The sequence below is a fragment of the Ruditapes philippinarum genome, unplaced genomic scaffold, assembly GCF_026571515.1.
Source record: "Ruditapes philippinarum isolate M1 unplaced genomic scaffold, ASM2657151v2 ctg5169_1_1_1_1, whole genome shotgun sequence".
In the NCBI taxonomy this organism is placed as follows: Eukaryota; Metazoa; Mollusca; class Bivalvia; order Venerida; family Veneridae; genus Ruditapes; species Ruditapes philippinarum.
The window spans coordinates 64,166-136,254 of NW_026866764.1; the positions used below are offsets into that span (position 1 = coordinate 64,166).

Genomic DNA, 72,089 nt, shown 5'->3' on the forward strand with positions numbered 1-72,089 from the left:
AAAATGTATAATGTCTATAAATACTGTAATATGGTGATACAATGTTGTTGTTTTTTTAATCACAGATACAAAGATTTCGTGTCAGAGATGCTCTAAAACGATTGGATAGTGATGGTGTACAAGAACGGAAGAGGAAGCGACTTAAACGGTGCAAGGTCCAAATGAACTGTGGCACATTGACACAAACCATAAATTGATCCGGTGGAACTTTATAATTTGCGGTGGTGTCGATGGTTTCAGCTTGATGTACTGAATGAGAAACATTTGTATGCATTACATCACGTCTATTTAAGCAGTATTAACAAACGTTTGCATTTGTGGAGGTCTGCATGGATTAGCCATAGAATTAGAACGGTAAAGTCATCACCACTCAAACTCTTCACTGCTGGGATGCTGAACAATCCCCCTGCTGAGCCAACGCATGACATTGGTATTAGACAAATAACTGACTCAGACAGCGAGGTTGATAGCCCAGATGAGTACCGCATGAACAGACCGTTAGTTAGGTTTCCTAATTTGAATTTAAGTGAAGAGTGTTTGTCCCAACTGGATGAAGAATGTCCACAGGACTGGACATCAGACAACCACGGAATCGACGTCTTAATGAAGGCGACAACGATCTTAAGTAGATTTTAGAATATATATGTGGTATTAACGAACGTTGGCATTTGTGGCGGTCTCCATGACATAGCCATACAATTCGCACGGTCGAGTACATTTTAATAGTGTATTATGTAATCAGTTTTACGAATAATGTTGGATCATAAGTAAACGGACATGGTAAAAACAATGCTAATAACTTATGACCTGCAGATCTTACTTGTAGGATTTTTGTTGTCTCGCCTCCAGATATGGTTAAATGTATGAAAAATAAAGAAATGTTCTAAATAATTATTGTAAAACTATACAAATTAAGCAAAAGTGTATCTTAGAAATTGATCCAAACACATATAATACCCCGATTCTCTTTTAATCAAGCGATAGAAATACTGAATTATGTCAAACTATATATGGGTTCGTATATGTGGAACAATATTTATGTTTTGTTAACATATAGATGAACTGTTATCTCATTTGGAATTTAAACATTTCTCTGCTTATCTTGAGACATGCATATTAAATGGTCATTTCTGTTGTAGTGTACCAGCATTGAAAAAGTTACACTTCTAAAGTTGTACAAGCATATTATAAATGTTAAGTGAGTATCAATGGCATAAATAATAATAATTTTTGACTTATTTGGTGTGGAACATAGAAATATTCCAATAAATGCATTCCCAGAAGCAAAACTTGTGAGCTCTTGAAAGAAGCAGTAGCTACATTATCATTACTGAGATTTTTGCACGCAAATATATAATTGTATATATTAAAATATAAATGGGTTTTTATTTATGATCATGTTCTTAGTCTCTCATAACTCTCTTCACTTATTTCTTTTATAACTTTGTAATATTTGTTAATGTATGTACAAAAGTGAGACTTAAACAAACAAATTGACTTGACTTGACTATAAACAAAAATATTCATCACGAGCTGGCTGTAGGACCATGCGCTCGACTATTGTCAGTGCTGCATAGTTAACAGGAAGTATCTTTAAAAAAGATACTCGACCGAAGTCAAACTTGCATATGATAATCTACCACTAACTGCAAACAGAACTTCTTTTCGTCCTCACTATTTTCCTTTCAGTTCATTTTTCCCGTAATGTGTTTTTTCCATTAATTGTCACTAGTGATTGGATATCGGTGGCAGAACTGCAACTGATATCAGTTAGAATCGGTTAGTAAACCAATGCGATATATCGGAAAAATAATCGGTTAAATGTTATTTAATATGTCTCTTCAGATAATTTAAAAGTGACTGTTTTAATAAAAAATCTAATGATCTTTTGAAAGAGATGGGAACTCAAGCCTATATGTTATTCAGGTGGTTTCAGGTTAACAGGAATTTGTTTAGTAATCACTAAAGAGTTGCAAACAAGGAAAGCTTGGACACCACAATTAATTACAACCTAGGGTATACATAGCTGGCATTTGAGAGAATTGACTTCTCTTTACAATCCTAACATTCCGTTTAAAAACAAACAACAAGACAGTTAACATCTTATTTATATTTATTTGTTTTCTAGACAATTAGCAAAGAACAGCATTAATTTATTCACATAAAAAACTGTTTTACACTTTTACATGCACATTGAATGTGTCTCTAAAATAATCAAGTTACATATAAAATAAAGTTCTTTCAACTTATATTGCATAATGGATACGGAAATGTCCCAGCATTTTTGTCCCTTGTCGACAGATAGATTCAATAGGACATACCGTTACAAAATATGAAAATCTATCAAAGTTTTGCTTATTCTTAGGAACTTATTGTTTGACGCTATGGGCGCCGCCATATTGACAGTTGTGCCTAATTGTATGCTGTTTAGTCAATTTTCATAATTTTGATAATTGCAATGAAATAATAATGCTTCGTTGGCTGGCATACTTCAGTTTCACCTGTTAAGCATTAATCATCTGATATTTCGGGTACTTTAAACTTGTGGACATAAGTGGGGAGAATATATAAGCAAAGCTCTTGAGTTCCAAAATATAATACTGAAGTCTAACATTAAAGTACTTGACGGGAAATTTCAAAAGATTCGACTATACTACGGAATGCCGTTAGGGCCATCGCCTATGAATGTGTTGATCTGAAACGCGATAGTCGATAATACGATGGTGAAAACGCGAAATCACGAAACTACGATGGTGAAAACGCGAAAGTACGATGATGAAAACGCGATAGTACGATGATGAAAACGCGACAGTACGATACTACGATGATGAAAACGCGATAAACTATCGTGTTTTCACCATCGTACTGTCGCGTTTTCACCATCGTAGTTTCGTGATTTCGCGTTTTCATCATCGTACTGTCGAGTATCGCGTTTCAGGTCAAACCATTCATAGGCAATGGCCCTAACGGCATTCTGGAATGCCGTTAGGGCCATCGCCTATGAATGTGTTAATCTGAAACGCGATAGTCGATAGTACGATGGTGAAAACACGAAATCACGAAACTACGATGGTGAAAACACGATAGTACGATGATGAAAACGCGATAGTACGATGATGAAAACGCGATAGTACGATGATGAAAACACGACAGTACGATGGTGAAAACGCGATAGTACGATGATGAAAACACGACAGTACGATGATGAAAACTCGATAGTACGATGGTGAAAACGCGATAGTACGATGATGAAAATACGACAGTACGATGATGAAAACGCGAAATCACGAAACCACGATGGTGAAAACGCGACAGTACGATGGTGAAAACACGATAGTTTATCGCGTTTTCATCATCGTAGTATCGTACTGTCGCGTTTTCATCATCGTACTTTCGCGTTTTCATCATCGTACTTTCGCGTTTTCACCATCGTAGTTTCGTGATTTCGCGTTTTCACCATCGTACTATCGACTATCGCGTTTCAGATCAACACATTAATAGGCAATGGCCCTAACTGCATTCCGTACTATACTGTATTAGTACCCACTATTCCATAATCGACCCCGAGAAAACACAATCGATTATCGGAATCGGTTGGGCTTTTCTAGTAGATAATCGATTATACCAGCTAATCGGCCCATCACTAATTGTCACCTTAGATTTTAACAATATTACTTACGTTTTAACTGTTTGTTTGTTTTGGGTTTTACGTCACATCGACACAGTATAGGTCATATCGCGACGTTCCAGCTTTACTGGTGGAGGAAGACCTCAGGTGCCCTTCCATGCATTATTTCAGGCACGAACGGGTGCCTGAGTAGAACCACCGACATTCCGTAAGCTAGCTAGATAGCTTCCTCACATGAAAGAATCCAAAGTCCCTGTCGGGATTTGAACCCACAGAGGTGAGGGGCAAGTGGTTTGAAGTCAACGACATAAACCACTCGGCCACGGACGCCCCATTACTTACGTTAATTGATTCTAATCAAAATGAAATTAGAATAGGAGTTAATAATTAAAACATTAAGTAGATACACTTACTCTTCGGAAAATTTGCAACTATAAATCAGTCGAAAGTTCCTCGATCGTCATTAGCCTTGTTTGTCTGAAAAGTGTCACGACTCTTATGTGCAACACAAGTTGAAGATTGATTACTTTAACTATTAATTAAATATCAAACTTTTACAAAATCAAGGATAATAACAAACTTGAAAGTAAATTTAGAATGTATCCACAAGCAAAACACCAGGTGCTAAACTACACATGCAGATCTACATTCATGTAAAGTTTCATGACTAACTCAAATACTTTTGCAGCTATGTGGACTGAAATTGAAAATAGCAATTTTTTTTTATTAAGTCAAGGGCTATAACCTTGCTAATACACAATGAATATACAAGCAAACGCCAAGGAGCCAACTACACATGCTGATCATCATTGTAATGTTTCATGACCCTAGGTAAAATAGATTTTGATCCACGAGGGACACAAGTTGAAAAAAAAAATTCCCAAGTCAAGGGTAATAATAATTCTGCCAATACTGAAATAATCGACAAGCAACCCTCAGGTGTGCAACAACCATGGCCAACTTTTCTATAAAATTTCATCACTGGGTCAAATTATTTTTGAGCTATGTGCAAAAAAACATTTTGTGATGGACGGAGGGACAGACCTGAATGCTGCCTCCAATGTTTATCAGGCAATACTATAACATGATGTATTACTGTAATTATGGCAAGAAAATGATTTCTAAAATAAAATATTTAAACAAACAACAATAGTTTAAAGTAGCTTTACTGTCTTTTAAACAAACAACAACAAAAGTTTAAAGTTGCTTTACTGTCTAATTGAAAACAATATGCAAAACAACAAACAACAAAACATAGAAAAGGATAGCTTTACAGTGATTTCCTTTATGACTTACTTAAAATATTTCAACCAGTGCTTTACATTTCTCAAAACAACAGGTATATCATGTAAAAATGTTTGTAATTACTGTAATCAACACATTTGTAATTTAAATTCTTTCAAAATTTCAATTCATGGACCTTTTTTAATGTTTAATGGGGAAAATGAATTTGGTTTACTTCCACATAGCCCAATAAATTATAACAAGACAGTCTGAAGGACAGCTAAATCCCCTTCCTCAGTGAAGTATTTCTTGACCTTTTACAAACCATGGCCATGCATATAATAAGCACATAGACTCACAATAGTGATTATTTGTGCCAAGTTATTCAAAATCTTCCATTAAATAAAAAAGTTATGGAGAACATATAACCTTATAGAGGGGACATGAAATGTAGACTTTTATACATTTGACCTTTAAGTGTGAAATTGACCTTGGGAGAAGCAACTCAATTATTGCGCTCTGCACATGTTCTCATGGTGGTGATCAATTGTACCAAGTTATTTTTTAAAAATTTCAGTGGTTAAAAAAGTTATGAAGTAGACACAAAGTGAAGACTTTTTAACATTTGACCTTAAAGTTTGACCTTGACCTTTTGGATAGCAACTCAATTATTGCGCTCTGCACATTGTCTCATTAAAGTTATCACTTGAGCCAAGTTATCTAAAAAAATTTCAGCAGTTTAAAAGTTACGGAGCGGACACAAAAGTGTTAGGGATAGATAGACAGAAGGACTGACAGACGGAGGCCATTCCTATAATCCACTTTCCGCTACGCAGAAAGGAATTAATGATGGCTTAAAATACCTAGCAGCTAATTCAAAGGGTATACTTTCTCAAATTTTGATATATTTTTTCATTTTTGAAATAATAATATCTTGAGTGTCAGCTAAGTTTAAACTCAGCTTAAAAAGACTAAACATAAATTAATTCAGAAATATTAAATAGATACATGTAAAAAAAGAATTTATTCTGTGAAATTATCTCATAAATTGGCATACCGGTATGTAATGAGGAGGAAATGTCATTCAAAGTTGTGTTCTTTTCTTCTTTTACTTAAATGGTTTTTAAGAAAACATTCTTCTTTTCTAAGAGCTAATTGTTTTAAAATAATACATGACAATGAAACAATAGACAAAACATACCTATTAAGAGTATAAAAATATATAATACCATAAACAATTTCTCACTTTATGCAGTGTCAACAATTTTCTTCAATTTACTCAAATTTTGCATCTTTATTTACTTAGCCAAAAATAAAGAAAAAATAGTGATAAGAAAACAACTTAACAATAAAAACAAATAATGTTCAACATATCATTAACAGTTTTTTCCATGTCTTGGATGTTATAACAAATCTTATTCTTAACAAGCACCGTCAACTTTGAGTTTTCCCGCTGTTTCAGATAACGCCATTAACGGTGCATAGTGAGATATAACCCAATAAATTTTACCCCATCATCATAATGACAGAAGCACACGATATAATGATGTTTGCACTTCATATAAAGCAGCGGTCATATAATTATAGATGCACATCGTATAATGAAAAATCGACATAATATATTGATAAGTTGACTGTATAAAATGATGCAACCACATAATATATTCATAAATGCACATCGTATAATAATAGATGCACATCGTATAAAAATAAATGCACATCGTATAATAATAGATGCACATCGTATAATGAAAGATTGACATAATATATTGATAAGTTGACAGTATATAATGATGCAACCACATAATATATTCATAAATGCACATCGTATAATAATAGATGCACATCGTATAATAACAGATGCACATCGTATAATGAAAGATTGACATAATATATTGATAAGTTGACTGTATATAATGATGCAACCACATAATATATTCATAAATGCACATCGTATAATAATAGATGCACATCGTATAATAATAGATGCACATCGTATAATAATAGATGCACATCGTATAATGAAAGATTGACATAATATATTGATAAATTGACTGTATATAATGATGCAACCACATAATATATTCATAAATGCACATCGTATAATAATAGATGCACCTCGTATAATAATAGATGCACATCGTATAATAATAGATGCACATCGTATAATGAAAGATTGACATAATATATTGATAAATTGACTGTATATAATGATGCAACCACATAATATATTCATAAATGCACATCGTATAATAATAGATGCACATCGTATAATGAAAGATTGACATAATATATTGATAAGTTGACTGTATATAATGATGCAACCACATAATATATTCATAAATGCACATCGTATAATAATAGAAGCACGTCGTATAATAATAAATGCACATCGTATAATAATAGATGCACATCGTATAATGAAAGATTGACATAATATATTGATAAGTTGACTGTATATAATGATGCAACCACATAATATATTCATAAATGCACATCGTATAATGACTGGTCGACATCATATAAAGTCACATTGACATCATATATTGTTGAGTTGACTTCATATAAGGATGCATCTACATAATATATTCATGAGTGCACATCGTATAAAGAAAGAGTGACACAACAACGTTCATTTTTACAATCATAAGACAGTCAAGGCTTTCCATAAACCACCACATATAACGATGTTAAACGAGACAGAAAGTATTTTACATTTACGAAACACTTACAAACTTGCTTGCATGATTTCAGTCGGCCATATTCCCTAGCTATGAAAGATAACTCCCTGTTTCCCTGTCTAAAATCCAACCAAATTATTCCCCTTTCAAATGAACTTAAAGAAGGGACCTTTTAAAATGACTTTGTATTTATTTATTCGATTTTTTGTTCAGAAACAGACAATTTTTTCTTTACCTTTGTTTAATTTGCTTTCTATCTATATATGGTTCCTATGGTAAACATATGAGTTTTGATGGTAAACAAATGAATTTTCTGAACCGAAAGTAATCTAACACACAGCGTTGCTGACATCACATGTAAACAATACATTAAATCGGTAAGAATATTGAGATATTTGTTTGACAATCAGTTATTAATATAGAAAACAAGTATGTGTAGTTTTTGTGTATTGTTTTAATGTGTTTGTCTGATATTTTAGTTGTAAAAGCCATGTACACTTAGTGTCGCTTCATAGCAAGTTTTTAGCAACCGAGTTTAAAACGTGAGCAGTAACTGAACGAGATATGGCAAAGCGCATGCTCGCGCACTGACTTCCGCTCTATCTAACGTATAGCGAAAGTTCGTAAGTGCGAAAATAGAAGAAAATAAACCTTTTACTGTACACGATAATTGTGACCAATCATATTGTTGTATTTCTGTTATTTAGAGAATACTTCATTGTCATTGGTTGTTAGAAAATACCATAGAAGAAAATAAGAAAAATTTCCTTCGCGAACACCTTAGTTTATGAGCCAATAATTTTAATGATGGAGACATATTTACAAAAAAGACAGTTGTTTTACAATGTCTAGTATTATTATTTAACGAAAAAGTATTTAGTTTTGTCAGATCTTATTCATATTATAAGATCTGATACCCCATTTTCTTCTTTTCGTGTTGGATAGAAAATAAGGCGAATTAACCTAACAGCAACTGTTATTTATCAAAATATGTTATAAAAAGATGGGACTTATTGTTTAATGAATAGATATATTTAAAATTAGGTTGGCAAGGGAACATGGAGTCAACCAGAGCTCCTCCCCGGCAACGTAGGACACTAGTATCCCCCCTCCCTGTTGAAACAGGGCGCCGCCGGGGTGCCCGAGACAGTCTTCTGCCGTCCTCCCCCTGATGGAATGGGCCTGAAGGACAGCATAGGCTGTCTCTGAACCCCTGTCTTACCATAAACAGTCATTTCTATTATTAATTAAGGTAAGGTAATGGTTAAAAGTCTGTTTGTTGTTTATTTCCATGGGGAGAGTAGATAACTCCTGTTATTGTTCTAAACATAGGAAACTAAATGTCTTCATATTCGTTGCTTTTAGTGAAATTTGGTCGTAGCTAATCTTTGTCCAATAAAAAGCTGTTTTAATGCACGAACTGCATAAACAACTTTTCTATCTTGAGAAAATATTACACATGATACTTTTACGTCTCACATTTGCATAAAAAAGTATGTTAAAGATTAAAGAAATTATTTAAAGAGAAATCATGATTTTCCGTCAAATTGTTGGCCATTTTCAGAGCGTTTCTACCGCGAAAATAAATTTCTACCATTACAACGACAGGGTTTTCTTTTCAACCGGGCTAGTTTGGACCCATGTGACATTTTCAGGTAGGTATTTGCTTGTGTGACTCTAAGTGATGGATGTCTGTGTATAACACGAAATCACTTTTATTACAAAAATGAGATATTTGTTCAACAAAAAAAAACAAAAAAAAAAAACAAGAAACAAACACACAAAAAACAATCATTTGCATGGATTTTTTTCCCGAAGCTGCCAGTTTTGATCCGCTCAAAATATTTTAGTTACTAGAAAAACGAGTCAAATATTACTTGATAATTTGTCCAGTCAATGAAGGTTGTGAGGTTGACAGCCTAACATCAATATACCAACCAAATTTACAAACTGCCCGTTGATCAGTGAGTCATCACTGCACCATTCTGCCATCACTGGCGTCAGATATACGTCGTGTTTCCATCTATTTTGTCTATTTGTAAACACTACTAAAGCACCGGACGTTATAGATTCCCCGTGCATCATTCCATTGCGCATAGTCATTGCGCTTAACTAGTCCCTCCCATTTTGAAAACAGTCATAAAACTGATTCGCTATTATGTAACATAGTATGTTCTATGAACGATAAAACATTCTATGAACCGATTTTTACATACTAGTAAAAAAAGTAACATGACCTCGTTCTGATGATTACCTCTTACAGGCTGGTCCCCACCAGTTGACCCATACAAGCGCTTACCATATGCATGTAGTCCTTTTTCCGAAACACTCTTTCCGCCCCTTGGCACATGGTATATAGTGTAAGCAACCTGTGCGTTTACGACGCGTCGACGTTCTTTATATACACGTATTTCAATTTCCTGATTAATAACTTAATGCATATGGATTGAAGTAGGATTGATTTGTGATATAGGAAACTACATGTACACATTGCTTACAATATATAAAATGGGTGTAGAACTGACAGAGTTCTGTTCAACGCGAACTTTAATTTGATGAAGGTCCAGCTAAAAGCATGCTGGACTTGCCGCAAGGAAGAAATGTGGCTGTCCAGTAGTGTACCAGTAATTAATTAAAAAAAAACTTTGCATGATCACACTTGTTATTGGTCATTTTTAGATAATCGTTTAAGGATCTCTTTAATCAAATACAAAATTATCTGAAATTATCATATTTTCATGGAGCCAAAATCTCTCAGGGACATTTGGTATAGTAACAGCACTGAATGAGTTATGTTCTTTAAGCCAAGTCGTGACTCGAATGTAACAAGTGATTCGAGTCTATCCAAGAAGGTAAGTTATAAATGCCTGTGTCCAGAAAAAAATACATATTTGTACCTTACTATATCATAGAAACAAGAGGTTAAAAACTGATATTATTTCAATGCAAAGTTAATATAATGTTACTTGATATTTGTCCTCACTAGAGTATTTGATAAAATAACGATAGCGTCTGTCCAGTGACTTGACATACGAAGAAAATATGTTTCTTTGTTCGTTCGTTCGTTAATGTGCGTCTGCGTGCGTGCGTGTGTTCGTTCGTTTGTTTCTTTGTTTAAACATGGCGGATAATGTTTAATTTAAGCCGTGGACTTTGATAAAAAGAAAAGTCAATGAAAACCTTGATAAAACGCTGCAAACAGATTACACATTATAAGAGAACATTGTAGCTCCAATTCAGAATTCAGAATTTCAGTTTTCTTCATGATATGCAATGAAACTGAAAAACAATTATCTTTAAAGGCGATCATGTGACAATCTTCCAGGAAACGTTATTATGATTTTCCGCCATGTCGGATAACTCTGATTAGATTTAGTGATTCTATGGGCGAGTTATTCATGGTTATTGGCAGAGAATCGATTTTCCAAGCACACAGAGGACAAATCATTTTTCTAGTGAACTTCAAGTCAGTGGCAGCGTCACAGAAATAGTTCTTAGGACGGACACATTTCATATTGAGTATGGTGTCCCATACGGGTAAACAGTAAATAGATCTGTTTCGTTTATATGTCATCCTGGTGCAGTGAAAATACTATTGACATTGAAAATTACTGACTAGATGCGGTGTATTTTTCGACTGGTCTGAATTGAAATTCAATTTCTAACACTAACTGTATTAATCATTAAGTGTCTTTAACTGAATTTAACATTATCACATGCGAGCTAGATGTAGTTGTTAATCAGATCTCTGCCTATTTAACCAGATTTCTAGGGGGAAAACTCCAATACCGCCATTTATTGGATTTATTTTTAGCACCCGACTGAGGCTATGCGTTGCTACGCTCGGAGAAAACCGTTAAAATCTATTTTTCGCAGATCCACAGGAAGTTTGTTATCGAGTTATTAAACCTACTCGTGTATGCGACTACAATCAATCTGTGTGTACAGAAAGATATTTCTTCTTTCTGCTGATTACATGCTTATCATTTAAACAATACAATGCTCGGAAATAATGGACTAAAACGATAGATACGTCGGGCAATATGTAACCAATTGTGGACAAAATGGCCCCGGTCACCAGCGCCATACGAATGTTATATGTGGCTATATTTCCAGTGATATGGAATCGAGGTAAGTAACATTTCTGGGTTTTAGTTTTCTGCGTATTTATATTTGTTCTAATCGTCCTTGTAGATTTACATTACGTAGATTTTTGCTTAATCCAATAGGAGAAATATTCTAAATATTCGTTCCCATGGCAACGAGTTTAGTTGTATAAACCAGAAAAGCTCGCCAGGTGTATCGGAAATATTGAAATATATTTTCTTTAGCAAGGAAACGTATTTAACTAAAATGTTCGATGCCATGATATATTATACTAGCAAACGGTTTTCTTTTAAACATTGAGAATCTCCGTTTCAACTATTTATTCGTGCTGTATGTAATTTGTATTGACTCGATTATACATCTGTTGCTAGGATTATAAGTATTTGTATTGAAAATGAATCTAATTTTATCAACTGTGTCTCTTAACGACGTAATATATCAACTTCTCGCAGCGGTTGCTTCCCCTGATGAAAGCCCCGATCACAATTTCCGGCTCTTTCCGCCAATTTTCGGATAAGGACCTCGAGCATGAAAGACAGAACGGGGGTGAAATTTCGGTCCAACTAAACATGTTAAAGGCCCATTTTGTCTCAGAAATGCTTTTATTTTTATTTTGTAAGTTGTTTTTATTGTTAATGTCCGGTTATATTTTACAAAAAGTTACACATTGGCTAGTTATCATTTTTTTGGCAATAAGTAAAGACAAAGTGGTTAAGTATTTTGTATGGAAGTCAAAATACTACTTTGTTTACATTTTGCTACTTTTATGTAAAATAATGTCACATTCAGAACTTCTTTCTGCAGGTGAAATGCATCTAGCATGCTCTTTTAAACCATTAAAATAAATTTTATAAAAATCATATTTTCTCTTTTTATAGAAGGATATATATATATATATTCTTTTCTCGAAGCATAATGTGCCTTTAACAAATTGTATGTAAAATCTTTGTTGATTTAGTTTATATTCATAAAGCGTCTACTTAAATGAAATAAATTGATAGATATTCAAGTAAAAGGTAATTTCTTGATATACTAACTCGTTTAGTTTAAGCAACAGGAAGTACAAAATGTATACGATATTTCTGATTTGTTTATAATTGGTTTACTATTAGTCCAAATATTTAGACGAAAACCGCGGATTTGAAGCTATTTTTCACATTGGTCAAATTCGCATTTTCCGATAAACGTAAAACTAAAAGAAAAAGCGAAGTCTTTCAATTAAGGACTAGTTTATTAATCGACCTTCAATGTCATACATATTTTGCAATTCTACTATAATAACATTATACGAAATAGAGACACCATCTTCTTTGGATGTACATTACACAAATATTATACAGTCTGCGTCAATGGTCCCGAGGTCGAACAACTTTCGTATTAACTCCGAGATTATTATGAACAATCGGCGAGGTGTTCGGAATGTAGCATACCATGACGTAACCGGTGCGAGTTCCATTAATTAAGCACTATCCATTGTTTCGTTATTGGATTTTAATTTTACGAAAATTGCAAAAAAATAAACAGCCATTAGAGCGCAATCTACTGGAAAGGTTATCCCAGACTGCCCTTTTTCGTTTTTGGCAATTGCCAATCATTGCTTATTCCGCGTTAAAAAAAAAAATATTAGCAAAATTGTTTAAAGATGGGATCGAATGCACCAGCCAAAATTCTGTTTGTAATATTATGAAATAAACACGACCCAAATATGTGATAATTAATTTTGGCGTTATTTTATATAATCTACTTGACATTATATATAAATTGACAACACCTAGCTAGTTTTTAATAAATAATTATGTTTAGCGAGCTTAGCGCTTAATGTGACGGTGTTACAAAGGAAATCTAGAACCTGGTAAGATACTTTATTAAGCACACACACACACATACACACACGAAAATAAGCTCATGAATAATTTATATTAACAAACTTGTACCTTCCCTGAATGACCACGTGGTTAATTTAAAAGCATTTAATTCTTCCAGTACCTCTTTTTCGCGGAAAAAATCTCAAAGAAATAGCTCAAATGTCAAATGTTGTGAGGTGGTATGTTAATGAAAATCTATTATAAATTGGCGCTAAATGCAATCAACTATTGGCGGGAAATCTTCAAAGAGTTTCCGTAATATCGTCATTTGAAGTGCTGATTACCTGACTTCGATAATGTCCTACAAAATAGCAGCAACCTAAATCGATGCTTTATCTCGTTTGATTTACCGAGTAATTGCCCTCTCACGATGGAATCCCCGAGGATTGTTTACTCAATAAATGACTAATTAATATGAAGGTTTTATAGGTTTCCGGATCATATTCGAAGTCAACAAACATCGAATTTCAATTAAACTATATTTTAACATTTATGCATTAAAGGCCCATTCAGCCTCTGAAATGCTATTATTTTATATTCTTCAAGTCTCTTTTGTTTTTGATATTTTAATTAAAATTACTCATTAGCCATATATATTAACTCTTTTTCGAATAGGGAACAGTGCAGACCATGATCAGACGACACGGATGTGCTGGCTGATCTTGGTCTGCACTGGTCGCGTTGGAAGATTAAGTTGCAGCCAGCTGGCTAATGGTTAAGTAAACGTCATATTGGAGGAAGGTGTACTGGTTATATTGACATGGTAGCATCTTCATATTGGAGGAAGGTGTACTGGTTATATTGACATGGTAGCATCTTCATATTGGAGGAAGGTGCACTGGTTATATTGACATGGTAGCATCTTCATATTGGAGGAAGGTGTACTGGTTATATTGACATGGTAGCATCTTCATATTGGAGGAAGGTGTACTGGTTATATTGACATGGTAGCATCTTCATATTGGAGGAAGGTGCACTGGTTATATTGACATGGGAGTATCTGTTCATATAGGAGGAAGGTGCACTGGTTATATTGACATGACAGTATCTGTTCATAATGGAGGGAGGTGTACTGGTTATATCGACATGGATGTATATGTTCATATTGGAGGAAGGTGCACTGGTTATATTGACATGGGAGTATTTGTCCATATTAGAGGATGGTGCACTGGTTATATTGACATGACAGTATCTGTTCATAATGGAGGGAGGTGTACTGGTTATATTGACATGGTAGCATCTTCATATTGGAGGAAGGTGCACTGGTGATATTGGCATGGGAGTATTTGTTCATATTGGAGGAAGGTGCACTGGTTATATTGACATGGGAATATCTGTTCATATTGGAGGAAGGTGCACTGGTTATATTGACATGGGAGTATCTGTTCATATTGGAGGAAGGTGCACTGGTTATATTGACATGGGAGTATCTGTTCATATTGGAGGAAGGTGCACTGGTTATATTGACATGGGAGTATCTGTTCATATTGGAGGAAGGTGCACTGGTTATATTGACATGGGAATATCTGTTCATATTGGAGGAAGGTGCACTGGTTATATTGGCATGGGAGTATCTGTTCATATTGGAGGAAGGTGCACTGGGTATATTGATATTTGTTTCTGTTAATAGTAGAGGAAGGTGCACTGGTTATATTGACATGGGAGTATCTTCATATTAGAGGAAGGTGCACTGGTTATATTGACATGAAAGTATCTGTTCATATATGAGGAAGGTGCACTGGTTATATTGACATGGAGGTATCTGTTCATATTGGAGGAAGGTATACTGGTTATACTGACATTGGTGTGTCTGTTCATATTGGAGGAAGGTGCCCTGGTTATATTGACATGGGAGTATGTTCATATACGAGGAAGGTGCACTGGTTATATTGATATGGGAATAACTGTTCATATTGGAGGAAGGTACATTTGTTATATGGACATGGGGGTATCTGTTCATATTGGAGGAATGTGCACTGATTATATTGACATGGGGGTATATGTTCATATTCGAGGAAGTTGCACTGGTTATATTGACATGGGTTATCTATTCGTATTCGAGGAAGGTGCACTCGTTATATTGACATGGGAATATCTGTTCATATTGGAGGAAGGTGCACTGCTTATATTGACATGGTTGTGTCTGTTCTTATTTTGAGGAAGGTGCACTGTGATATTGACATCGAAGTATACATGGGAATATTTGTTCTTATTGGAGGAAGATGCAGTGGTTATATTAACAAGGGATATCTGTTTTATATACAGTCTTACGAAATCAATATAAGTCCAATATTCATTTATTTTTAATTCTATTTTTTAATTTAATTTTTGGGGGGATTGGGGGTTGTTAATAACTATCCATGCTTGATTTAGTATATTTTCTTTATTACTGAGTAACCTGTAGTCACGATCGATTTGTAGAAGTGCTCTCTTTATATCCCACGAATAGATAGGCTTTGTTTATGATTTTATTGTTTCAGAACTGATCAATATTTCAGGAAAATTGTATTATTAATTCAGTGACAATATCCACATGGCATTTTAATCAATATTTATATTTGATTTAGATTTAATAACTTTGAAGGCTGAATTGTGATATTTTCAATCTTAATATTTATTATGGGTATTTTCTTTCTGTTTCCCTACAGACAATCCAAAGGCCTGTATAGCGTATATGTTCAATTTATTTTTTTAAAAATCACTGTAGTCAAGTCTGAACACCTAAATTAGATTCACTCCGTTTATTAAATATGTGATCACAACATGATCACTGTATTCAAGTCTGCACTGACTGTCAAGTTCACCGCTGTCACAAGTGGCAATAGCAGTTTACCATGTTGCACGTTCTAATAAATATATGAGCACTTTATCACTTCACAGTTAACCACTTTATATTGAATAATAACAGTTTACCACTTTACAAGAAACAATAGCAATTTATCAATTTATGTACATGTACGTGTAATAATAATGGTTGATAATAGCAGTTAACTATTTTATGATAAATAATAGCAAAATGTGTAATAATTAAAAAAAAGCAAATCCTCCTTTTGTCTTATGATAGCAGTTAATCACTTGTTTCGCTATTATACAATTTAACAACTTTACATGGTATAATAACAATGTACATATGCCAGTTTACCACTTTACAATACTTCTAGTAGCAGTTTACCACTTTACAAGTTACAATATATTTTTACCACTTTACATGTAATAATGCCAGTTGTATTGATAGCAGGTTACCTCGTGTCTTGCAATAGACACAACTGATACATATACATGTATTTGATGAGAAGATATGTTATAATAATTCAATATATTGAAATGAATAGTAATGTCTTAAAATGTACAGTTGTATCTTTAAATTTTAGGCATTGTATTCATATCTGTCAAATATATTTATGGACAACATTAGATTTCTTATACAGACCACTGTCGTGGTTAAACTAAGTGCTTAAAAAGCTTTAAATTTTTTCAATTAGAAGATTAAACATTATTACATTTTCCCTTTTTTTTCTAAACATGTATGTTCCTTTTATAGTGTTCACGTGTTTTCAAATAATTGTTTTCATGATTTGTGTCTCATAGGCCCATTAGGTCGAGTGTATACTAGTGTTAAGTTCACGTATTGTATGTTCATTGTTTTGTATTTTTACATATGACCCATTAATAAAATAGATTAACTTAGTAGCAGTACTCTTCTTAGAGGATTATCTCTCACATGTGAAAATAGCAGTCAGCACTTGTCATGCAACGGAAACGTTTACCACTCTTTATGTATTAAAAGTTTACCACTTATAATGATGAATAATAGTCACTTTTCGCTTACCACAGTTGTCGCTAGTCTGTCCTAATCATCTGTTATTTAATTTGATTGATCATTGTTGTGAACTTTTTTACTTGAAGTGGCAATATGTTCATTGTATTCGTTGTCGATACGATCTGAATATAAGCTGTATATTTAAAGGCCCATTATGCCTCAAAAATTATATTTTTTTATTACTGAAAAACATTTTAATTTTGGTATCTTGTTACAATTTTTTAAAAAAGTACTTAATTGCCATATAAATGAACTGTCTTTTAATTCTTATGCATGCACTGTTGGCAATTGGTATAATTGTATTGAAAAAGTATTGTGTATGGAAGTCAAAATACTATTTTGATTACCTTTTGTTACCTTTATGACACATTACTGTATATTCAGCGCTACTTTCTGTAGTTGTTAACATCTAAAATGCTCTCAATCCATTATTAAAACATTATTAAACACTTGATTGTTATTTCTTGAGAGTAAAAAAAATATGAATTTCTGTCTGAGGCACAATGTGCCTTTAAAAACATTGACTATTATAATGGACGATAAAGAAAGAATATAACAGCAGTTACTGTCTTAAATATAAAAAGACTGTTTCACTCTTCTTATCAATTGAAGGTTTAAGGAGCTCCACTTAGGTTAAAAATCCTAAAACATAACTTTAATTTTTTCACATAGATCAAGTGGAGCATTTTAAATGGAAATCTATGTACAGGATAAAAACGAAATATTTTTAGAATTGTATTGAAAATCGATATTCGTGAGATTCTTAGCCCGATTTATGTGAAAAGCGTTGCAACGCTTTTGAATTTCGGGACATTTTGCACAAAAAATAATGAGTATTCTGAAAAAAACGGGGTGATAGAATGATCTGAAAATTTGCACACAAGGTTTTGGTTCAGACCAACATCAAATGGTATACAAATCACGATAAATATTTTCAGTCCCGTCATGTCATAAAAACCTCAGTGCAGTCCCTTTAACATTCATTCCGCTCTATTGCATTGTCTTGATTCAGTTGGGTTTTTTATTATAAGTATGAACTGGACTCTTTTATGGCAAAATATTTTGACTTCAGCCTCATCACTCAAAATTTACAATTGGATGGACATAATGTCACTTAATAAAATTGCAAGACATTACCAACTCTTATCTCAAGGTGTCTATAAATGCTTTCACATCTGATTTCTACAAAATTTTGTACATGTAGTCATTTATGTATAATTTATTTCATTTTATTTTCATTTTTATGTCTTATATCTTGTTATATCTTATATAAAAGAAAACTAATTATTATTATTAATTATTTTCAGCAATTGCCCTAGACTGCTACGACTGTTATTCCTTCAACAATAGTGACCCGAACTGTGGCGACCCGTTCCATCCGGCTTACGGTGACTTAAAGAAGGACTGTCAACAGGGAAAGGAAGGATTCATTGGCCTGTACCCTGCAAAATTCTGCATCAAACTTATAGGAACAACAGGTAAAATTCTTAAATATTTGAACTCATGAATTCATGACTCACTCTCACTTCAGTGTTGGAGCTGTACCTCTAGACCCTTTCAGAAATCATAATCACAAAGAAGAAAAATATCGTTTTTTGTTGTTTTTTTGTGGGTTTTTTTTCGCCGATTCTTACATTTATCATTCATTATCATATATTAATGTGAAAAGATGAATTCGACGTTTTAGAGTGAATTTCGGCAGGTGAAAAGGCGAGATTAAACCATTAATCATTCAAGCGACTTGTCCGGTATGTACCGGAATACGGTATATATGTATTGTGCTGCACCATCACTTTTTTAAGTCTCATTCATGATAAATAAAATACATGTTGATATGAGGTAACATTGTAAAAAAAATCAGAAAAAGAAGAAAATGGGAGATCCCTCGGATGCAATGAAAACATCAAAATTACAGGTTTGATTTGGTCTGTTCAGGAGTGATCCTTCACGACGCCTAGGACCGCCTCATTTTCGTCTGAAATCATTGATCCAAAAGGACCAGAAAAATATAACGATACCGAATACCTTATACCTTAATTTCATATAGTTCAATTTACTGAATTACTAGTTCTCCAATGTAATAAAACATGTTTACACGATTTAATTTCTATTACTCAACTTTCTAATCAACTTTCTCAAGAAATCTTCAGTAAATTTTATGAGATGCCCCTGAACGGGCCGTTATTAATTCAGCTATTGTCCTGTACCTTCAGTTTTTGACAATACTGTACAAAGAGCAAAACAAGAATAAAGTAAAGGATCAAGCTTTTTGGTTCAACTTATTTTAAAACGCCAATATTTTATAAAGTAATAATATATTTTTTTGCTAAATTTCACGAGATCACATGCTATTTCGAGTCCCTTATAATTTAGGTAAAATTAAATGAAGATAAACAATGATGGTTCATCGGCTCATGAAAGGATATAACAGTGTCTGTATAACTTTAAATTCAATTAAATAACAATTATTAGTACTTCCATAAGTACTAGAAATCGCCGTTCAAGAAAAAACTTGAAATAACCTCCTTCCTGAACAATAGAGCTCTAAGGTTTCTTCTTTTAAGAGAACTATTCCGAATATGTTTTACCCCTCAGGAGTTACACACTGGTTTCGTCCTTTGTCCATAAGGATACTATATCAATTCTATACATGTATGTAAGTAACCCGTCAAAACATGGCGGCCCTTTCATTTTGTGGTCGATTTTGTTACCATGTGGTATTAAATTCTCCATTCAGATTGGCTAAGGACAGACGGTGTACGGGTAGAATTGGTCAAATCTTTTTAATTGTATATATCGCTGTCCAGAAACGGCGACAATGATGATCTATCTATCTATCTCTGGATACTGCCAACCCCTCTTACGAGTGTTACAGGCAGGTATACATTGTATACATTTAAGAAACAGCTTTAAGATACAAGGGAATCCGGGAACCAGTCCCTAGCTCTTATTGAATAGACCCCTTGGTTCTTTTACATGCCCAGTGTATAGCACTGATACATGCGAGGATTACCTGGATTTCTTACCAGTACACCTCTATGTAGGTGGAAAACACTGAAAGTGTCTCTGAAAAATCCCAAGGGTGTAACCCAGGATCGAACCCGGGACCTCAGGAGTGATAGTCAGTGGTTTAACCAACTGAGCTATCGCGCCACCTACGTGATCGTCCATTGTTTTCTTGAAGGACAAATCGCCTCAAATCAGGTTCGGTTTGAATATGACCATGGATATGGAATATGTTTAAAAACAGTCTACATATATTAAAGAATTTGGAAAGAGGCAAAAAGCGTATAATGTTTTGGGATTGGTTTGTTTGGTTTTACGACTCACCAACGCGGTATACATAGCTAGGTTATATGACCCCGAAACCGAAAAGATGATTTTGGCTTAACTCAAGTGTTACAAACTTAAAGCAACACTGGGGGTCAAAACCATCTCCCCTGCTGGAGGCATGGACTCCATTTATTCGAACCGATTTTGTCGGCTTTTACGATCACGCAGGGATAAGCGGTGACTGCAGTGACTGCAATGATTCAACCATTAAAGGCAACACTCCAGCCACAAGGGGCTTGTAATGTTTTTCCTACAATGTATTACTCATGGTAATAATTAGCAAGATATGTTATGAAACAGTTCAGTTACGTGAAATGTCAATTATGCAACATTTGCGTCAATGCAAATTAGCTCTTTACGTAAAGCTTTAATTTTAGATATTTTTCTTTAGTTGTAGACTTATCTCTATTAACCTTTAGATATAGACCTTTAGTTAGGGACCTTTAGTTAGGAATCTTCAGTTAGGTTATACTCAGATAAAACTTCACCATGTTTCTCTTAAGCAATATTGCTCCAGAGACGGGTTTGTATGTCACGTGTTGCAAGAAACGTGCGTCTGGTGTATTCTTTTAGTACAATTTATGGCAGATGCAATTATTTATGACCTTATCAGTGTCCGTAACATGCGTTTTCAACTCTCGAGGTATATACTAGTACGTTTCGTAAGTGTTACGTAAGTTGTGGAAATAACAATGTTACATAAGCTGGTCCACTGTTTTGTAACTCATCTCGCTATCAGACTGGTACTCTGCGCTTGAAAATAAAGTGCGGTTGCTCAACCTTTACTCTATTGGTGGTAAGCCCACTCCTAGTCACGATAAAACGTTTTATAATGGTACTTTTGAATTTTTAACAGAAGTTACGAAAACAATATGAAAAAGAAATGTAACGGTGCTAATTTGCATTGACGCAAACGTTTCATAATCATGGACTGTTTCATAACATATTATGCAACTTTTAACCCTGTCATACCGCATTTTGGAGTAAAACGCTTTTTTGGATCAAAATCGAGCAAATGGGTTTCTTATATTATTCACTTTCGAGTCCGCTTCCTGCAACAAACCAGTACTGGTGTCATATGAAGAAACATGGTCATGACCCGATTAGGACTCGAACCCATGATCCCTGGATTGTGAGGAAGACACCTTAACCACTTGGCCACCGCTCCCCTTAAGGCTTAGTATACGATGCATCAATATGCAATCAAATAATCTTACTTAGTGCCATTTTAATTTTGACGTATCAGTAATTAAAAAAAAATTGTTGCTTAAATTTTACCACTTTAAATATCACAAAAATTGTGACTCTATAACCAACTTAAGTATTTGAATTGTAAATGTTGTCCTAGATATGACAGACGTTTAGAAGAGTATTTTGTTCTGTCAGCCATTTACCGAATAAGTTCTGGTGCCATATTGAACCCTAAAGGAAATATGATAAATATGTAAAGAAATGCAGTAAATGTCATCTCATTGCATATTAAATTCAACAATGCAATTTCTGTTTAATTGCCAGGTAACAAATAAGTTAGAAGTAACATCCATTAATCCTTTACCTCACTTTAACGCACTTTCGACCCCCCCCCCTTTTTAGGCCTGAAATAGTGAAAAAATGTCCTATTTGGGCCCCAAACACATGTTTTCGTTTGAGAAATGTTGCTAAAAAAAGTGAGCACTTTTTCGGCGCCGCCCCCATCCAAAATATACATCAGGGGGTTGCCAGAAGGGGGATGTGCCCCCTTCTGTTTGGGGGGTTTGAAGGGTGGCGGAGTCCCCCTCATCGCCAAGAAAATTTTGGACTTGTGAGAGGCTTAAAATGACCGCAGGTCGATCATAAGGTAACGTGTAACCAACGCCGAAAAGCCTTTGACTCTATCTCAATCCCTTGAGAAGTTGCAGCACTTTGAAATGAATTTTGATGGAAAAAATCGAGGCAAAATAGTGATTTTTGGCAATTTTGAGATGTCCCCTCGTTGCCATGGTAACAGGAAATTTAAGACTGAGCATGTCGTTACAAAGGCAATGGTCCAGTCAACATTTGTGCCAAGTTTGATTAGTATTGAAGCATTTTTCATAGTTTCATAGCAGTTTGAACTTGTAAGAGGAGGCTTTTCAGTGAAAATGGCCATTTTTCACAATATGCTCATGGGGGAAAGGGTTAAAGTAAAGTTGTGTGAAGGCTACTGTTTTAAATCCATTTCAAACTTGTTTCACAATTTTCGATTTTCCTAAATATTTGGGCCTAATGACGTCGATAACGAAATCGTTTACCATGTTTAAAAGCAACTGCTAGCATTAGTTAATTTAAAGTACGAGCATATTCTTAAATACATATTTAAATGTCCGTAGTGACTTATATTTTCAATTTGTAGTCATCTTGGACGCCATTTTAAGTCTAAAAATGAAATGGCACGAGTGAAACTTTTTGTAAACGTTAATTTACAGGACGAGGCATTTCATACTCTGAATCAATAAAATCTTACAGTTTATTTGTAAGGTTTTGCAAAATAATTATATAATTATGTTTTATGTACCACCAAAAATGCTGCCATTTTGAAATAACCACCATATCAGAAAAGAGATTAATTTCGTATTTCCCGAAAATTGGCTCATAAGTGTTTAAAATGATTTTTGCTATTAATGGACGTGGATTTTATCTACATTTGCACCTATTATCTTGATCAACATGATGAATTCTTATAATATGGTAGCCATCTTGGAAGCCATCTTGAATATTCCATTTTTCTCAGCGATGCCAGGATGGAACCCGCTGTATTCATTTCAATGCAGATATTTTCATCTTAGAAAGAAGTATAATTATTTAATATAGAAATGTTAGCTCCCATATCATGCATTGATGTAACTAGAAATAGGGAAAATCCAGATTTTAAGAGGGGTCGTCAATGAGGGGTCGGCAGAATCTATGGTAAAAGGATTTGGATTTTATTAAGATTGAAATAACTGTGTCATGCAATCGCTACAATGATCAGGGTATTTGCAAAGCTTAAAATCGTACTTATAGGCCTCTACTCTATAGGTCACATAATTGATTTCTCCTACTTCATCCTTATTTTTAGTTTACTATTGGCACTAAATATAAGATATTTCTTTACAATATCACTAAAATTCAATTTATTTATTTTGATTTTTTTATGGCCCAAAAAGTAAGGCCGACAGTTGGATGTTATGAATTGAATATGTACCTATGCAATGTATGTTGGGATTATAATTTGACCCTTAAATACTCAACGAACTCTGGGTTTAGACACCAAAGTACGTAACGCACTTTGGGTTTGGACCCCGAAGGGCGAATGACCCCGAAGTACGGTGTTATATACTCCGTGCTAGATCTGAAAGAAAGGGCAACCATTTACATCAATATAGTATTCCGTTTTCATAGTCATATTTAAACCCCACCTTTATACCCGTTCCAGATAAGTCCAGGTAGCACCGGACAATCATCTTTTTTTCTTGAATGGTTGTGTTTAAAGCTATACTGACACTGTTATGTCATTTCATGGACACGCTGGCACCCTTGATTTTCGATTAGCCAGGTTCTTCGCATGAAATAATACCCGGTGGGTTTTGTACCTGCAATAACGAGCGGCAATGTTTTCGAGAACAATATGACTTTATTTAACAACTCAGTCACGAAGGCATAATAAATTCCAAGTGCTTTTGTAATTAAGAAAACAATCAAAAATTGTCTAATAGCATGCTTGGTTTATTTAGATAAATGCTTAAGAAAAAATAAAGATAACTACCCATTGATTTTGGCAAAAACATTTCTCCATTAGATTTCTTGCAGGAAAAAGTACCATGTTTTGGCATGTTAACTTAAAAACCTATATACTTCGCATCATGTAACATTATCAAAGTGCTGTAGTTAAGCTGAAAATAATTTCAAGCGGACAGAAGACGTTATCAAATCAACCGCTCAGTCCCAATTCTGTAGTTCTCGATGACTTGAACTCAGAACCTAGTCCTCTTTGTTTGCCTTGTATGCTACTTAAGTTTATCGATGGTACATGCTATGTAGTTATTTAGATTAGTTTATAATATAATATTTATAAAATTCTTTCAGATATGTAAGAATTCGTGTTTTTCTGATCTTCTATGTGATTTGTCTTATTTTTTTATTCATACAGTGGATGATGAGTAGGAAATGATGTTTCATGAATATTTGGATGTAATTTATTAGCTCACCAGAACCGAAGGTTCAGGGTGAGCTAAAGGTATCAAAGGGGGATGCTCCGGCGTCCGTCGTCATGCGTCAACAATCATCTTCTTCTCTGAAACTGATACAGATTTACCTCAAATATGGTCTGTAGCATCCTTGTGACAGTCACACTTCAGTTTGCTCATGCCATTTCAATCGACCCCGCAACAGAGCTAAAATTAGAAAAACCTTAAACATCTTCTACTACTAAATTAAATGATGGATGATCACCAAAATTTGTCTGTAGCATTCTTATGTAGTCTTTTATCAAGTTTGCTCAAATTAATTTGATTGACCCCTTCATGGGGCCGCTAAAGCTAAAAATAGGAATACCTTTAAGAGTCTCCTTCTACAGAACTAATTGATGGATGATCTCCAAATTTCGTCTGTAGCATTCTTAGGCAGTGTTTTATCAAGTTTGCTCATAATAATTTGATTGGGCCCCTTTTAGGGGCCACTAAAGCTAAAAATAGAAAAACCTTTGAACATCATCTCCTTCTGAAATAATTGATGGATGATCACCATATTTCGTCTGTAGCATTCTTAGATAGTGTTTTATCAAGTTTGCTCATATAAATTTGATTGGCCCCATTTAGGGGCCGATAAAGCTAAAAATATAAAAACCTTTAAACTTCTGCATCTACACAACTAATTGATGGATGATCGCCAAACTTTGTCTGTAGCATTCTAAGGTAGTGTTTTATCAAGTTTGCTCATATAAATTTGATTGGCCCCTTTTAGGGGCCGCTAAAGCTAAAAATATAAAAACATTTAAACTTCTGCATCTACAGAACTAATTGATGGATGATCACCAATCTTTGTCTGTAGGATTCTAAGGTAGTGTTTTATCAAGTTTGCTCATATTAATTTGATTGGCCCTTTTTATGGGCTGCTAAAGCTAAAAATAGAAATACTTTTTAATGTCTCCTTCTGCAGAACAAATTGATGGATGATCACCAAATTTTGTCTGAAGCATTCTTAGGTAGTGTTTTATCAAGTTTGCTCATATTAATTTGATTGGCCCCTTTTAGGGGCTGCTAAAGCTAAAAATACGTCTGCTTCCACAGAACTAATTAATGAATGATCACCAAACTTTGTCTGTAGCATTCTTAGGTATACTCTCGTGCGCAACGGTCGAATGTTCCACTATCGGTAGTCTTTTATCTTTTACTGAAAATCAGTTGTTTCTGTTAAGCGACTCGGGGCCATCATGGCACTCTTGTCTATTTATTTTGTTATAACAATGGATGACGACATAGGAAAACGTGTATCGTGGATGTAATTTATTTAAAAAAATATCTTATACAGTTAATTGTTATAAAGAAATAGTGTATCTTGGACACTATTCATCTTGTTATTTTCTTTATTACCGTGAATGATGATAAAGAAATGGTGTATCGTGGATGTTATTTATCTTTTTACTTTATCTAATACTTCAATGTTTATAAAGAAATAGTGTATCGCGGATGTTATCTATTTATTTTGTTCATTACGCTTCTGATGATACAAAATGGTGTATCGTGGATGTTATTATCTTTTTGTTTTGTTTATTACAGTGAATGATGGCGTATCGTGAAAGTATTTTTTTTTTAATAATTATTTTATTTATTACAGTGGATGAGTATAAATAAATGGTTATCGTGGATGTAATTTATCTATTTATTTATTTATTTATCTATTTTGTTTATTACAGTGAATGATGATAAAGAAATGGTGTATCGTGGATGTTCACTTTCCTCACTGGACAGCCAGTGTGGTGACTTTAAATTCGAAGATGTTCGTTACCGCGGATGCATGATGTCGTGCACGGAAAATGCGTGCAACCATTCTGTCGGACTGCGAGCCTCCGTGTGCATGACATCGTTTTTAACAATGATACTTCTGATGACGTCACTAGTGCAATATTATAATGTAAGATAGTGAAATAGAAATAAAAAAACATTTCTATAAAAAAATATTAGTAATAATATGTTGTTATTATTATATACATGTATGTAAATAAGTAAAACTTTATTTTATATATTATACATGTAGATGAAAAATATAGATTGTATGTTTAGGAAATGCTTATTGTTTTGTTATCTAGTATGTACGTAGTTGTAATTTATTAATAAAAAATAATTAAAAATATTAATTGGTGTCGTTTCCGTTGCCATGCCAACCTTGTTTAAAAAATGATTTTGTTCTGGGTCTTAATAGAGAGCCTTCATACTTGGACACAACATCCTTTTGGACAAGACATTCCGAAAGACCAGGCTACATTTGACTTTGATCTATAAATGGCCTAGCCCTTCAATGTCAAACGTTTGAATAATTTAATTTAATTTTTTTATGCCCCGAAGGGAGGCATAATATAATCGCACCGTCTGTCCGTCCGTCTGTGCGTTTCCCCACTTCATTTGTGTCCGGTCTGTAACTTTGTCATACATTGAGGGATTTTGAAATAACTTGGCACAAATGTCTACCACATCAAGACGGTGTGTTTCGTCCAAGAGCCACGTTCCTAACTGAAAGGTCAAGGTCACACTATCATTTTTGAAGTTTCACATTATCGCATTTAAGAGTAAATAGGTAACACACATTCGTGTCCGGATTGTAACTTTGTCATGCATTGAATGATTTTAAAATAACTAGACATTAAATGTCTACCACACCTAGACAATGTGTCGCGTGCAAGAATTACGTCTTTACCTCAAAGGTCAAGGTCACACTAACATTTTGAAGTTTCACATTATTACAATTAGAATTAATAGGTACACACAATCGTTTCCGGGCTGTAACTTTGTCATGCATGGAATGATTTTAAAATAACTTGGCATAAATGTCTACAACATTAAGACGATGTGTCGCGTCCAATAATCACGTCCCTACATTTAAGGTCAAGGTCACACTACCATTTTGAAATTCACTTTATCACAATTAGAATTCATAGGTACACACATTCGTGTCCGGGCTGTAACTTTGTCATACATCGAAGGATTTTAAAATAACTAGGCATAAATGTCTACCACATCAAGACGCCATGTCGCGACAAAGACCCATGTCCCTACCTTTAAGGTTAAGGTCACACTTATAGTTTGAAGGTACTCATTCTCTCGGAAAGAGTTTGAAGATATACATTCATGTCCGGACTGTAACTTTGTCACGCATGGAAGGATTTTAAAATAACTTGACACAAAAAGACAATGTGTCGCGGCTAAGGCTCATGTCCGTGTGTTCCCACCTACACAACAATCATGTCCAGACTGTAACTTTGTCATGCATTGAGGGATTATGAAATACTTTGGCACAGGTGTCTATCTCATAACAACATTTTATCGCGTCCAGGAATCACGTCTCTTCTTCAAAGGTCAAGGTCACACTTATATTTTGAAGGTTCATGCTATCACAATTAGAGATTACAGGTACAATAATACAAATAACAATATTCAGCAATTAGTTACTTTCATTCTCTTTTCTTTTCATAATACCTACATGCTTAAGAAACCTTTTCGCGGACATTCGTCACTTGGGTGACAGTTCTTGTTGTTTCAAGTGTCTAACTGTTTATGTGTCTTGCTGTTTATATTCAAAAAGCCACATACAAGCAGCAAAATTATAAAGCGTCAAGAAAATATATGTATTCCCGGAAATATCAGATATGATGTCCCGGAAGTACCACATATGAAGTCTCGGAAGCCATATATTATTACGAAGCGAATGTCAATGCGGCATTATATATATATCTGAGTTTACTATCAACTAGAAACCAAATGAAAACTTAACGCGTAAAAAAGTTGACTAGAGAATCAAGGATTTAATTCTAATTTATGCTATTTTTTTTAAATAAAAAAGGATGATTTTTTGTGTCTACGGAGTAGTGGCGACATATAGGGATAACTTCTCTAACGTCTGTCTGTCCTCCGTCACAAAACTTGTCCGGGACTACTTCTCAACAACTTCTGGTGCAATTTCATCCAAACTTTACAGGATTGATCAGTACCAAGTATTGTTGTGCATACCATCGGCATTTTATGGTTCATTGAATTTTGTAGGAGTTTAAAGATTGTTCGGATTACTCCTCTTATGCAGGGATGAACGGGACTGCAGTTCTTATTATTCAACCATTAAATGCAACTCTACACAAGGTGCTAAGAGCGGGCGTGGACGGTAGTTTGCACTTTACAGTACCGTCCATGAAACAGGCTCAATCAAACCGAGTCTGCAACATTTTCAATTTTGTCGTTTTGGGCTTTCTTTAGGGATTCTTATTTTCTCTATTTCTACACAAGGACTTGTAATGGTTTTCCTTCAATGTCTTGCTCATGGCAATAATTAGCAAGATATGTTATGAAACAGTTCAGTTTCGTGAAATATCAATTAAAAAATGATAATTAAAATGTTTTGTAATGGTATGTTTGAAGTTTTAACAGAAGTTACGAAAACAATACGAAAAAATGTAACGGTGCTAATTTGCATTGACGCAAATGTTTTATAATCATGGACTGTTTCATAACATATTATGCAACTTTTAACCCTATCGTACCGAACTTTGGGGTCTAACGCAAAATCGAGATATGAACCCACCATAATATGCAATTTCAATGAAAGTTTACAGGATTGATTGGTATTACACGTGTTTTCCGGTTGAATGATTTTGGCCCAGATAAGGCCCTTGAATGAATAGGATGTTAATAATATTTGACAGGACCTCTCTTATACCTCTTATACCATGAATGAAATGTCAATGAAACTTTACAGGATTGATGGGATGTCAAGTACTTTCGGATAATACACAAGTTTTTTCGCTTGAATGATTTTCTGCTGAGTTATTGCCCTTGAATAAAAAAGTGTGAACATGCGATTGGCTATTATAAGGCGATACATATCATCACTGATATCCCTTGTTCGTATATAATGTAAATAGTACTTTTTTTCAAATTATTAACATTAAATGTAATTTGTAATATTTTTTCAACATAATTTAAAACAAAACCTTGCAAAAAGTACTGATTAAGCTTGAATTGAAATATATATTGTGTCCGTTTAAACCTCCCTCTGAGAATTTAAATCAATTAAATTTGTAATTAAGTCAAATTGTGTACACAGGACACAGCGGGTCGGTTTCTAAACTTTATAGGGAAAATATACTAAGCATGTGTGTAAAGACACTCTTATTGTTAAAAATGAATCTATCATATATCATTTCCTCTTTTTTGCGACGGACGCGCCCTCAGACGCGTATGGAATTATACAATGACTACAGATGGAATTTGAGAGCAACCGATAATGTAGATGGCTCTAACCAAATAACACCTTAACAAAGACTTAATCATATAAAGCACAAACATAATGTCGGGATATGTCGAAAGCTTTTATGTTACAGTTTATTAATAAAGAACCGATGAAATAAACAAAATTTATGAAGCTTAATCATGCTCGTCGCATCCCGTGCTTTCAGCACTTTGATTTACCGTCGGGGCCAGAAATTTTTGTTACCGAATGTTACGATTAGAATTGAATATTTGATTATTATTTTCTTCTCAATTCCTCGCAAAAGTAAATGGACTAATCATCGTATTAGCTAAAGACTTCAAAAGATAGAAACTCATTTATACCAAAGATGAGTATTAAATACGGATTAAATTCCTTTTCGTTCTTACGCGTATTGTGTGAATCTGAATCAGATAGATCATTTAATACTTATGAAATTGATAGTTTTGGGTCTAGGGACAACTCTGATCCTGAATATATCTCTCGCGTTTAATGACAGAAAAAAAAACAAATGAGTGTCTAAACACAACAAAATGCACTATTTTACACCGTCATTTACTAAATTTTAAGAGGGAGGCGCCCGTACACCCCCACCCTTTCGTGCCTTGTCTTTTTCGCAGCCCTGTGTTTCCATAAATGTTTTGTTCCCACCTGTGTACTCGTCCTGTATAATATTGTTAAGTTCTAGTTCTATATCAAATATTTAATACATGCACTGATAACAGATTACCAATATTAATATTTTATATTTCACGGTTACTGGTAAAGGTTTTACTTTTATTAGAGTTTGTCAGTGTTTTGATTGCTAATAGTCTATCTATTTCATTGAAGTCTGGATACACACAAATACACTGAATTTCTTTTTGTCTTAGTAATTAAAGGTAATGACGTTGTAGCATTTTTACGGCAATTTATTCTTCGGTCTCGCTAGGTGTATATTTCCTGCGCTGCTCACAACAACATAATATTCTGTATGTCTTTAAACAAAAATTGATGTTAACTTTCTTTTATTGACTGGGGTCGCCCTAAAACATACAGGTATGCCGGGTTTTTGCCGGCATTTTAAAAGAAAGACAACTATTGGACGCATGTCTTTGCATTGTAGTAAGAGTTATTTCTCTTGTTGATACACAATTTCTGTAGATAGTCCCCGTCTTAGTATATTTATGACTCCTACATTTCCTGCTATTGACCTCCAAATGGTATGTACCATGTGACGTTTAAAAGAATATTTTATAATTTTAATCGGATTAAATGTCGCACCCTCTTATATATTAAATTATAAGTACAGTTATAGCGAATTTAATTATTATTATATCGAAGGCAAAATTATACTTTGTTAACATTTTGCTACTTTAAGTAATAGAAAGAGCATCGAACACGAGGCTATCTGATTTGTACGAGGGGGCGTAGCCCCCGAGTATTAATCAGATTGCCGAATGTTTTGATGATCTATAGTCAAACATAAAAAACATTTCCTTTGTCACAATATGAATCCCCAGAAAATAGTAACCAATGAACAAGCATCTAAATATGATATTTCTGTCGCTTTCCCTCTCTTTTGCGTCACAATAAGTAAACCCCAGCCATATCAATATAACCAGTGAACCTTCCTCCTGACCTTGACCCTGATCTTTAAATCTGTGTGAACATTTGAAGAAGCTCGGTGGTCCTATGCAGGTGCCAACCGGTTCATAAACGTATGTAACAGTGTTTGTATAACTTTAACACAAACAACAAATTTTAGAATTAACAGAATTTACAAGATTGCTATGAATCGCCGTTCAGTCGGTTATTCGAAAATATTTTTTGTGAAATAAAGTATTCCTGAATAATTTAGCTCTAATGTTTCTTCTTTTAAGAGAAATATTCCGAATAATGTTTACCCCTTAGGAGCCTACACATTGGTATTCAAGATATTATATCAATTCTATAGTTAGGCAACCCGTCAAAACATGGCAGATCTTTTCTTTTGTCGTCAATTTTGTTACCATGCGGTATTAAATTGTCCATTATGATTGCCTTAGAACGGGCGGTGTACGGGTAAAAATAGTCAAATCTTATCAATTGTCCATGCGACAATGATGATCGTCCATTGTTTTTCTGCAAGTACAAATTACCTTAGATGTCATTTTGTGCATCAGGTACGGTTATGACCATGAATATGACAGCCTACATATATTGAAGAATTTGGAAACAGGCAATTAGCATTTTAATGGTTTTGGTTTGGTTTGTTTGGATTTACGACGCACCAACTCAATATATAGAGGATATTGAATGAGTGTAAGTTCAATACTGAATTTATTGCACGAGATGAATAAAATTATATTATGCGAGCCTCTGGCGAGCATAATATTATTTTATTCAACGAGTGCAATAAATTCATTTATGAACTTACACGGATTTAATATTCTATTTATCACATACCCCAAAAAAATGGCCGTTTAACGTGAAATCAGAGTCATTTTTCATTGACGCGCCTATAGTATAACGCTAACATTTAGTGCGTCTTTACACTATGTTTGTATAATGCTAATGACGTCACGTCAAAATATATGCACGGCCGTGCAATACCGTATTTACGGAGTTGCAAAATCGGCACGGGTGTGTGATAAACATAGCTAGGTTATATGACCCCGAAACAGAAAAGATGATTTTGACTTACCTCGGGTGTTACAAACTTAAAAACAACACCACCTGTCGAAACCGTCTCACCTGCTGGAGCTAAGAGACGCATGAACTCAAATTTTTCGAACCGATTTTGTCGGCTCGATCACGCAGGGATAAACGATGGCTGCAGTTCTTATGTCTCAACTATTAAAGGCAACTCTTTCACCACAAGGGGCTTCAAATGTTTTTCCTTCAATGTCTTGCTCGTGGTAATAATTAGCAAGATATGTTATGAAACAGTTCAGTTTCGTGAAATATCAATTATAAAACATTTGCGTCAATGCAAATTAGCTCTTTACGTAAAGCTTTAATTATAGATATTTTTCTTTAGTTGTAGACTTATCTTTATTAACATTAACCTAAGATAAAGACCTTCAGTTAGGGACCTTTAGTTAGGAATCTTCAGTTAGGTTATACTCAGATAAAACTTCACCATGTTTCTCTTAAGCAATATTGCTCCAGGTACGGGTTTGTTGGTCACGTGTTTGCAAGAAACGTGCGTCTGGTGTATTCTTTTAGTACACTTTTCGGCAGATGCAATTATCTATTACCTTATCAGTGTCCGTAACATGCGTTTTCAACTCTAGAAATACATACTAGTACGTTTCGTAAGTGTTACGTAAGTTGTGAAAATAACAATGTTACATAGCTAGTCCACTGTTTTGTAACTCATTTCGCTACCAGACTGGTACTCTGCTCTTGAAAATAAAGTGTGGTTCATCAACCTTAACTTTATTTAATAATAATAATAATAATAATAATAATAATAATAATAATAATAATAAAGACTTTATTTAAAGAGGCAACATAGTTAGGCAAGCCCAGTATTCCCTATGAGCCTCTATCAAAAATGTACATATATACAGTTACAAACAAAGATTTATATAAACAAAGAAAGAAAACTTAATGTATACAAGTTATACAACATAGAAAAGTAGAGTAATTGAAAAATGCAATAAGAAAATGAAAACAAACATTTGAAAGTATGAAATTGTACATTTTATGAGACATACATGTATATATGTGATATTTAAACATAGCTAGATTATTTGGTACCCACCAGAGAACCACCATTTAAGATAATTAGTTTTGAATGTTTGTAAGTTGGAAGAATTTCTTATGTTTAAAGGGAGGGAGTTCCAAAATTTGGAGCCTGAATATGATAGGGATTTTCTGCAGAATTCAATTCTTGGTTTGGGGACTAAACGAAGTCTTTGTTCATATGATCTTAATGATTTATTTTCTGTATTTGTAAAAAGATTTTGCATATAATCAGGGAGAAGATTGTTTAGGGACTTGTATACTAAAATGGCATTTTTTTATAATTCACTCTATCAGAGAATTTCATCCAGTTTAATTCAGAAAATAACTCATCAGTAGGCGTATCAAAATCTTTATCAAGTATTATTCTTGCTGCATGTTTTTGAAATTTATACATGTCGTTTAAGAGTTCCTTACTGCAATTACCCCAAATAGTGCAACAATAGTCTAAATGAGGAAGAATGTATGCATTAAAGAACATTTTCCTAACTTGAAGATTTAGAAATGGTTTAATTCTCAGAAGTAGATATAGTAAGGATTGCATTTATTCAGCGTCATCTTGACATGTGTTTTCCAATTAAGTGTATGATCAACATGGACTCCTAAAAGTTTTTCTGTTTCTGAGAATTGAATGCTTTCATCTTGCAGAGTGATGTTGAAATCACTAGAGTTATTAATGATATTATAGATATTATGTGAAGGGGAAATAATCATTGCTTTGCTTTTTTTGGCATTTGGAATCATTGAATTTCTGGTACACCATTGTTGAATAGAGTCAAGGTCAGACTGAAGATTTATACAGATTGAATTGATAGCTTGTCCAAATACTGTAATGGAAGTGTCATCAGCAAACATATTTGAAATGGAATGTGATAAGTGCAAAGGCATGTCATTTATGTAAATAATGAAAAGAGGAGGGCCTAAAACTGAGCCTTGAGGTACACCAGATGTAACATCTTGAGCATTAGAGTATTTTCCTGACACACATATTTGTTGTGAACGATTACTTAAATATGATCTGAACCAAAAAATTGAATTTTTATCTATTTTATACACTTTTAGTTTTTTTAATAACAATTCATGATTGATTAAGTCAAATGCTTTTGTAAGGTCAAGAAATATTGTCCCTATAAGTTTTATTTGTGGTGAGCCCACTCCTAGTCATGATACAATGTTTTATAATGGTACTTTTGAAGTTTTAACAGAAGTTACGAAAACAATATGAAAAAGAAATGTCACGGTGCTAATTTGCATTGACGCAAACGTTTCATAATCGCGGACTGTTTCATAACATATTATGCAACTTTTAACCCTGTCATTCTGCACTTTGGAGTAAAACGCTTTTTTGGATCAAAATCGAAAAATGGGTTTCTTATATTAATCATTATCGAGTCCGCTTCCTGTAACAAACCAGTACTGGTGTCATATGAAGAAACATGGTCATGACCCGATTATAACTCGAACCCATGATCCCTGAGGTGAGAGGCAGACACCTTAACCACAAGGCCACCGCTTCCCTTACGGCTGCGTATACGATACTTAGATGCATCAATATGCAATTAAATAATCTTAGTTAGTGCCTTTTTATTTTGAAGTATCAGAACTCTAAAAAAATGTTGCTTATTAAATGTAATTGATAATGTTTCATGAATTTTACCAATTTAAATATCACAAAAATTGTGACTCTATAACTAACTACAGTATTTGAATTGTAAATGTTGTCTTAGATATGACAGACGTTTCGATGCATTTTGTTCTGTCAGCCATTTACAGAATAAGTTCTGGAGCCATATTGAACCCTAAATGAAATATGATAAAGATGTAAAGAAATGCAGTAAATGTCATCTCATTGCATATTAATTTCAACAATGCAATTGCTGTTTAATTGACAGGTAACAAATAAGTTAGAAGTATCATTCATTAAAGTAAAGTTGTGTGAAGGCTACTGTTTTAAATCCATTTCAAACTTGTTTCACAATTTTCGATTTTCCTAAATATTTGGGCCTAATGACGTCGATAACGAAAACGTTTACCATGTTGAAAAGCAACTGCTAGCATTAGTTATTTTAAAGTACGAGCGTATTCTTAAATACATATTTAAATGTCCGTAGTGACTTATATTTTCAATTTGTGGCCATCTTGGACACCATTTTAAGTCTAAAAATGAAATGGCACTCGTGAGTGAAACTTTTTGTAAACGTTAATTTACAGGAGAGGCATTTCATACTCTGAATCAATAAAATCTTACAGTTTATTTGTAAGGTTTTACAAAATATATATAATTATGTTTTATGTACCACCAAAAATGCTGCCATTTTGAAATAACCACCATATCAGAAAAGAGATTAATTCCGTATTTCCCGAAAATTGGCTCATAAGTGTTTAAAATGATTTTTGCTATTAATGGACGTGGATTTTATCTACATTTGCACCTATTATCTTGATCAACATGATGAATTCTTATAATAAGGTAGCCATCTTGGAAGCCATCTTGAATATTCCATTTTTCTCAGCGATGCCAGGATGGAACCCGCTGTATTCATTTCAATGCAGATATTTTCATCTTAGAAAGAAGTATAATTATTTAATATAGAAATGTTACCTCCCATATCATGCATTGATGTAACTAGAAATAGGGAAAATCCAGATTTTAAGAGGGGTCGTCAATGAGGGGTCGGCAGAATCTATGGTAAAAGGATTTGGATTTTATTAAGATTGAAATATCTGTGTCATGCAATCGCTACAATGATCAGGGTATTGGCAAAGCTTAAAATCGTACTTATAGGCCTCTACTCTATAGGTCACATAATTGATTTCTCCTACTTCATCCTTATTTTTAGTTTACTATTGGCATTAAATATAAGATATTTCTTTACAATATCACTAAAATTCAATTTATTTATTTTGATATTTTATGGCCCAAAAAGTACGGCCGACAGTTGGATGTTATAAATTTCATATGTACCTATGCAATGTATGTTGGGATTATAATTTGACCCTTAAATACTCAACGAACTTTGGGTTTAGACCCAAAGTACGTAACGCACTTTGGGTTTGGATCCCGAAGTGCGAATTACCCCGAAGTACGGTGTTATATACTCCGTGCTAGATCTGAAAGAACGAGCAACAATTTACATCTATCCAAACTCTTCAATATAGTAGTCCGTTTTCATAGTCATATTTAAACCCCGCCTTTATTCCCGTTCCAGATAAGTCCAGGTAAAACCGAATAATAAACTTTTTTTCTTGTTTAAAGCTGTGCTGACACTGTTATGTCATCATTACATGGACACGCTGGCACCTTTGATTTTCGATTAGCCAGGTTCTTCGCATGAAATAATACCCGGTGGGTTTTGTACCTGCAATGGCAATATGACCTTATTTAACGACTTAGTCACGAAGGCATAATAAATTCCAAGTGCTTTTGTAATTAAGAACACAATCAAAAAATTGTCTAATAGCATGCTTGGTTTATTTAGATAAATGCTAAAGAAAAAATAAAAATATCTACCCATTGATTTTGGCAAAAACATTTCTCCATTAGATTTCTTGCAGGAAAAAATACCATGTCTTTGCATGTTAACTTAAACACCTATATACTTTGCATCATGTAACATTATCAAAGTGCTTTAGTTAAGCTGAAAATAATTTCAAGCGGACAGAAGACGTTATCAAATCAACCACTCAGTCCCAATTTTGTTGTTCTCGATAGCTTGAACTCAGAACCTAGTCCTTTTCGTTTGCCTTGTATATTATTAAAGTTTATCAAGGGGACATGCTATGTAGTTATTTAGATTAGTTTATAATATAATATTAATAAATTTCGATATGTAAGAATTCGTGTTTCCTTATCTTCTCTCAGAATGTTATATGTGATTTGTCTTATTTATTTTATTTATACAGTGGATGATGAAAAGGAAATGCTGTTTCGTGAATATTTGGATGTAATTTATTAGCTCACCAGAACCGAAGGTTCAGGGTGAGCTTAAAGTATCAAGGGGGGGGTGCTCCGGCGTCCGTCGTCCGTCGTCATGCGTCACTTATCATCTTCTTCTCTGAAACTGATGGGCAGATTTATATCAAATTTGGATGTAGCATCTTTGTGACAGTCACACATAAATTTGCTCATGCCATTTCAATTGGTCCTTTTAGGGGTCAACAGAACTAAAAATAGAATAACCTTTAACCATCTTAGTGTATCGTGGACACTATTCATCTTGTTATTTTGTTTATTACAGTGAACGATGATAAAGAAATTATGTATCGTGCATGTTATTTATCTATTTATTTTATCTAATACTTCAATGTTTATATAGAAATGATAAAGAAATGGTGTATCGTGAATGTTATTTGTCTATTTATTTGTTCATTACAGTGAATGATGATAAAGAAATGGTGTATCGTAGATGTAATTTATCTATTTATTTTGTTTATTACAGTGAATGATGATAAAGAAATGGTGTATCGTGGATGTAATTCACTATATTTATTTTGTTTATTACAGTGAATGATGATAAAGAAATGGTGTATCGTGGATGTTCACTATCTATTTATTTTGTTTATTACAGTGAATGATGATAAAGAAATGGTGTATCGTGGATGTTCACTATCCTCACTTGACAGCCAGTGTGGTGACTTTAATTTCGAAGATGTTCGTTACCGCGGATGCATGATGTCGTGCACGGAAAATGCGTGCAACCATTCTGTCCGACTACGAGCGTCCGTGTGCATGATACCATTTTTGACAATGATACTTCTGGTGACGTCACTAGTGCAATATTATAATGTAAGATAGTGATTTAGAAAGAAAAAAACATTTCTATGAAAAAAATATTAGTAATAATATGTTGTTATTATTATATACATGTATGTACATTTAAATAAGTAAAACTTTATTTTATATATTATACATGTAGATGAAAAATATAGATCGTATAATTGTATGTTTAGGAAATGCTTATTGTATTGTTATCTAGTATGTACGTAGTTGTAATTTATTAATAAAAAATAATTTAAAATAATTAATTGGTGTCGTTTCCGTTGCCATGCCAACTTTGTTAAAAAAGATTTTGTCCTGTGCCTTCATACTCGGACACAACATCCTTTTGGACAAGACATTTCAAAAGACCAGACTAGTGTATTTGACTTTGATCTATAAATGGCCTTGACCTTCAATGTCAAACGTTTGAATAATTTAATTTAATTTTTATGCCCTCGAAGGGAGGCATAATATAATCGCACCGTCTGTCCGTCCGTCTGTGCGTCCCCACTTCATTTGTGTCCGGACTGTAACTTTGTCATACATTGAGGGATTTTGAAATAACTTGGTTTAAATGTCTACCACATCAAGGCGATGTGTCACGTCCAAGAACCAGGTGCCTTCCTCACAGGTCAAGGTCACACTAACATAATGTTACAATTAAGAGTTAATAGGTACACACATTTGTGTCCGGACTGTAACTTTGTCATGCATTGAATGATTTTAAAATAACTAGGCATAAATGTCTACCACATCAAGACAATGTGTCGCGTGCAAGAATTACGTCTCTACCTCAAAGGTCAAGGTCACACTAACATTTTGAAGTTTCACATTATCACAATTAGAATTAATAGGTACACACAATCGTGTCCGGGCTGTAACTTTGTCATGCATGGAAGGATTTTAAAATAACTTGGCATAAATGTCTACAACATCAAGACGATGTGTCGCGTCCAATAATCACGTCCCTACCTCAAAGGTCAAGGTCACACTACCATTTTGAAGTTCACTTTATCACAATTAGAGTTTATAGGTACACACATTCGTGTCCGGGCTGTAACTTTGTCATGCATCGAAGGATTTTAAAATAACTAGGCATAAATGTCTACCACATCAAGACGACATGTCGCGACAAAGACCCATGTCCCTACCTTCAAGGTCAAGGTCACACTTATAGTTTGAAGGTACTCATTCTCTCGAAAAGAGTTTGAAGATACACATTCATGTCCGGACTGTAACTTTGTAACGCATGGAAGGATTTTAAAATAACTTGACACCAAAAGACAATGTGTCGCGGCTAAGGCTCATGTCCGTGTGTTCCCACCTACACAACAATCATGTCCAGACTGTAACTTTGTCATGCATTGAGGGAATTTGAAATAATTTGGCAAAGATGTCTATATCACATAACAACATTTTGTCGCGTCTAGGAGCCACGTCCCTTCTTCAAAGGCCAAGGTCACACTTATATTTTGAAGGTTTATGCTATCACAATTAGAGATTACATGTACAATAATACAAAGAACAATATTCAGCAATTAGTTACTTTCATTCTCTTTTCTTTTCATAATACCTGCATGCTTAAGAAACCTTTTCGGGGGTATTCGTCACTTGGGTGACAGCTCTTGTTGTTACAAGTGTCAAATTTTGCTGTTTATGTCCAAAAAGCCACATACAAGCAGCAAAATTATAAAGCGTCAAGAAAATATATGTATTCCCGGAAATACCAGATATGATGTCCCGGAAGTACCACATATGAAGTCTCGGAAGCCATATATTATTACGAAGCGAATGTCAATGCGGCATATATATATATCTGAGTTTACTATCAACTAGAACCCAAATGAAAACTTAACGCGTTAAAAAGTTGACTAGAGAATCAAGGATTTAATTCTAATTTATACTATTTTTTTTTTAAATAAAAAAGGATGATTTTTGTGTCTACGGAGTAGTGGCGACATATAGGGATAACTTCTCTAACGTCTGTCTGTCTGTCCGTCCGTCACAAAACTTGTTCAGACAACTCCTCATAAGCTACTGGTGCAATTTCATCAAAACTTTACAGAAATGGTCTAGTCTAGTGCAGTTGTGCATATTGTCAGCATTTTCCGGTTTAATTATTTTTGTTCGAGTTATGGCTCTTTGATAATTTTTATTTTTAAAGTTTGTCCGGACTACTCCTCTTATACCACTAATGCAATTTCAATGAAACTTTACAGGATTGGTCTGAAGCTAGTCTTTGCGCATATTGCACGGGTCTTTTCGGTTGAATGTTTTTTGGCCGTGTTATGGCCCTTTAATTAAAAGGCGATTTTTCTTGTGTGTTGCCAGACTAAAGCTTGTCCGGACTACTTCTCAACAACTACTGGTGCAATTTCATCCAAACTTTACAGGATTGATCAGTACCAAGTCTTGTTGTGCATACCATCGGCATTTTATTGTTCATTGAATTTAGTAGGAGTTTAAAGTTTGTTCGGATTACTCCTCTTATGCAGGGATGAACGGGGCTGCAGTTCTTATGATTCAACCATTAAATGCAACTCTACACAAGGTGCTAGGAGGCGTGGACGGTAGTTTGCACTTTAAAGTACCGTCCATGAACAGGCTCAATCAAACCGAGCCTGCAACATTTTCAATTTTGTCGTTTTGGGCTTTCTTTAGGGATTCTTATTTTCTCTATTTCTACACAAGGGACTTGTAATGGTTTTCCTTCAATGTCTTGCTCATGGCAATAATTAGCAAGAAATGTTATGAAACAGTTCAGTTTCGTGAAATATCAATTAAAAAATGATAATTAAAATGTTTTGTAATGGTATGTTTGAAGTTTTTAACAGAAGTTACGAAAACAATACGAAAAAAAATGTAACGGTGCTAATTTGCATTGACGCAAATGTTTTATAATCATGGACTGTTTCATAACATGTTATGCAACTTTTAACCCTATCGTACCGAACTTTGGGGTTTAACGCAAAATCGAGAAATGAACCCACCATAATATGCAATTTCAATGAAAGTTTGCAGGATTGATTGGTATCCAAGAACTTGCGCATATTACACGTGTTTCTGGTTGAATGATTTTGGCCCAGATAAGGCCCTTGAATGAATAGGATGTTAATAATGTTTGACAGGACTTCTCTTATACCTCTTATACCATGAATGAAATGTCAATGAAACTTTACAAGATTGATGGGATGTCAAGTACTTTCGGATAATACACAAGTTTTTTCGCTTGAATGATTTTCTGCTGAGTTATTGCCCTTGAATAAAAAAGTGTTTTGCCCGTGTCTTGGTAGCTGCAACATGCGATTGGCTATTATAAGGCGATACATATCATCACTGATATCCCTTGTTCGTATATAATGTAAATAGTACTTTTTTCAAATTATTAACATTAAATGTAATTTGTAATATTTTTTCAACATAATTTAAAACAAAACCTTGCAAAAGTACTTATTAAGCTTGAATTGAAATATATATTGTGTCCGTTTAAATCTCCCTCTGAAAATTTAAAACAATTAAATTTGTAATTAAGTCTAATTGTGTACTTTAAGGACACAGTGGGTCGGTTTCTAAACTTTATAGGAAAAATACACTAAGCATGTGTGTAAAGACACTCTTATAGTTAGAAATGAATAAATCCTATATCATTTCCTCTTTTTTGCGACGGACGCGCCCTCAGACGCGTATGGAATTATGCAATGTCAAGTCAAGTCAAAAAACATTTTATTTTCTCATTTCATGTACAAATATGACATAATGGAGTAATAAACATGAATAAAGTATAATGAGGCTCAAATACTAGTAGCAGTTAATTAACATACTAGCGAAAAATATAATAGAATTGTGCTTCCATTTTTTAAGTACGTGGATAGCCAAAACTGTTGTGTATATATATTACTAAAACATATTAAATAATAAAGAAAGCTAGTATTACATTCAAAGGTATTGTTTCATTTTTCTCGTCACACGCACACGCACACACGCACACACACACACACACGCACGCACACATACACGCACATACACACATACACGCATATATATATGTATGCTTTCTATTTCACCAATGTGTAGTATTAAATTGACGATTACTGCTCAATAGTCGTAACGACAATCAATATTTTTAACGTAAATGAATATACTACAAAAATTTAAGTAACCATGCGAATCATTTTTAAGGTATAAATGGAGAAGTCTAATTTTTAACAATAACAAAAGGTATGGTATAGAGATGCGAATAGTAGATGAGGGGAGATAACAAAAATAGCTTTGTACGTAGATGTTGTTGCATTTACTTCCCTTTAGTTAAAGTGTTAGGTAATATTCAAGTGTTTAGTTATGCAGAGTGAATTTGAATATGATCTAGAAAAACTTTCTGATCGGCGGAAACTGGGGTCTCCGTCTACTCTATCGTGGACCTGAACTCAATCAGAGCACGACCTGGGGCATGGAAGCTCCAATAAGGTCTTCCTGCGATGAAACGCGCCCCAGGCCGTGCCAGGTGCACTCCTGTCCCTCGACTTCCCAATGGCGGTCGGGAGACAGGAGTACCCCCGACTTCACGGTGAGTCCTATACAAAGGTGTCGGAGGCCACAGTTCCCACACGATCTTACAATATTTAATTAGCGAAAGGCTATATCATAGGCCCAAAGAGGAAAAAATAGTTCTTTTGTATAATGTAGATAGAAATAACACATTTTCATATAGTGAAAAATAGCATTAGATATTGAGATACGAAAGTGGAGTTGATTAGTACTTCTAAACCTAGACAACTTCTTCTGACCTTTCCTTTAGAAAAATCAAAGATCTGTGGTCTAGTTGAAATGCGGTATACTATAAATGACTACAGATGGAATTTGAGAGCAACTGATAATGAAGATGGCTCTAACTTAATAACACCTTAACAAAGATTTAATCATTTAAAGCACAAACATAATGTCGGGATATGTCGAAAGCTTTTATGTTCCAGTTTATTTACAGAGAACCGATAAAATAAACAAAATTTATGAAGCTTAATTATGCCCGTCGCATCAAGTGCTTTCAGCACTTTGATTTACCTCTATCTCGGAATATGTCAAGACTATACCCATAGTTTGCCTGAAATTTTTGTTACCTAATCTTACGATTAGAATTGAATATTTGTATTTTTTCTTCTTAATTCCTCGCAAAAGTAAATGGACTAATAAAGCCTTCAAAAGATAGAAACTAATGTATACCATAGATGAGTATTAACTATGGATTAAATTCCTTTTCGTTCTTTTTTTAATTTAATACTAATGAAATGGAAACAGTTTCGGGTCTAGGGACAGCTCTGATCTCTCGCGTTTAATGACAGAAAAAAAACAAATGAGTGTCTAAACACAATGTTTAAAATGCACTATTTTACACCATCAATTACTAAATTTTTAAGGAGGAGACGCCCGTACACCCCCACCCTTTCGTGCCTTATCTACTTTGCAGCTCTATGTTTCCATAAATGTTTTGTTCCCAACTGTGTGCTCGTCCCGTATAATATTGTTAAGTTCTAGTTCTATATCAAATATTTAATACATACACTGATAACAGTTTACTAATATTAATATTTTATATTTCACGGTTAATGGTAAAGGTTTTATATTTATTAGAGGTTGTCAGTGTTTTGATTGCTAATAGTCTATCTATTTCATTGAAGTCTGGATATGGATCACATATACACACAAATACACTGAATTTCTTTTTGTCTTAGTTATTAAAGGTATATAAAAAAGGAAAATGACGTTGTAGTACTTTTGCGACTATGTATTCGTCGGTCTCGCTAGCGCTGCTCACAACAACATAATATTCTGTATGTGTTTAAACAAAGATTGATGTTAACTCTCTTTTATTGACTGGTGCCGCCCAACAACTGAAATAGTTTGTATACAGGGATGAAAGCGGTTTTTTTGCCGGAATTTTAAAAGAAAGACAACTATTGGACGCATGTCTTTGCATTGTAGTAAGAGTTATTTCTCTTGTTGATACACAATTTCTGTAAATAATTCCCGTCTAAGGATATTTGTGACTCCCATTTTTCCTGCTATTGACCTGCAACTTGCATGTACCATGTGACGTTGATAATAATATTTTATAATTTTAATCGGATTAAATGTCGCACCCTCTTATACATGTTATAAGTACAGTTATAGTGAATTTAATTAGTATTTTGTATGGAAGGCAAAATACTACTTTGTTAACATTTTGCTACTTTTATGACAAATTATTTCACATTGTTCACTACTTTTTCGGGTAACAAGCATCTGCCATTCTCTAAAATTATTATTTAAACATTATAAAATTCATGTTTGCCCTTTGTTAAGAAATAAACATTTACTTTTTTATTGTGCCTTTTAAAGACACCTGTATGCAAAATATAAACAAAATTTACAGTAAGGTTAATGCGTTATTGATAAATTTCTAAACTAAAGCTTTAGTATAAGAAGGGCTTTTTTTCGGCTTCAGTAAACTTATGTTTATTTCTAGTTTATAACATTATTTCAATAGTGCATCTAGCAGTCTCCATGCTAATGTTAATTGAACAAAAAATTATATGCATGGTTCACATTGCATTTTATCTTATACATGCATACACTTAGCGCGAAACACTTCTTATAGAGTCTGGAATTGTTTTAATCTTCTTAGTTTGTGAAATTGTATTTCAGCAACCAAGAACTACACAAGAAAACATCAACCCCAATGTAGAACTAGATATTGATAACAAAAAGGATGTCGGGCCATTTACTGAGTTAAATCCTTGTGATCATAGTTCTCTCATGAAGAAGTGCACTGTTATGCACGTGAACTTAATGATGACAAAATGGCAAAGCTTGGAACATACTCGTATAAATACCCAAATGAAACAAGAGATTCGGCTACCCTTGAAAAAGATATTGAACTAGAATTATTACTCATTCTTAAATAGGAGAAGTGAAGCAAACTGCAACAGATCATTCCGCTTAAGTCTTTTTTCAAGAATGATTATTCTAATTGCGAAAAATGTCAATATTTCAAAAGCGTTGGTATAGCACAATAACTAAGATTTTCAATTCCATTCTTATTATAATTCGTTTCTATTCATACCTTTCTGTGTGTATTTCCTTTATAAAAACATAAACAACCATCTTCTAAAAATATGTGTTTTTGACACTGTTTATTTATGCTTGATATACCAAAAAAGGCCATTTTTCTTGTGCTTATATTAAGGTATTTCTCTTAAATTTTCTTGATCAAATGGACACTGGCCACATTAACGAGCCTACCATTTACAGGGCGCTGTCCCTTTTCTTCTGATTCGTATTTTTTGTCACTGAGCCCGGGGTTAAATGAAATGGTATCCTGGCGATATTGTTATCGAACCCTGTGTTAACTCTTGCTAGATGACAACGGTGCAATATCTGAAATTGTTATTGTTAAATATGATTTGTTGGAATAGTCACACTCATTTTATGTTAGTACTTTGATTCCTTTACAAGTTTTAGAAGAGTGGCGTCCAAGTGGTCAAAGTGTCGGCTCTAGTTCTACTAGAGTCACGTTTCTCAAAACCAAGCCAAAATATACTGACTTTGACAACATGTACAGTAAAAACGTTAAAATATGTTTAAGGAATTTTCCGTGTACAATTGATAGTATAATTGTAAATTCGTAACAGTAACCAAAAATCATGCAATAAATTATATATCTAAGCTGTTTTTATATTTCAATTAAAGATATTTTTTTTAAAAAAAGCCATACTACCAATCTGACTAAAGTTGTTGTAATTTAGGTTGTTACCACACGTAAGTGAAATTTCATATATTTATATAATTATGCTTCTAAAACAATTTTCCAAAATCAAAGAATAAAATCAAACATAAAATATTACAGCAAATATTTTTGCACGTTATATGAAATCATTAAAATATATGCATTCATTTCTTATTGAAAATTTTGACTAAGACTTGATAGAAAATAAATTTTTAATTATCTCCTTTTATTTACATGAATTGTTAAATTCGGTAATATCTTTATAAATAATGCTTTTGGAACTTACAATATTGAAAAATCTTAATTTGAGCATTATTTTTATTATATAAAACCATAAACAAAATTGTGTTACAGGATCTTTAAGATCTACTTAAGTTATTTCTTGCATGAAGCGTTAATTAGGATCTGATTTTTAGACTGGTTGTACTACTATTTTATTACCATTCTAAATATAAATGCAATGATGTAAACGGCTAAACATCATACCCAAGAATTAAATTGTTTTAAGGCTTTCAGGCGCTCTTCAGATTCTTATTGTTAACTTTATATTAGGCATTATTATAACTAAATGCCGTCAAAGCATCAAGAAAGGTGAATACCTTCTTATTTACGTAAATACATGTAGTAGTTAATATAAATAGAGCAAAATATAGGAGGGTCAGTAGAAAGACATTGATACTAATTGCTCTAAAACGTTGTATTTCTATGTTTCTTTATCATAACGGAATGTTAGAAACATGTACAAAAAGGGAATGTAAAGTTTACCCCATAATCATCATGTATGCATATATGAAATCAATTAAAATTTGATGTAGATATGAACAACAAAATTTTGCTAAATTTGTTTAAATCGTTAACAATTCATTAATAAGGACGATATGCAACGATAATTGTGAAATAGTTGACGGCCATTGCTTGACCTTCTCCTCAAGACACCGACCGATAGTCCATATACTAACTCTCTGTACTTAAATGCCCCTGCAACAAGTAACAAGCAATGACGTTGAAACACCTATTTCTTGGAAGAAAGTTCAAGATTCACATGTAATCACATGTTTTTAGAGAACAGCACAAAGAAAATTTGGAATTATAATAACTTCACAGACCACGAAGACATTGACACAATGTATACAGACATGGTAGACACTATTGTTTCCGGGGGACAACACTGCAAACTCCTTTTAAAGGGGACAATTTAAACTTTTCTTAACCTTACTGGAATAGTGAGATAAGTATTTTACATAAAAATGTGAAGGAAGCGCGAATGCTTTGGTGCAGGGATAGTATGCCAAGTCATAGTAATTTAATTTCGATAGTCGTAAATGATATAAAGACGCTAAACGTCAATTTAGAAAAAATACACAGATCTAAAAAAAACTGTAAAACACTTAATGAAGACAAAGATAACGTGGCATAAATGGGCAGAGATCAATTCTGGACCGAATTTAGTTAATAACAAGCTCAAGAGCTAAATAAATTGTTTTCAATGATGTCTCATGCCGTCACGAGCAGATTATCTGTAAGCAATGGCTAACAAATAATGTTAGTTATGATGCCAATTAAAAAGACAAGATTACAGTCAAAATCTTTAAATTTTTATGTTTATGTCACAGAAAATGAGACAGAATGTACGATTCAGTCATTTTTTTATCGTACAAAAGAATACAGGGGGAGAGACAAACTATTTTACGAGCACTTTATTCTAGGTGGAGCTGTTGTTAATCCATGCACTGTCAGTTTTATTCACTTTAATTCTAAGAGAAAGTCATATTCCATTAGGAATGAAGTGGCAATTCATAAAGGTAATAATAAACAAAAAGATGGTCCGAATAACTTTAAGGGCTATTACGCTAATGCCTACCGTTCTTAAATTGTATGAGTCAGTTTTGTTAGGACGCTTGTCAAAAACAATCTAGCAAAATACCAATAGCCAACAAGGCGGTTTTCAAGATGGATTAGACTGGGTGATGACATCTTTTTACTCAAAGAAACTTTACTGTACTGTAAAGAATTACACAGTAAAGTATATGCGAGTCTAGAGATCAATCAAAGATGCCGTACTCTCAATGGGTAGTTTGGTACAGCAACCAATCCTGAATGACATTCAAGCTTCCCCATGGTATTCACTTATGGTAGATGAAACAACCGATGTGGCTGTGGTGAAAGACTTGATTATTTATGCAAGGTAATTTGTATGAAAATTTTCATTTATCCACTTTTACAAAATTCAAAAAGGTAAAGAAATAATGTATGCAACTAACTAATTCGTTTTATTGATATCTCTCTACATGATATACGCATGATTCTTTGTATTTAATATCCTAGAAAATCAGCCAAATTGAGTTTTGGTGTCTGATGCAAAGCCCCTAAAAATTTAGCAAAGTTTTGATAAAAATAAAAAAGATGGAGGGCTTGACATGATAGACATGATAGATTTAAATGCCTTTATATCTGCATTAAAAACTACTTGGATTAGACGAAACATTACGAGCAACGGAAAATGGCTAGATATTGTTTCTTAACTAATAGATATAAATAAATTGTTACATTGTGGCTCTCATTACCCAGAAACCATAGAGAAATCCTGTAAAAACTTATTGTAGAAAGATACTTTAAATGGTTTTGTTCAATTATGTGAAAAAAAAATTCCATGTTTTGATAAATTGTTGGAATATCCATTATTTTATAACCCAAATATATTGATTGGTAAAAAAAGTATATTTTTAAAGTCATGGTTTAATGCTGGTGTTCAGTTTATAGGTGACATCAGTAATGGTTGACAAGCAAAATGGACTGGCCACACAATTAAAAAGGCAAATACCACATCTACACTCAAACCACTGTGTTGTCCACAGACGGACTCTTGCAGTCGGACAAGCATCCAATTAGGTTCCATTCGTGCCGAAATTCAAAGAAATTCTTGGTCAACTTCATAGATTCTATGCCAACAGTTCAGTTAGAATGGAAGGTTTTCGCCAAATAGTAGAATAAGAGAATGTTCCAGTCCTAAAGCTAGGCCAAGCCAAAGATGATGGTGCTTGTCCCATGACAAACCCTTAAGAAATACATCGTGTCTGTTATTATCAGCCTTGAAAGGGAAAACAGGAAAGAAATGACTGCGAAGCAATGGGCCTGGCAGTGTTTGAGCAGACCTATAAATTCTTCCTAACTCTGAGCATGATGTGTTATTACCTGCCTAACTTATCAGCTCTGTCTAAAGTCATGCAGGTATTAAGAGTATGGGATTATTCTAACTGTTTGATAAACATTGCAAATGAGTTTAATTAAAATAACTTTACTGACATGATCATAGGTTTATCTATTTTATTTTTATTCTTCAAAAGCAATGGATATTCTTGCAAAAATAATGTACATTGAGTTTGAAAACCAAAGACAGAGTCATGTATTTAACAACTTTTTATATTCACCGGCAAAAAGTGCTGTCTTCACCACAGTTAGCCCTTGGAACATTGTACGTACTGTATCGATGTTACAGAAACTAAGCGGGCAACTAGGAGAAAACCTACAAAATGCACCAGAATTGTTACAATCACTAAGTGAACTTAACAAAAGAAATGTCAGCCAACTGAAAAAAAAACAACTGGATGACTTCTTCACTCAGGTAAAAGCAATTAAAAAATCATTTTAAATGGCAAAATTTTAAAAGTATAAATGGATTTTTATTGTATTTCATTCAAATTCACTGATGATTTAATGCTTCCAAGAATAATCTAACTTGTGTGAACAGAGGTTGGGGATGCCACCAGATTTTGACATATATCTTTTACTAGCCAGTTGATTGAAAAAATTGAATACAGGTTTCCAGACTTACCCCTTTTTGAGAAATTTGATATATTTACCACCAGAGACATTCCTGATGAAACTGAATGATATGGAAATGAAAAGATTAAGGTAATTCAGGCATTTTAAAGATTCGGTATCTATCTATCACGAAAGCATTGTTGTTTGATTTTGAAGACAAAGTATCACACAAAAATGATTTTGCTTTTCTGTCAATTGTCATTATAACTTAAAGTATTAATCATTAATCATAACAGAATATTAACTATACTGTTTTGTTGTAGGTTCTTTCTTCTCATTTTCGGCAAGGTAAAGAAACAGCAGTTGCTTAATGGACCCAGATCAAAGAGGTTCTTCGCCATTCATAGATTTCAGAGAAGAACACCACACTAACTTAAGAATGGATAGCGGAAAATTTGCTGACTCCGATCCTGTCATGTGTAATCTGGCAACAGTAGATTTACTATTGCAAACTTAAACCTTTGGAGTGTATAAATTGAAGTTTTATCATTTCTTCTATTATGTAAATGTTACAATAACACTATTGCACTGTTGCAATTTTGTGTCATGTAAGTAAATGTTTTTAACCAATGAATTTACAGATCAAGACTATGAAATGGAATCAAATCAATGATCACATACTAAATCAAAATTTTAAGATGAAATCACTTCTGCATTAGCATTTTTTTATTTTGATGGTTATTAAGAAGCGAACGAACTATGAAAACAAAATGTGTTAAATTAACCACGATGGCCGCAATTTTCTGCGATGCTTTTTTATAATGTTCAATGTCCATACCAGATTTACAAATTCCTAATTATGGGTTAGTTCTCCTAACTAGGTCTCTCCAACAAAGTTTTAATCAGTGGTATTAAATGCCATAATAGAAGAAAGAACCTTCTAACTTTCACTTACATACAGTTGAATAACCTATTTAGGATTTATAATCCCATAATTATGAGATTCTTAGTCCAATTAAGGAATTTGAAAGCTAATTATGAGTAGTTTCTTTATAGAATACTTAGGTTTGTTTATTGAAAAAAATAACTCCTGAATATAAAAGTTATAATAGTCTAACAAATTTTAATTCTAATAAGAAGAATAAAACTCCAAATTAGGGCTTAATATGTCATTTTCAAACTTATGTCTTAATTAGAAGTTTAAAAAAAACTTAATTAGGAGAAATAAAACCCTTAGTATAAAAATCAATCTTACTAAGAGTTGCAAAGTTCAAATTTATTAGACTTTTAAAGTTCCTTATAAGGACTTACTAAGTTATCATTATTTTTCTTTCCTAATTATGTGATTAAGCTCCAGATTTTTTATTTGTTGGCTTTTTTTTTCTTTTTTAGCATTTACAATTCAATTTAATTCAATATTTTATTTGCAATTATCAGCATTCAAAATGAACAAAGTCCTTTATAGACTATTATAGCTTTTAATTAAAAGATAAACTCCATATTAGGTTTTTTTAATTCTTAAATAAAAGTAAAAAAAAATCATCCTTATCATGAATTTTTATATAATATTTAAGATTTGGCACCAAGAAGCTACCATACCAAAATACTTCTGAAAAGAGATTTTCGACCCTGCGACCACATACACGCATCGAGGACATGTTTGAATGAGATTGGCCATGCGACCACATACACGCATCAAAACAGAAGAGTTGTCCGTCCCATTATGAAAAGGGCAGACATAAAAATATGCCATTTCCTGATTGTTATTGCTAAGGAGGACAATTGAAACAGGCATTCTTTAATTTGTATATATATAACTATTTTACTATAGTAATGCAAACCATGCTGGATATCAGGTTTAATAGAGTAAGACATATTGGGTTGACCCTAAATGACGATTCATTGTTTATGGGTATAAAACAAAATATCTCTGTTTATTCAAATTGAGATATTTAAAACGATCTGTCATCACTGTCTAGTTTACAAAATGTTGTTAGAAAATGAAAAGTTTATGTACCATATGAACTAATGCTTAATAATATGTAACATATGAACTATTTATTATCAACACCTATTTATTTATATGTAATATATGAACTTTTTTATAATAAACTCATAATCATTTTAGTTTATACAAATTTATTTTAGTTCAATTGTGTTAGAAGCAATAGGTTTATAGAAACGCTCTCGAATCCGCTCCTGGCACAACAAGTACTAACCAATGAATGTAAAGTTTCTTGCACAAGGAAACAACGGCTTGTCCCTGACAGGGTAAGAACCTACGCAGCCAGCAATCCTTAGATTACCAGTTAACCACTCGGTCATAATTATGCTGTTACTATATTTTCACCATATACATGTATTTGTACCATAATTGAGCCGTGTCATGACAAAACCAACATAATGGGTTTTCGACCAGCATGGATCCAGACCAGCCTGTTTATCCGCGCAGTCTGATCAGGATCCATGCTGTTCGCTTACAAACCCTATTACAAGAAGAGAAACTGATAAACTGATAGCGAAAAGCATGGATCCTGATCAAACTGCGCGGATGCGCAGGCTGGTCTTGATCCATGCTGGTCGCAAACGCACTATGTTGGTTTTGTCGTGACGCGGATCATATGTTTTACTCAATGCCATTGAATGATAAAACATGTATATTAAGATGCCGATTGCCTAATAAAGTTGATTTTAGTTGGTAATAAGAAGAAATGAGTTATACGAGAGCCGTGAATCAATTCAAAACTATACAGACATGTTTACTTGCTATCACAGATGGTGGAATGGCCAGACAAACAGGGAACTAAATAAATAATTATAAATATTTAATGAAGCAACATTAACGGTGGTGCGTACAACAACCCGAGGACGGAATCAAATATTATTTACCTTTTAGCATACAACATAAAATTATGGGTGCATTAATATTGAAGAAACGACGAAGAAGGTCATGAAAAGTTTTAAGGCAACAGTGATCTCCCTTTATCAATACAAATAATTTTCAGTTGACTTTGCTTCATAAAAGGTTGACTTTATAAACGAGGTGTTATGTTTTATGTTTTGATTAAATGTTTCAGCTGCATTTAAAAAAAACTATAAATTTATTTGAATCACTCTCTTGTCCTATCCCATATTTAACTAAAACTTATTCATTTGCCGACGATGAACTCTCTGAAAAAAGTTGCTGGGATAGTCTTTTATAATTCAATTCGATATTGCGTGATACATCTAACATAAAATTTAAAACAAGAAAAATATATGAATAATCAGAGAATTGTCACACTTTATACACCTAAACAACAAAGGTTTAATGCAAAATATTTCAAATCTCATGAGTTTTACGTAAAACAGAACAACGTTTTACTCATTCCAGCAAAAAACCACAATACATGTAGTCTGAAAAAATCTTCAGTTCATCGATTTAAATGATGACATACCCTTTAAAAAAGCCTACCTATGGTTTACGTCTGGCCCATTAAGTCTGAATTTGTTTGAATATGCTGTTGTCTCCTTGTAAATACATGAATGTTACAGCTTATAAATATTTTGTAACGTTATTTCGTTGTTCATTTTTCTTCTTGTTTCAAAGCGTTACGTACCTTGGACATAGATGAGCACAGTATAAATGTTCAACTATTCTTAAGTAATAATTAACAGAAGTGTAGTCCTGGAATATTACAGATCAAACGAAGACAACATGTAATAAATAGATACTTGCTTATTACGGTTTTTAAATATTTAATCCGGAGGATTCTTTGGACCACCGCGGTCAGTTCAATCACACTGATGCGCTGTATAGAGGGTGAGAGCGAAGGACGACCAATAACGAAAGATAATGGAAACTAAAATAGATTTAAGCAGTGAACTGGATAATAATATTTTTTCAAAAGGTTTGATATTGTCTTTACTTTGCCTTTTTACTTATTTGTGTAGGTTTTGATTTTATTTCTATCTATATTTTATGGTTTCATCGAATGTTTTCTTTGTGTTTACTTCTCTTTGTTAAGGTTTTTTGTCAGGTTCTTGTTTTTTGTGGGTTTTGTATTTATTTATTTATTCATTTATTGTAGGGGTATGTATATTTTTGTTGTTGTTGTTGTTGCTGTTTGGGTTTCAGAATCATATGGCGAGTTATTTGCTTATGGAGAGAGACGTTGGAGTATTTGTGTGCCAAACATAATTTAACAAGTTCCGAACCTATAGAGGGCCGGCCGGAATTTAAAACTATTTGGCGGAAAATTGCTACTTATAAAAAGACAATGCGCAAAACATAGGTTTGGGCTTCCTCGGATCAAAACCGGCGTTGCCCAGAGGGTAACGTAATATTATATAGAATTTATATAGAAAAACACATTTAAGCTTAACAGTATGAAACTACAATGCTCAGAGCTTCTATATTTAGCTTGTTGCATTGCCTTGTGGACATCTACAAAAGCGATATCAATTATGCCCCTGTGGTCAATATTGGCCCGCCCCTGGGGCTACTTTATTCATATAGATTTATATAGGAAAATATATTTCAAGCTTATTATGTAAAACTACAATGTCCGTTGCATGTAGCATTGCCTTGTGGACCTCTACAAAACTGAAAAATCATGCCCCCTAGGTTAATTTTGGCCTCTCCATTGGGTTTTTTATAAATATAGCTTTATGTATTTGTCATTTCCTACACTAGATCATAGGCACTTGGTTTCGGGAGAAAACTCCTTTTGAGAGATGTTATATTAGTAACATCGGAAAAATGACGATTTTAGAATCGAGACATATACGTTATATAAATTCAATAAAATTTGAGTTCTACAAACCTCTCAAAAGGGTTTTTATCCCGAAACCAAGTGCATACGGTCTAGATGTATAATAATTGTAAATACATGTATCATCAAATAGACTAGATGTAGACAGTCTACTATTAAAAATGTCTCTACTTTTCGCTTGATTGAAATAAATAAATAAATAAATAAATTAATTAATTAATTAATTAATTAATTAATAGATAAATAAATAAATGATTCAATCAATCAATGATTCTAGCCCATTGAATGAGTGTATGTTCAATACTGAATCCATTGAATAAAATTATATTATACTAAACTCTGGCTAAATAAATAAAAAAATTAATTAATAAATAAATAAATGTTACAGTATCAGTGAAAGAAGTTGATCCTGTTTTGGCAACGTAATTAATTTGTTGTAAACAAGAATTTTCAATGGACATTAAAATGAAGAGATGAAAATATTTGAGTCATTGAACTATTAAAAGCTTTAAATTCCTTTAAAAATGTCTATCCTATGACATTGCAAGATATTTTGTGAACGTAATTTCTCACATCAAATTTTATCCCGTTATCTAAATAAGCTTCTTAAAGTCCTACTATTTAAACTTGAACCATATCAACTCTCATCATTTGCAGTGTTGATACTTTCATTTAGATCCGATTATTACACCTGGTCAGAAATAGATGAAAATAGATGATATTATCTCATAGAGGCCGGTCAAAATGACAAATAATTAAGATAAAATTCACATTTTCTGAAATCATTGTTCAGATATTCATATTATAATATATATTTTCGTGTTCATCTCATAATAAAAAAGCTTTAAAATAGATTGTTTGTAAACTGTTTTTACCTAATAATTGTTAGAAATATAGTGGTACTGTGTACAATGATGAGTGTTTATATATAGTTGAATGAAAGAAAATTACTGCAAATTGTTTTATTTTATTTAGGTTCACTTTTCTGCAGTTCAGGTACATGTCATAATGTCAACTTTGTTCAGAAAATAAACAAAAAAAAAACTAATAAAGAACAAAGATGGTCCTCTACATCATAATGTATGTTTGTGTTTTAATCAAGAATTGCATTTATTGTATACAAATAAATGAAATATTGAGAAATATTGATGAGATAAAATGCGTACTTTCATTTTCCGTATTTTCACTGTAAAAATTTATTTTTTCACAGCAGTGAAACATATTTTCCGTATTTTCACTGGTGGCAAGGACTACTTTCTTCATAATTCAGCCAATACACAACATTAAAACAGAAGTATTAAGAATAGTAATGTCAAAAAAAGAAAAAGTATATTATTAAAAGAAAATTCAAGTTTTTTTTCTAAAGATACAGGTTTTATTTTTATCTTGTGATATGCAAATTATCATATTTCACTCTGCAAAATTGCCGTTTAATGTTATTGTGTTATGAATAAGTTACTATGTTTCATTAGCAACAGTAAAAATATCAAAGAAATATACACAATCGATACTCTGGTAAAGTTACCATAAGTTTATGTAATTATTGTCTAAAAGTTCGTACCCGGGTCATCATTATTTATGTATATTTAAAGCGTACACTATTACGCGCAAAGAAAACCCAATGGGATATCTTTGTTTAATAGAAATACGTCTTATATGGAAAATTTTCAAGGTCGACTCACTCGGCAAAAATTCGTTGAAATTGAGTCTGCTTACAGATGGCAGTGGTAAGCGCAGGCTTATGTTCAAGCCAACTGGCATAGGTTTTCGCCGAAAACAACAAATAAACATGGAAATAGCGGTATATAAAGAAAAAAAATGACTTTGAAAATTATTTTAAATTAAAACCGAATTTTCAGCTTACAAAAAGTAAAGTACAAACTATATCTAATTATTTGTAAATAAGTGTTCGGCTGGTGCCCACCAAACAGTTTTTTGCCACATGTAAGACCACCTGAAGACAGTAGCACTGAATGTGAAATTATAAGTCATAAATGTAGCAAAGTGTAAACAAAGTTGTATTTTGACTTCCCAACAAAAAATACTATAACTGTACATATTGTCAAAAAGTAACAACAAATCAGGTGATTAGCCAATGAGTAACATTTTGGAACCTATTTCAGGACACCAATAATAAAAAGATTTTGAGGAATAAAATTTAAAAAATATGTGGCATATTGTAGGACTTTTAAACAACCCTTGTTTCATATATTACTACTTTGTACGACAGGTACCGCACGTAACCGCTTCGAAAATAATATTTTTTCACTTGCTGATGAATGTGCGTTCGATTGCGTACACGTGCGAGCGTGTAAACAAGCGTGCGTGTATACGCGTTGGTTTTTATGAGAGGACAGTTTATGAGAAATAGACTGTCAGAATTTTTTTCAAATTTAGGCATTGTAATTGGCTTAAAAAGAATGACAAAAACTAAGCTCGATGGTCATTTACTGGGTTGCGCTGCCCTTGAACGATTGGTATTATAATCAGGCTTAGCTTTTGCCTTGAGGTTAGCCTAAATTCCTATAATACTTTTAGCAAAAAGAATTTTTTATCATGAGAATACACACTGGCCAGTAAGTAACCTTATGTAATGGAGATCTTGAAATGCAGTTATACCATACTTTGATAATGTTGAGAAGAGAAATAAATTTCGCATAGGTTTCAAGTGTTCAAGTGTTCAAGTTTTAAGATAATGCTTTTGGTGTGAAGAGGATACAGCACCCGCCCTGTCTGGTTCCCGGCTTCACCTCAAACCAGTCTGACATGTAGGATTTGTTACGCTTAATAAAGCATCTTAAGTGTTATTGGGGTCAATATTACACTCATTTAATTTATATTGCAAACCATCATGTCACACTCCCTAACAGTCTAGGGACCATACGTGAACTTTGCTATTACATTTGTATTGTCTTTTGCATACAAAACTGCGTCCTGTCATACTTTTAGGCATTGGTTCCATCCTTTTTTATTTATTTATTCCAGATTACACATTCACATTGTGTGTTGTTATGTAACAGAATGATTAGTGTACAATGTACATTGTATTAGAAGATTTATTCAAGTGCTACGCCTCCAAAACAATAAATCAGACTTTGAAAATCAAATAAAAGTTGTTTTTTTAATCATTTCTTGCTAGCACAGGATCAGCTGCTAGCTTTTACCAACTTACCAAGCCATTGTTTCCTTGAGCTTGTGCAAGAAACTTTACACTCATTTCTTAAATTAGTACTGGCGGTTCCAGGAACGGATTCGAAAGTACTAGTATTTATTTCAATAAGGTTATAGCTTCCAACACAATCGAACTAAAATAAATTCGTATTAACTAAATGCTTGATAACATCTGGCACTAAATTGTTCATGTTAACAGTTTGATTACCTCAGAATAATGGAATAAGACATGTTAATTTTATTTCTTTTCACAGAGCTCAAGAAACCACGCCTAGACTCTGCATTCAAGCATCTTTCGGCAATACTCACACTTGCTGCCTTTATCTGCGCAGTCTTTCTCATGAACCTGTACCGCTGGGTACCAGAATTTGAAGAATACGATCCTTCAACAGAACTTTTGTTTTTCTTGGTAGGATTGGTGCCCTATCTCTCTATCCCGGTAGCCATTTTCAACTGTTTAGGCATATTGCTGTATAATCCATTCTACAAGAACGATCTGACGTCACTGAATTTGTCGTCTGCTCCGTTTCTGTGTTTTCGAATAGTTACAAGAGGTGATATGCCCAATTTTGTGATAAAGAACGCCATTTATAATAGAGATTTGTGCTCAAAAGTAGGACTTCAACATTTTATGGTAGAAATAGTGTCAGATAAGCCAATTAATTGTCAGGAAAAGGACAAGTTACGCGAGATTGTTGTGCCAAAAAGCTACGAAACAAAGAATGGGAGCTTGTATAAAGCTAGAGCACTAAATTATTGTTTAGAAAGTCATGTTAATCTTTTAGCAGGAAATGACTGGATAGTACATCTAGACGAAGAGACCCTTCTCACAGAAGCATCGGTGTCGGGAATTTTACACTTCGTGACAAATGGCAAAGGTGATATCGGACAAGGACCAATAAGTTATGCCAATGGAAAAACTATTAAGAACTGGATTACAACATTGGCCGACAGCGCACGTTTGTCAATTGATTATGCATTATTCAGATTTCAGCTTGCATTTCTGAACAAGCCGGTGTTTGGTTTCAAAGGTTCATATGTGGTTGTCCGTAACAACGTAGAGATGGAAGTAAGTCTCGATAATGGTCCAGACGGTAGCATTGCTGAGGACTGCTTCTTCGCATTGAAAGCTTGGTCAAAGGGATACAAATTTGAATTCATCACAGGAGAAATGCTAGAGAAGAGTCCATTTACAATAAAAGATTTTATTCGACAACGTCGGCGTTGGTTTGTAGGTCAAATGCACACTGTTTTAAGTAGCGAAATACCTCCGTTTTATAAATTCGGTATTTGCACGACAATCGTCTGCTGTATGTTGATGCCAGTCAGTTTATCAAATATATTTATAGACACATTTTATCCTATGCAAAGACCATTTATAAACTGTTTACTCAATGGTCTAGTCGGTGGAACTTTCGGATTTCTTTATTGTTTCGGCGCTTTTATTTCTTGTTCTCGAAGAAATTGGTCTTATATATGGCTCGTCTTTATCAGTCTGTCATGTATTTTGATTGTTCCAATTGCTGCCGCGATGGAGAGTGTAGCCGCATATTGGGGACTACTAACATTGAACTCTAAAGAATTCTTTATAGTTCAAAAAGAAATTCCAAAACAAAATCGTCCTAAAGGTCATGTAAAAAATATATGAACCTAGATGACTGTACTCAAAGAATGTTTATTTAAAGTTCCGTCCAAGTAGTACTGATAAAAAGTAATAAGATGCATTGTCCTCGTGTTGTATTTGCCAATGTTCTGCCAAATCTTTGCACTGGTCTTGTCCAGGCCAATTATTAACTGTATTTTTGTTAAGGACTTGTGACATATTTTCTAAAGACCCATTTTATACCTTTTGTAATTGTTTTGTTATTTATCAGTACCGTCCATTAACAGGCTCTGTCAAACTGGACCTGCAACATTTTCAATTTTGGCGTTTCAGAAGTTCTTAAGGGACTCTTTTTTCTCTGTTTTGTCGATTCTTCTCATTCTATACTGTTTTAGTATTTGGCTTGTTCTGACTTATTTAATACCATTATGCAATGAATTTGTCCTGACCCACTCTATACCTTTTAGAAATGAATTTGTCCTGACCCATTCTATAGCTTTTTAGAAATGAATTTGTCCTGACCCATTCTATACCTTTTATAAATGAATTTGTCCTGACCCATTCTATACCTTTTAGAAATGAATTTGTCCTGACCCATTCTATAGCTTTTTAGAAATGAATTTGTCCTGACCCATTCTATACCTTTTTAGAAATGAATTTGTCCTGACCTATTCTATACCTTTTAGAAATGAATTTGTCCTGACCTATTCTATTCGTGTGTAGAAATGACTTTGTCCTCACCCATTCTATATCTTTTTAGCAATGAATTTGTTCTGGCCCACTCTTTACCTTTTTAGTGATCAATTTGTCCTGGCCCACTCTATATGTTTGTAGAAATGAATTTGTCCTGACCCATTCTATACCTTTTAGAAATGAATTTGTCCTCACCCATTGTATAGCTTTTTAGAAATGAATTTGTCCTGACCCATTCTATACCTTTTTAGAAATGAATTTGTCCTGACCCATTCTATACCTTTTAGAAATGAATTTGTCCTGACCCATTCTATACCTTTAAGAAATGAATTTGTCCTGACCCATTCTATACCTTTTAGAAATGAATTTGTCCTGACCCATTCTATACCTTTTAGAAATGCATTTGTCCTGACCCATTCTATAGCTTTTAGAAATGAATTTGTCCTGGCCCACTCTATACGTTTGTAGACATGACTTTGTCCTCAACCATTCTATACCTTTTTAGTAATGAATTTGTCCTGGCCCACTCTATACCTTTTTAGTGATTAATTTGTCCTGACCCACTCTATACCTTTTAGAATAAATTTGTCCTGACCCATTCTATTTGTGTGTAGAAATGACTTTGCCCTGACCCACTATATACCTTTTAGAAATGAAATTGTCCTGGCCCACTCTATACGTTTGTAGAAATGACTTTGTCCTGACCCACTCTATACCTTTTAGAAATGAATTTGTCCTGACCTATTCTATTCGTGTGTAGAAATGACTTTGTCCTGACCCACTCTATACCTTTTAGAAATGAATTTGTCCTGACCCATTCTATACCTTTTAGAAATGAATTTGTCCTGACCAATTCTATTCGTGAGTAGAAATGACTTTGTCCTGACCCACTATATACCTTTTTAGAAATGAATTTGTCCTGGCCCACTCTATACGTTTGTAGAAATGACTTTGTCCCGAGTCCTGACCCACTCTATACCTTTTAGAAATGAATTTGTCCTGACCCAGTCTATACTTTTAGAAATGAATTTGTCCTGACCTATTATATTTGTGTGTAGAAATGACTTTGTCCTGACCCACTCTATACCTTTTAGAAATGAATTTGTCCTGACCTATTCTATTCGTGTGTAGAAATGACTTTGTCCTGACCCATTATATACCTTTTTAGTAATGAATTTGTCCTGGCCCACTCTATACCTTGTTAGTGATCAATTTGTCCTGGCCGAGTCTATACGTTTGTAGAAATGACTTTGTCCTGAGTCCTGACCCATTCTATACCTTTTTAGAAATGAATTTGTCCTTGCCCATTCTATACCTTTTAGAAATGAATTTGTCCTGACCCATTCTATACCTTTTAGAAATGAATTTGTCCTGACCCATTCTATACCTTTTTAGAAATGAATTTGTCCTGACCCATTCTATACCTTTTTAGTAATTAATTTAGAAAAAGATTTGTCCTGACCCATTCTATAACTTTTAAGTAGTGGACCTTTTCTAATCCATTCTGTACTTTTTAAGTAATGGACTTGTCCTACTGTACAATCTATTTATAGAACAGCACTGTAAGGGCAAAAAGGTCATTTAGCATAGCAAATTTTAAAAATAGCAATACCACGGTGCATATCCATATCGGTACCCTCTTTGCGAAATCTGCTGAAAAGGTACCCTCTTTGCACATGCACAGGCCACTCTCTGCTAAAAACAAACCTGCGATGGATAACCATACAGTAAGATTTCAATATAATAAGGAAAGAAGGTTTGACACGTAAAAATGATGTATACCAAGGAACACTAGAATGTTTTATCTATGTGCTGATTTGTCATGTGTCCGTTTTTCATGTACTACAAATTCACAATAAGCTACAAAAAATCGACATGTCTTGCTTCGCCCATCACCTCGACATATTTTTTGGACTGAAATGAACCTGTGGCTTGATTATATATGCATCATACATATACAATATGTTCATTTACATATCATCTTCGGACAAATGGCAGTACATTGTCAAAAATAAATGTAAAATTCATAAAAACACCCTACTTTCGGTTTTGCAGCGGCACGGGATACCTCTCTTCATTTGAATTTTTATATCACAGGTACCCTCTCATTTTTAAACACACATAGGTACCCTCAGGGCACGACATATGCCTTTATTTGCCTTAATCGTTAGGTATGAGATATTTCTTACTTTTATGTAAATATTTCATACTTAACGATTAACAGTAATAAAAGCATAAGTCGTGCGTTGAGTGTACCTATGTGTGTTTGAAAATGAGAGGGTACCTGTGATATAAAAATTCAAATGAAGAGAGGTAGCCCGTGCCGCTGCAAAACCGAAAGTAGGGTGTTTTTATGAATTTTACATTAATTTTTGACAATGCACTGCTATTTGTCCGAAGATGATATGTAAATGAACATATTAAATATGTATGATTCATATATAATCAAGCCACAGGTTCATTTCAGCCCGAAAAGTATGTCGAGGTGATGGGCGAGGTAAGACATGTCGATTTTTTGTAGCTTATTGTGAAGTTGCAGTACATGAAAAACGGGCACATGACAAATCAGCACATAGATAAAACATTCTAGTGTTCCGTGGTATACATCTTTTCCACATGTCATACCTCCTTTCCTTATTACAATGAATTTTTACTGGCTTGTTATCCATCGCTGGTTTGTTTTGAGCAGAGAGTGGCCTGTGCATGTACAAAGAGGGTACCGTTTCAGCAGATTTCGCAAAGAGGGTACCGATATGGATATGCACCGTGAATACATTGTGTAATGTTCGAATCTGGGCAAATATGTACTTTTATGTTTTTAAACTATTGACTCAATTTAGAATTATTTGTTACATGAAATTATAGATATTTGTACATATTTTATTTATATCTACCTGGTGATATTTTATTTACATGTTGATTTTTTACAGAGTATTATGTATTGGGGGCCTATGTTTAAACAAATACGAAAGTTGCCCCAAAAGTTCGCATAAAAGTTTTATTATAAAAAAATATACTCTTTGCATTTTTGAGAATTTCTGTTGTGACATAGCGTGGTTCAAACGCTGAAAGTTCTTTGGTTATATTTCATAAGGTGTTACTTATGTTTAAATTTAAAAAACGCTATGCCGATCTATTCTTATTGTATAGAAATATCATGTGAACTCTTGGGACAATATCTAGATATGTACATGTAGACTTTTGAAATTATTCATTTAAATTATTTGTTACAAGAAATCATTAATTTTTACATATATTTTATTGATATCACTCAGGTATAATTTATTCCATGTTGAATTATGACAGTGTGTTAATTCCATGTAATGGCGGTTTGTTAGAGTACATTATATATTATATTGTACAATTTCTTAAACCTTAACCTGCTGAATTTCGTAAATGGATTTGTCTAGCTTATATTTTTTGGAACTGACCATTATCAATTTTGGGTATATCAGACTGGCCTGGCTCTATAATTGTAGCAAAGACTATATCACTTCCGATTCTAGCAGGTTTAGGGTTAAAACTGATCATGTAGGTGTTAATGTTATTTCAATCACCGTGAAAAATACATTGGAAAAATGAAACCTTTATGTTGCTTTTGAATTAAAATCCCTGACTCATGTCATGTTATATTTAGTTTGGTCAAGTTTCATTTCTTATATTTACTTAGAAGCATTTATTTTAATCAGCAAAAAGCATTTATTTGAATCAGAAAATGTAGTTTCGACTAAAACAATTAAAATGGAGTTTGATTGTCAAATTCATCACCTCATTTGGTCTTCATTTGTTGCGTGTGTGTGGTGTGTGTGTGTGCGTGCACATGCGCGCGCGAAAAGAATACGGGCAGAATATTCTTCACTCATCAAACTATTATATCAGGGGAACTGGTTGATCTATAGATATTATTGCATATGTGTGAAAAAGGAATAATATGATCTACTCTATATCATTTGCTGATTCTATGTGCTATAATGTATTTAATATTTCACCAGTTTGGGATTTTCGCATTACATGTATTAGTATTATACAAAATCGCAAAAGAAACCGCAGTTTGGCTAAAATTTCATTCCAAATTCACCTGTAAAAACGTGCATGTCGGTCGTTCATACAGAAAATGTGCCAGGTATCAGTCCGAGTTACATAATCTTATCACCCGAAAGATATGACTATTTATTTTTCTCCATGATGCATATAAAGGTCTGTTTAGCCTCTTGTGCATCAAAATAGTATCCTCACAAAAATTGATTTGCATCATGCAGTAAATTATTGAATTCAAAATTTAAAGGTCATCTTTTTTTTATAATTATATTTGACATGAATAGTGACATGTCCGGGGTCCATATCTCAGTGCATTTCTGCACTATCTAGAACAATATCATTTTGCTTTAGCACTGTTTATTTAATATTCTTTAAAATAGAAATATAATTCTACAAAAAAAACAGATCAAGTCCATTTCGTACATAATACTTAATTTTAGTAATGGACGGCATTTTCAAAATATCACTTTAAACTCTCTTTACACTGTATATATAGATACAACATATATTGTTACAGGGCTGCTGATTTCAATTCTAGGTAAAACAATTCTAATGAGTGTTTTTCAACATTTAAGAGGGCCATGATGGCCCTAGATCGCTCACCTGACTTATCAAACTCATCCAAACAATTACCTAGACAAGCATTCTGACCAAGTCTCATGACAGGTGAGTCAAAAATGTGACCACTACAGTGTTAACAAGGATTATCCATATTTGAGCAGTGCGACCTAGTTTTTTATCCAGGTGACACATATTCAAACTTGACCTAGAAATCATCAAAACAAACTTTCAGACCAATTTCCAGGATACTTGGATCAAAACAGTAGCAACTAGAGTGTTAACAAGATTTTTCTATTTTTAGCTCCGGTGACCTAGTTCCACATGCGATTTCGAACTCATCCAAGCAATTACCTAGACAAGCATCCTGACCAAGTTTGATGATAATTGAGTCCAAAATGTGACCACTAGAATGTTAACAAGGTTTTTCCATATTTGGGCGGTGTGACCTAGTTTTTCATCCAAGATGACCCATGTTCGAACTTGACTTAGAAATCATCAAAACAAACTTTCAGACCAATTAACAGAATATTTGGATCACAACAGTAGCCACTAGAGTGTTAACAAGATTTTTCTATTTTTAGCTCCGGTGACCTACTTTTTCATCCGAGATGACCCATGTTCAAATTATTCCCAGCAATGACCTAGACAAGTTTCCTGACCAAGTTTGATGACAATTGAGTCAAAATTGTGACCACTAAAGTGTAAACAAGGTTTTTCTATTTTTAGCCCCTGTGACCTAGTTTTTCATCCGAGATGACCCATGTTCTAACTTATCCGAGCTATCACCAAGACAAGCATCTTGATCAAGTTTGATGATGATTGATGCAAAAATGTGACCGCTAGAGTGTTAACAAGGTTTTTCTATTTTTAGCTCCGGTGACCTACTTTTTCATCCGAGATAACCCATGTTCGAACTCATCCGAGCTATCACCTAGACAAGCATCCTGACCAAGTTTGATGATGATTGAGGCAAAAGTGTGACCTCTAGAGTGTTTACATGTTTTTTTTCTATTTTTAGCTCCTGTGACCTAGTTTTTCATCCGAGATTACCCATGTTCGAACTCATCCGAGCTTTCACCTAGACAAGCATCTTGACCAAGTTTGATGATGACTGATGCAAAAATGTGACCGCTAGAGTGTTAACAAGGTTTTTCTATTTTTAGCTCCTGTGACCTACTTTTTCATCCGAGATGACCCATGTTCGAACTCATCCGAGCTATCAACTAGAGAAGCATCCTGACCAAGTTTGATGATGATTGGGTCAAAAATGTGACCACTAGAGTGTTCACAAGGTTTTTCTATTTTTAGAGAGATAATGAAAAACTGTAACATCCCTCATGCCCTCAAGCACCGGCTTCAGCGGTACTCAATTCTCAACACTAAAAAATGCTGGCCTCAATGATGGAGAAGGACTAGAAAAATATGACAACATTGAAGTGAAGTACGGGGCAACTTTTTACGGCTCCAAACTAGGAGATAAATCCTTATAAGGACTTAATATGTCAACTTCAAACTAATGTCCTAATTAGAAGTTTTAAAAAACTTAATTAGAAAAAACTTAATTAGGAGAAATAAAATCCTTGGTATAAATGTTACAGACTGGTTTCTCATATATATGTAATATGATTCTGTAGATTAGGTTTATAAGTGCGTCGACTGAGGATTGAGGGTTATAAGCTGGACTGACGGCGGGCATTTACTGGAAAATATATATAAAACAATATATATTTTGCAATTATTCAAATGTATTTCTCAATCGAATATACAATTCAATGATAACATGGTAGTCTCATCGATATTGTCAATGTAAACAATGAACAAATATGGCGACGTATATAGTTTACACAAAGACGCATAGAAAAACATCTTCAAAAGCATTATTTACGAAACAGATTTACATATTAACATACAATATTGTAGAAACGTGTATATCAAACACGATGCTATAAAATTTACCTGGAAAATATATATAAAACAATATATATTTTGCAATTATTCAAATGTATTTCTCAATCGAATATGCAATTCAATGATAACATGGTACTAAAATAGTCTCATCGATATTGTACATTGCGATTGCATGGATTGGTCAATACAGTCAAATATTTAGCATAACAATATTACAATAAGGTGTAAAGTGCACAGTTAGAGGTTACCTGAAACGGCATCCTACACACTATGCTACGGCCTACAGCTACATAGTCTAGTTAAGCTACAAAGATGCTTTAATGATTGGATAATATATTTGAGGGAAAAATCAAATACAAGACAAAATACTGTTTCAGGATTTTATTTATATTATCTATAGTAATTGAAGCACCTGTAACATAAAAATCAATCTTATTAGGAGTTGCAAAGTTCAAATTTATTAGACTTTTCAAGTTCCTTATTAGGACTTATTAAGTTATCATTATTTTTTCTTCCTAATAATGTGTTTAAGCTCCAAAGTTTTTAATTGTTGGCTTTTTTTCTTTTTTAGCATTTACAATTCAATTTAATTCAATATTTCATTTGCAATTATCAGCATTCAAAATTAACAAAGTCCTTTTTATGCTATTATAGCTTCTAATTAAGAGATAAACTCCATATTAGGTTTTTTCTAATTCTTAAATAAAAGTGAAAAAAAACCATCCTTATTATGAATTTTGTTATATAACATTTAAGATTTGGCACCAAGAAGCTTCCATACCAAAATACTGCTGAAAAGAGATTTTCGACCCTGCGACCACATACACGCATCGAGGACATGTTTGAATGAGATTGGCCGTGCGACCACATACACGCATCAAAGCAGAAGAGTTGTCCGTCCCATGATGAAAAGGGCAGACATAAAGAATATGCCATTTCCTGATTGTTATTGCTAAGGAGGCCAATTGAAACAGGCATTCTTTAATTTGTATATATATAACTATTTTACTATAGTAATGCAAACCATGCTGGATATCAGGTTTAATAGAGTAAGACATATTGGGTTGACCCTAAATGACGATTCATTGCTTATGGGTATAAAACAAAATATATCTGTTAATTGAGATATTTAAAACGATCTGTCATCACTACAGCAAAATGCAATCACTGGCGCCAGTAATATGGTATGGAGTTCACTGTCTAGTGTACAAAATGTTGTTAGAAAATGAAAAGTTTATGTACCATATGAACTAATGCTTAATAATATGTAACATATGAACTATTTATTATCAAAACCTATTTATTTATATATAATATATGAACTTTTTTTTATAATAAACTCATTTTAGTTTATATAAATTTATTTTAGTTCAATTGTGTTGGAAGCTATAGGCTTATAAAACCACTCTCGAATCCGCTCCTGGAACCAACCAGTACTAACCAATGAATGAAAAGGTTCTTGCTCGAGGAAACAACGGCTTGTCCCTGACAGTGTTAGAACCTATGCAGTCAGCAATCCTTAGATTTCTAGTTAACCACTCGGCCATAACCAAACTGTAACCATATTTTCACCATATACATGTTTATGTACCATATGTTTTTCTCAATGCCATTGAATGATTAAACATATATATTTAGATGCCGATTGCCTAATAAAGTTGATTTGTGTTGGTAATAAGAAGAAACGAGACTAAATTCAAAAATATACAGACATGTTCCCTTGCTATCACAGATGGTGTAATGGCCAGACAAACAGGGAACTAAATAAATAAATTATTATAAATATTAAATAAACATAAACGGTGCGTACAACAACCCGAGGAAGGAATCAAAGATTATTCACCTTTTAGAATAGAACATAAATATTGTATTAATATTGAAGAAGCGACGAAGAAGGTCATGGAAAGTTTTAAGGCAACAATCTCTTACGCAGTGATCTCCCTTTATCAATACAAATCTGCCAAGAGAGGTAATCAGTAAGGCAATGTGATTTTTTCTGGTGAAATATGACATTAAAATGCACCTTTACATGTACTTACCAAATGGCATCATGCATTTGAATTCTTGACGGACATAATATGTTAAACAAACTGATTAATCCCATGATTATTGTCAGTTGACTTTGCTTCATAAAAAATTGCCTTAATAAACGCGATGTTATGTTTTTAGTTTTGATTAAATACTTCAGCTGCATTGAGACGAAACTACAAATTCATTTGAATCGCTCTGTGGTCCTATCCCATATTTAACTGAAACTAATAAATATGCGGCGAAGGACTATCTAAGAAAAGTTGCTGAGTAAGATCCTTAACCTTTTACCCCATGAGCATATTGCGAAAAAATGGCCGTTTTCATTGAAAAGCCTCCTGTTACAATTTCAAACTGCTATGAAACTATGAAAAATGCTTCAATACTGATGTAACTTGGCACAAATGTTGACTACACCATAGCCTCTGTAATTGCATGCTCAATCGTAAATTTCCTGTTTCCTGTAACTTCTCAATGAATTGAGATAGAGTTAAAGGCTTTTCAGCGCCGGTTACTAGTTACCCTAAGATCGACCTGAGGCCTTTTTTAGCCTGTCACATGTCCAAAATTTTCTTGGCGATGAGGGGGACCCCGCCCCCCCTTCAAACCCCCCAAACACAGAACCCCCTGATGTATCATTTGGATGGGGGACGGCGCCGAAAAAGTGGTCACTTTTTTTAACAACATTTCTCAAACGAAAAACAGTGTTTGGGGCCTAAGTAGGGCATTTTTTCACTGTTTGAGGCCTCAAAAAAAGGGGGGGGGCAAAAAGCCGTCAAAACACGCTTATATAAGGGAAAAGGTTAACAAAAAATGATGAAAACCTTGGAATTACCCAAAAACTAGATTTTCCATGTTAACACGTGCCCTAACACCGAATTTTGGTGAAAAATTGTTTGGTTTTTTTGACATTTTTTATTTCTTTAATTAACCTTTTACCCCATGAGCATATTGCGAAAAATGCCCGTTTTCATTTAAAAGCCGCCTGTAACAATTTCAAACTGCTATGAAACTATGAAAAATGCTTCAATACTGATGTAACTTGACACCATAGCCGCTGTAACCGCATAGCCTGTCACATGTCCAAAATTTTCTTGGCGATGAGGGGGACCCCGCCCCCCCTTCAAACCCCCCAAACAGAAGGGGGCACATCCCGACGGCGCCGAAAAAGTGGTCACTTTTTTAACAACATTTCTCAAACGAAAAACAGTGTTTGGGGCCTAAGTAGGGCATTTTTTCACTGTTTGAGGCCTCAAAAAAAGGGGGGCCAAAAAGCCGTCAAAACACGCTTATATAAGGGAAAAGGTTAAACTTAAATTGGGATGGTCTTTAATAAATAAATTCGATGTTGCGTGATACGCCTAACATTATATATAAAACAAGGAAAATATATGAATCAGAGAATTGTCACACTTTATACACCTAAACAATGCAAAATATTTCAAATTTAATGAGTTTTACGTAAAACAGAACAACATTTTACTCCTTCCCGCAAAATTCATCGATTTAAATGATAACATACCCTTTAAAACCAGCCTACCGAAATTTGTTTGAATATGTTGTAGTCTCCTTGTAAATACATGAATGATACAGCTTATGAATATTTTGCAACGTACTTTCGTTGTTTATTTTTCTTCTTGTTTCAAAGCGTTACGTACCGTGGACATAAGGGAGCACAGTTTAAATGCTCAACTATTCTTAAGTAATAATAAACAGAAGTGTAGTGCTGGAATATTAGAGATCAGGATACCCTTCGAAAGAGGACTATATGTAAATAGATACTTGCGTATTACAGTTTTTAAATATTTAATCATGCGGATTCTGCGGTCAGTTCAATCACACTGATGCGCTGTATAGAGGGTGAGAGGGAAGGTCTACCAATAACGAAAGACAATGGAAACTAAAATACATTTAAGCAGTGAAGTGGATAATAATGCATTTTCAAAAGGTTTGATATTGTCTTTTCTTTGCCTTTTTTTACTTACTTGTGTAGGTGTGTACGTTTAATCACAGGTGTTCTGCTGATGTTTGGATGACGTTTAAGAGTTTTGGGATGTAGATTGATTTTTGTCAATACATATGATGTTTAGTAGATGTTTAAGGGTTTTGTGTTGTAGAGGGGGAACGGGGGTCATGGCCACGCGCCGAAAACATTTAGTCATAAAAAAAAACTTTTTCATATAACTGATTTTTGTCAATACTTATGATGTTTAGTAGATGTTTAAGGGTTTTGTGTTGTAGAGGGGGAACGGGGGTACGGTGCGACTCTTGGTAACGCGCCGTAAACATTAAGTTATAAAAACTTTTTCATATAAATGATTTTTGTTAATACTCATGATGTTTTGAAGATGTTTAAGGGTTTTGTGTTGTAGAGGGGGAACGGGGTATAGTGTGACTCTTGGCAACGCGCCAAAACATTAAGTCGTAAAAAAACTTTTTCATTTAAATACTTATGATGTTTAGTAGATGTTTATGGGTTTTGTGTTGTAGAGGGGGAACGGGGGTATGGTGTGAGTCATGGCCACGTGCCGAAAACATTTAGTCATAAAAAAACTTTTTCATATAATTGATTTTGTCACTACTTATGATGTTTAGTAGATGTTTAAGAGTTTTGTGTTGTAGAGGGGGAACGGGGGTATAGTGTGACTCTTGGCAACGCGCCGTAAACATTAAGTTATAAAAACTTTTTCATATAAATGATTTTTGTTAATACTCATGATGTTTAGTAGATGTTGAAGGGTTTTGTGTTGTAGAGGGGGAACGGGGGTATGGTGTGAGTCATGGCCACGTGCCGAAAACATTTAGTCATAAAAAAACTTTTTCATATAATTGATTTTGTCACTACTTATGATGTTTAGTAGATGTTTAAGAGTTTTGTGTTGTAGAGGGGGAACAGGGGTATAGTGTGACTCTTGGCAACGCGCCAAAACATTAAGTCGTAAACATTTAAATACAGATGTTTAAGTGTTTTGTGTTGTAGAGGGGGAACGGGAACGGGGGTATGGTGTGAGTCATCGCCACGTGCCGAAAACATTTAGTCATAAAAAAACTTTTTCATATAATTGATTTTTGTCACTACTTATGATGTTTAGTAGATGTTTAAGGGTTTTGTGTTGTAGAGGGGGGACAAGGGTATAGTGTGACTCTTGGCAACGCGCAAAAAAATATTAAGTCGTAAAAAAATCAATTTAAATACTTATGATGTTTAGTAGA

The 72,089-nt window shown here is 33.7% G+C and overlaps 2 protein-coding genes across 3 annotated transcripts in view; both read left to right on the top strand.

Moving 5' to 3' along the window:
- Nucleotides 1-197, top strand: part of LOC132733591 (uncharacterized) — a 1,153-nt gene extending 956 nt beyond the window's left edge. The window contains exon 2 of the mRNA XM_060720251.1: nucleotides 66-197. Coding sequence (XP_060576234.1) covers nucleotides 66-197 — 132 coding nt within the window. The remainder of the gene's footprint in view (nucleotides 1-65) is intronic.
- Nucleotides 198-11,310: 11,113 nt separating this feature from the next.
- LOC132733602 (uncharacterized) lies at nucleotides 11,311-38,865 on the top strand. Of its 2 annotated transcripts, none has more exons than XM_060720262.1 (3): nucleotides 11,311-11,664; nucleotides 18,633-18,803; nucleotides 38,409-38,865. In XM_060720262.1, the coding sequence occupies exons 1-3, from the start codon at nucleotides 11,598-11,600 to the stop codon at nucleotides 38,633-38,635; spliced, it is 465 nt and encodes a 154-aa protein (XP_060576245.1). In that variant the 5' UTR covers nucleotides 11,311-11,597; the 3' UTR covers nucleotides 38,636-38,865. The 2 variants fall into 2 exon arrangements, with proteins under 2 accessions (XP_060576245.1, XP_060576243.1); XM_060720260.1 differs by lacking the exon at nucleotides 38,409-38,865 and adding an exon at nucleotides 26,570-27,004 and having other exon boundaries at nucleotides 11,324-11,664.
- The last annotated feature ends 33,224 nt before the right edge of the window (nucleotides 38,866-72,089 follow it).

Bases quoted from the DNA above. Each gene is read 5' to 3' on its own strand.
- LOC132733602 (XM_060720262.1), top strand. From the start codon at position 11,598: ATGGCCCCGGTCACCAGCGCCATACGAATGTTATATGTGGCTATATTT. The intron at 11,665-18,632 runs GTAAGTAACATT...AATTATTTTCAG, and splicing joins TCCAGTGATATGGAATCGAG to CAATTGCCCTAGACTGCTAC. The intron at 18,804-38,408 runs GTAAAATTCTTA...TGTTTATTACAG, and splicing joins CAAACTTATAGGAACAACAG to TGAATGATGATAAAGAAATG.